This window comes from Rattus norvegicus, chromosome 15, assembly GCF_036323735.1.
Source record: "Rattus norvegicus strain BN/NHsdMcwi chromosome 15, GRCr8, whole genome shotgun sequence".
NCBI lineage: Eukaryota > Metazoa > Chordata > Mammalia > Rodentia > Muridae > Rattus > Rattus norvegicus.
The window spans coordinates 12,185,718-12,257,806 of NC_086033.1; the positions used below are offsets into that span (position 1 = coordinate 12,185,718).

At 40.5% G+C, this 72,089-nt stretch overlaps 1 non-coding gene across 1 annotated transcript; it reads left to right on the top strand.

Annotated features, from left to right (window-relative positions):
• Positions 1-40,445: 40,445 nt before the first annotated feature.
• On the top strand, positions 40,446-40,577 carry LOC120097233 (small nucleolar RNA SNORA17). Its single transcript, XR_005494462.1, has one exon. It is a non-coding gene; the product is annotated as a small nucleolar RNA SNORA17 (small nucleolar RNA).
• Positions 40,578-72,089: the final 31,512 nt, after the last annotated feature.

A 72,089-nucleotide genomic window follows, 5' to 3' on the forward strand; every position in this document is an offset into this window, starting at 1 on the left:
TTGGCATGTTTCCATAGGAAGAGAAACAGGAGTGGTTTATTGTTCCAAGCTGATGCAGACCTGTTGGTTTCCATAGGATTATTTTTCAGAAATTGTTATAGCTTTTGTTAGATTCAGAAAATATAACTACATAGGTTACACATTACCTATGCATTTTTAATCTCTTATTAAAATGTATGTGTAGGATTTGTGTGTATGATTATAAGTTTAGCTGGATGGTTAGGTAAAGATGAGCATCTAAGTGACTTATTTCCTTTATTTTTTAATCTACTTATACGAATGCAGAGTACAGTTTCACAAGTGATATTCACATATGCACAATACAGATTTTAAATAAGCAATGTGACCAATGTGACTTCGATCGGATGGTTATGTACTTATGGAAAGCAACTTCATTTGTCTTATCGAACTCAACAGAATTAATTTTCAACTACGTGCCTGGTTACTAAGAACTGAGTCACCTGAGAGTGTGGCCTATTCCTTCTGTCTTTTCTCCAGGTCTTTTCTCTACTCCTTGGCTTCATTGCTGTTATTTAATGGTATCATTTGCACATGTACAGGGGTAGCAGCTCCGGATGCCATTGAGACCAGCTGACTGGTCTAGGTGTTTGAAAGACTCAACCTATTTTTGACATCTTTACATTTAGGGAATTGTCTTCCCCCACCCTTACCCAACCTCCTAAAGATGCAATGATTTTTCACCTAAGGATACAAAGATAAAAGTCCTTTAGAGCTAAGACTCAGGTTTTCGTTCACATAGCTTCTGCACCAGGAGAGGCCTCCTGCACAGGTCTTGAACCTTCAGCCCAAATGGCCTATGAATGAAGTGAATGTTTTGAGGACTCACTCTTCTGTCAAGTCATCTTTCTCCAAGTCTTGTCCCTCTCCCGATGCATGCCTGGTCAGCTCTGAGGTCTTTTTTTCCTCTTTTCTCTCCACCACTGACAGATCTCCAAAGCTGGCTGATGTTGCCCTTTCTTCTCGCTGTTCCATAGATCAGTCTTCCCTGGTGTTTGGATCCCAGTGGCCTGACTGAAAGTCTGCAGTGGAATGACAGTCAGAACTGTACTCTGTTCTCAAATCTCAATGGCTGGGGCCTTGTTTCCATGGACTGCTTCAGGGAGGTAGGAAAGGTGGCTGTATACTTGGGCCACGTCAGTCTGTAATGGCTAGCCATTTTTTCAAAGCACAGATGATTCGCAAGAAAGTCAAAAGTTTTGTTTTCATGTCATTTGAAGTTTTAATAACGTATATATATACATATATATATTTAAAGTGTATTTAATTTTCATTGAACCTTATAGTAATTTACATAGAATTGCATCAACTTATCCTCTTTAACTTTTTTCCTTTCATTTTCATACTTATTTTCTTGTTTCCTTATTTGTTAGAATGTTACTAGTTCCCTGGCTTAATAGTCATACAGTGCCTTCGTTTTATTTTCCAAATATCAATTATTTGATAATCTCTATTTAATATTGACTAACTGATTATTTTTAGTTTTTATAGTTGATTACTTTCTGGCTTTTAGTTTCCTTTGCATTCATTTTAATAATTTCCTTCCAAGGCTGTATATGTGCGTGTGTGTATGTAAGAGTATGTATGGGTATATGCGTGCATGTGCGTGTGTGTGTGTGTGTGTGTGCGTGTGTGCGTGTGTGTGCATGTGTGCGTGTGCGCGTGTGTGTGCATGTGTGCGTGTGCGTGTGTGTGCATGTGCGTGTGTGTGTGCGTGTGTGTGTGTGCATGTGCGTGTGTGTGTGTGTGTGTGTGCGTGTGTGTGTGTTATATGCACATGTACACTTTGTGTGAGCAATTGCATTCACCCCCTGTGTGGGAGCATATATAGGCCAGAGGCTGATGTTAGGATCGTCTACCTTCAATGGCCTCTTCAGCTTGTCTTTTGAGGCAGATCTCTGACAGACTGAAGCTGGAGCTCACCATTTCAGTTGCTGGCCAGCTGGTCCCCATGTCTGCCCGTTTTCACCTCCCAGCTCTGCCTTACAGATTTATGCTACCATGCTGGCTTTACCATGGCTTCTAGAGAGGAAAATTCAGGTCTTAAAGCTCATACAGCAAGCTCTTTAGCTCCTGAGTCATTTCCCCAGTCCCCAGATTCATTTTTAACTGAATTAACTTTTAATAATTAGCTTTAATAATTAAGTTAACTCTTTATCACCTATTAACAAAGCCATTTAAGACTATGCTTTTCTAACTATGGATGCAGCCATATCCAATAGATACTGATGCCATAAGTTCATTATTATTTTCGTTACATCTAGAATTGGCCCTTAATGTTCATTCTCTCCAATAATTTTCAACTAAGAATACCTCTGGAGTTCTTGAGGAAAGCATATTGTTTTAGGGGAATGTAATGAGAATGTTGGTTTCTTTAAAAACACAGAAATGTTACAGAATTTTTTGTTTGTTTGTTTTAATCTCAGGTATGGGATATGGGACTGCTTTACATTGTCCACAGCAGGTGAATGTGAATTGCCTTGTGCCTTAGCAGGGGTGTAATTTTGTCAGCTGTAGATAGATTCTGCAAGTGTATGGCATTTGGAATTCTTGAAACTCTTGAAAGGATATAAAAATGCAAGATGAGAGGTTGCTGCTGCTGCTGCTGCTGCTGCTGCTGCTGCTCCTGCTGTTTCTGCTGCTCCTGCTGCCCCTGCTGCTCCTGTTTCTTCTGCTGCTCCTGCTCCTGCTCCTTCTCTTGCTCCTGCTGCTGCTGCTGCTGCTGCTTCTGCTGCTGCTCCTGCTTCTTCTGCAACTCCTGCTGCTACTCTTGCCACTCCTGCTGCTGCTGCTTGCTGCTTGCTCTTGTATCAGTTTGTCAAGTGGTTGTGCACAAAGAGACAAGAAGAAGAAATTGAATATCCTAATGGCTAAGATGAAACTTGCACTAAGAAACTTGATGATTCTGATCATCAAGAAGTAGTCTAACAATCCTGAGGCCCCCCTTTCCCACTAGCTGTCTTTCTTTCTTACCTAGTATTAGGGGGTTGGAAGGGTGGACTGGGGAGAAGGGTAGAAGGAAAAGGAACCCATAAAGCAGCTAAAAGCCCAACCACAATAGAAGTCACTGAGGCAGACATTGAAGGTGCAAGGGTTATAGGAAGGCAGTAAACAGAGGCGAAGGGATGTGGGTTTATCCCTGCGGCAGAGCACTTACCTGACATATGCAAGGTTTGGTCCTGATTTTGTTTCACAAGAAGGAAAACTTGATACACAGAATCACATTAAATTAAAAGGCTCCTTATAAAGAGCAAAGCAAATGATCAACAGAGTAAAATGAAAAAAGTTATGACATGGGAGAATGTTTGTGAACTATGTCTGATAAGGTATTGATATACAGAATAGAGAAGAAACTCCAAAAATTCAATTAAAAAAACCAAATATTCAATGTCAATGAAATATTCCATGAAATTGCCAATGAACAAGCTTAACTTAAACATGGGCAAATGGACTGGAGAGATATTTCTGCAAATAATATATACATTTGGCCATCAGGTATATGAGATGTTCAGCATCACTAAGGATGCAGGGAATGCAAATGTAAGCTGCAGTGAGGTATCACTGTAGTTTAGTGCAATGACGCCATCACAAATAGAAACACTAGTGCCAGCAAGGATACTAACCAGTGGTGCCACTGTGGAAAACAATGTGCAGAGCTCTTAAGAGATGAAGATGAAAACTACTATATGATTTGGGAATCCAGATACAAGGTTTACATAGCCAAAAGAAATAAAACCAACAGCACTCCCATCTCTACTATAGCAATATTCACAAGAGCAAGAGAAAAGAGGTAGCGCTCTCTCTCTCTCTCTCTCTCTCTCTCTCTCTCTCACACACACACACACACACACACACACACACACAAACACGCATACACACACACACACACACACAAATATCAAGGAAAAATATGAACTCCTGTAGCAACATGACTGGAACTAGAGACTGTTAGACTCAATGAAATGAGCCAGGCGTGGAGAGACAACTATCATATCATCTGAGATGTTAGTGCTAGTTGTCTGCTTAGAGAATCCAGAATCATCCGAGAGATGGGTGTGTGGGCATGCCTGTCAGGGGTTATCTTGGTGAATGTAATTGAGGTGGATAGAGCCATACTCTGCCATTGTCCCATTTCCTGACTATATGTATTGTTTTATGTATTGTCCTATGCTGACTTCAGACAGAGTGTGACCAGATGTTTCAATCTGCCTCACCTCTGGCTTGCCCACCACAGTAGACTGAAATTTGGAACTGGGATCTATAATAAATCCTCTCTCCCCTTGGTTGTTCTTGTCAGATTATTATCTGACAATCTGATTGCAGAATATAAACACAAGTTGGACTCATAGATGCTGAGGGTTGGACGGTGGCTATCAGAGGTCAGGGTTGGTCGGAGGAACAAATAGGGAAGGTTGAGCAATGACTTTAAGGCAAACACGAGAAGCTCTGGGGTGCTACTGCACCACAGATCATGTCCTGTACATTTGAAAGATCTGGATGAAAAGATTTTGACAAATTTTAATATACAGAAATGGCCAATTCCTATGGAAAAAGGACATGTGTAACCCGATTTAAATAATATCCGGGTGTAGCAGTATGGAAGCATTGTATGTTATTTCATTAATACAATTAATACAGCAACTTCTGTGTTTTCATGTGTAGATCAAGCTAAATTTCAAAACATGAAACTTTTGCATCTGAGAAGGTAATGTTTTCCACAGTTCTGTGAAGCAGAGATTAGCAATTCCTGAGTGAAGACATTTTCACATTTTGTTCAGCCCCTCAATGAAAATTGTGTTGCACGCTCTTGCTTTATTTTTCTCTTCTGCAGCAGGAGGGCTGAGGACTAGACATACATTCCTGGCAGTCAAATGTGACTTATGGGGTGAAATGTGCCTCAGTGTCCTTGTTGATCACCACTGTGACTTCCAAGGACTAACGCAGACATGGATTTAAGGCAGATGTGGTGTTCCTGTCTCACTGTGCTGGAGTCCTTGGGTATCACTGACAAAAGGATCCCCAGGGATGAATGAGAAATAGGTATTTACCAAAGTGAGCAAAGATCTCTTTGAAAAGAAGGAGCCCAGGGCCTCGAGGATTTTGTGGAGGCCCTCAGACTTGACTGAGTATTACATTTCCTCAGTCTATTTCTTTCTAGCAAACATTTTCCATATGGTTTTTCATTTTTCGCTTGTATGCAAAATTCAAGATGTGTCTGGTTGATAACATACCACACACTCTTGGTATATTGGCTGGTGAGAGTGGGTACTGGGCACAGGGAAAGGAGAAAGCCATTCCAGAAAGGGAGAAAGGGAGGAAGAAGCTTTAGAATCCTTTCAGACAGAAAGGAAAACTGGGTCCCATTGCTTTAAAGGAATCTGAGGTCTTACTAGAATTGCCATTGGAGTTGGGGGCATTTGGGACTTCTGCTGGGTGATTTCCTTTTGGACACTTTCCAACTGCAAAACAAATTCATCACTTTTGCTTTCTGTGGTCACTGCTTGTGAAGAAGCCAGAGGAGAACCTTTTGGGGGTAGCTAATCCCTCTCACTAGGAAGTTCTTTTCACACTCAGATGCCATATATCTGTCATCTCACAAGCGCCTGAGGTAACCAAATAAGACAGCCACCCAGTTCACTCTAGGTATCTCATCAGGATGCTCAGAAGGATACTGAAAGGGATCACTGTCTACTGCAGGGAGTCCCAGCACAAGGCAAGCACAACTGTTCTGCTTAGCAGCCTCAGGCAGCCTTGCCATCTGTACCAAGAGCACCTGGTCAGTTCAGGACAGATAGAAGGCCCTGCTGATCTAGGGGCAAGGGACAGCCTCCATCCCATGGCTCCCCTTTTAGAAGTGTTCACAAACCATGCACACATTAAGAGTCCAGAAAACGAGAGAACACCAACATAATTATAGGAAATGGTTGATGCTGCCTCTCTTGCAAAGTATTAAAAGAAAAAGCCTAAAATTATGTAGATGAGTCAAATTCTTCAAAGGTCATTAATTTAAACCTACATATCTTTCCCCTCTTTGGCAACTGGTCCCAGAACTCGCGATCCTTATTCTTCAATCTCTCAAGTGTTTGTATTACAGTTTAGATCTTTAAGGCTCAAATTCACTCACCTCGACACTTTTTCTTAATTTACCCACAGTTCCTTTGTACAATCTCAGGGCCCTGCAGTAGCATTGTTTTCCACTTGGAGTCTGGGACCAAAAACAGGACAAGGGTTTGAAAGAGAATGGGGTAGCGGTAGATGGTAAGATTTGGAAGGAGGAAAGAGAAAACAGAGATGATGCAATTATATTATAAACTCAGAAAAATACAATAAGTACATTTATTTTCAAAAGGTCTCAGAGCCTCTACATCCAATTAAAGAACAAGCAAAAAAAAAAATATGTCATGTGACTGAAGGACCCAGGCAGGACTTACGAGATCATCTCAATACCAGAAAGAAAGGTCCAAAATGAGTCATAAATATCAAGAGCACTGATGAGGTGGAACCCAGGCCTAGAGACCTAAAGGAGCCTAAATTAAAGGGAAGAGTTTTTCTGGAGGAACAAGGAGTTCAAAACAAAGGGGCACAGATAGAGTAGGGGCACGTACTGACTGACGGTGGCCAAGTGCTCACCGGCCCTCAGCAAGATCATAGGAAGCCACAGCCCTTGGGAAAGCTCTACGGAGAAATGGAAAGGGTCCCAAACAGATGGGAAACTTCTTGCATGTAAGTGAGATGACCTAAACTCACTAACAATAACATCATGTCATCCTAGGACTGGGAACTCAGTAGCAGAGTATTTGCCTTAAAAGTGTGGGGCTCCTAGTTTAATTCCCAGCAAAATATACAAACACAGGCACAGGCACAGGCACAGGCACAGGCACAGGCATAGGTATGGGTGTATGCATGAGTGCACCCGCCCCTCCCCTCCATCCCCACACATGGTGCTATCCTGAGGAATTGGAGCTTAAGCAGTTAATTGGTAGTGGATGTATTTGTTTTCAAATTACAGTGCTCTGAACATTACTAAAAATTAGAGTGCTCTGGACATTACTAAGTAACAGGTTTCGGGTAGAGGTGAGATGCCCAGGTAGTCTGACATAACTGAGCAAAAACTCAGCATTGTACTCAGCCTGACACCAAATTTTGTTTATCTTACAGCATTGGCTTCCCCAACTGGTTAGAAAGCCCAGTGAGCATCATACAGGAGCTTGTGCTAGTGGAATGAGTGCTAAGGAATGGAGATTGCTCACAGCATCCCTCAATTAAGACTAAGAATTAAGACTAAGAGCCTTTAACTCTTTAATGACCTTGGGTACTGGAGGAAAGGAGGTACAGTTGAGAGTGGGATTTGAAATGATCGAATAGCTGGTCTGTATTTAGACATGAAGCCAGAAGCCCAGTGGTATACTGAGTGGGAACTTAATACTACAATGTTTTGTGCAACCAATGCTTTCTAAGAAAATAAAAAAGAGCTGTGACAGAACTTAAAATGTGAGGAGAGTGATTAACATTTTGTCTTCTTGGCAGTCTCTAGCCTATGAAGCTATTAGAGCATACCTCTTGGCCCAACAGTCTACCTGACAGCTATTGAACTTACGAGCTATAGTGATGTTATGTTAAAACTGAGTCACAGGAACACACACACACACCATTCACACACTCAAACGAAGTGAATTTCACTTTAATACACATGTACATATTCACTACCCCACTTTCCTCTCTCTATTGCACACCAACAAAATACACAAAGCAAATTATAGGGTTTTTTTTTGTGGATCCCTTATAAGAACATTTAGTGCTTAAAATGAAGCTATACAAAACCAAGAAAATACTCAGAAACCCACGAAGCAAGAACGGACAGAGACTTGATGGTGTTACTGAATGGAATAACATTCAGTTACAGGAAAGGACTCCATAATTTTAGAGACAAAGCTTTAGAGCCTAAAATGCCCAGTGCATACACAAACACAGACCGTAACTTGTATATTAAGCTCTAGAATGAGGGATGTTTATTAACAGACAGCAGGATGGACAAGAGAAGTGGCCCAGCAGTTAAGAGCACTTGCTGCTCTTGCAGAGGACCCAGTTTTGATTTCCTGCATCCACATGGTGGCTCTCAACCATCTGGAAGTCCAATTCTAAAGGATCTGACACCTTCTTTTGACTTTGAACACTAAGCTCAAACACACATGCAAGAAAACACTCATAGATAAAATAAATCTAAAATGATTTAAAAGAGCGACAAAACATGTTTAAATACAGGTTTTTTGAACAGCATGGAGTGGCTATTGAATGAGGGACCAGTGGTTCTCCCAGTGGTCACATGGTTAACTATCCCTTAATGAAGATAATGAACCGGACTAAGTGGAATGAGGAAGTTCTGATGGGAGACTTAAAGGATGACTTCAGGAGATATGAGAGTGGGGAGCACTGTTGTGGGATCCAGTGGACTCCATGAGGACCTGTCAGGTGCTCCCCAGATGGTACCTGTTAGTTAAGCAACTGAACACTTTGGGCATTTGGTCATTGGTGGTATGAGAATAATTTTTAATAAGGCATGCTATACACTTTTCAGGTAAGAAATATTAAATCCCAATGGGCACGTTATATAAAAATTAATTATACTTAAGAGAAAAGTCATTCACTTTTCCTTGCTCTCAGAGAAGGTAGTGTCCAAGATTTCATCCTTAAGCTGAGGTTTTAGAGTCTGAGTTTAGCATCTGTTCCATTTTTTTGTTTTGTCCTTGAGACCTTGAGTATTGCTGCACATAATTGGCTGAAGGCTGCATGTACACAGCGTTTATTACCTGGATTTGTGGACTGAGGGTCCCCACACCTCCTTTGATGTACACTTTGAAACTGGACAAGCCAGACTCATTAGAACTCTATCCTGGAGACTCAGAGCCAGTGACTGGGGCCTTTACTTTTCTATGGGGATGTGTTTGGCATCTGAATTCCTAAAAGGACCATTTCAAAAGTTCTTATTCCAGAAGGGAAAAATTGGAAGACACTGGGTCCAGATGTTGATAGTCATATTTCATCCTCTGACTATTAAGAGAGAATACTTGAAGCGTATGTGCACAGACCTTGGTCCATAACACACTTTCGTTCAGCGTCTGTTGATGCTGATACTATGTCAGACATTATTTTCACCAGGATCCCAAGATCTGGTGTCAGGATATCTAGGCTAAGTCTGCACAGCACCTAGCCTATCCTGCTACCATCAGAAGAGGCTCTTTAAAGTCACCTGGTCTCCTCGCTTCCATTTATAACTTTATAAAACTGAGACCCAAAGAAGAACACAGCCTCCTAAGGATACATAGTTCATAGAGTTGAAACCTAGATGCCAACAGCACCGTTGTCAAGAGCAGGCAAACTTCTTCCTCTCCCTGGAGCTTAAATTCCTCCATCCATGAGATGGGGTAAGCAGGTCAGTTCTCAAGGCATTTCAGTGACACAGTGAGCTGCTGGGTGCATAGTGCTTGTGAAAGGATGGGGGGTGTTTAGCAGCTAGAAACAGGCCCACAAGTCTTTACTCTTATGCTCGTCTCTGCCCATGCTCTGTGTGAACTGGCAGTTGTCTGAGGACATCCTGTTTGAATCTATGTTATTATGGGTTTGAGTCCACTTTATATTTTGTGTAGTGTTTCCTCCCCAAGATAGGCGTTTACCAGTAATTAGAGAGAAAGTAAACCATGCTGCCTTCGGCCCTCTCACCAACTCTGCAGCACCAGATTTTTTTTTTTTTGAAAAGGCCACGCGTGCAATTCCCTCAAGCAATGTCTGCAGTTCTTTGGTATGGTGGCTTCTCTGAATGCCTCTGCAAACCTGAAGTCAGCAGTCCCTGTGGCCTTAAGCACCTTACATGATTACAGCCCCTATGTTGTAAAAAACAGTCCAGCCAGAATTGAGTTTTGAGTTTGTGTTACCATTCCCCCAGAGTTATCTTTCACCTAGAGATCAAAACTGCACTCTATCATTTTATTAATGACAACCAAAGCTTTGTTCACTTTAACTAATGGCAGCTATATTTGTTCTTATCTCATTCTCCATATTTTTCTCTGATACAGTTCATAATGACTCCTAACATCCCGTGTAATTTAGTAATTTATCATTGGTTTTAATCTCCCTTCCAAACTTGTCTCAAGCTTCATTAAGTCAAGGTTATTTATTCTGTGTTGTCTGCTGATTCGAGTTCCAATTGCTTAGAAAAGCATCTAAGAGATTGTGCCTGCTTTTAATAAACATCTGCTGTTAAATGGGTGATTTCTAGAGTTAAACTAAAACAAACAGACACCAAAGCAAAATGCTACCTCCGAGGCGCTGATGACTTCCAGTCCTATCACAGCACTGGCTTCTACACAAAGACCTCAGGGTGGCTTCTCCAACAATTCTTGGTTCTCTCTCTCTCTCTCCCTCTCTCTCTCTCAACTTTAATATATAGCTATACACACACACACACACACACACACACACACACACACACACACACACACATATATAATGAAGTTTTTATATACATAATGTATTTCTTAAGGGATGTCCCAAAGACAAATGAAATTCAAGTGAGCCTCATTCATCTTGGTATATTAGTAAATTATTTCTACCCCCATTAACTTCTAAATGAATGAGACTCAGACTATGATTTATTTATTAAGATTTAGCACAAATACTGGGGACATTATCCCTAGTCTATTTTTCTAATGCTAGTCTGCTACTTCCCTAGTTGTGCTTCCCAAATACTTGTTGTTTATGGTTCTTCTGGGCTATTTCTGCTCCATCAGACTGTCCTCAGAATTCACTTCTCCTGGGCTTGTGCTCATGGCCTATTTCCTCTCATAATGGCCTCCTCCTGTCTCCATCTTCTTTCTCCCTTCTCCTTTCTCCTTCTTCCTTATGGTCCCTATCTGCAACCCTCATCCCTTTAACTGAAACTCTGTCTACTTCTATTCTCCCCAGTAATTGGCTGTAGCCATTGTTATTTAACCAATAACTTTAAATTGGAGAGCAAAGTTTCCATAGCATCACTTGCTGTATGTGAGGATCTGCTCTTCACGTTAACCATTTCTTGGGAGCCAGTATTTGGCATTTGAATATATAACCGTACCAGACATTTCAGTCAAAATTCAGGCCAATATTTTAGCTTAACTACAGTGATACAGAAGATGCAAGATAATTGGTCTATGAAAGAATAGCTTTAGTGATGGAAACCATATCCCCTTTTAGATAAGAAAGAAGGGGTAGTTGTGAAGAATGCTGGGCATGAGGGGCTGAGGATATTATTGAAGTTGGAGTTGGTAAAGTTGAGTGGTTATGATAATGCAGATAGTTATCCTGAAAATGTAAGATAATTTGAAGTTCAGATTCTGAAAGAGGTGACAGGATCTAGGATATACGTATGTGAATGAGCAGCAAGGGTGTTGTGGGAGAAAAGAAAATTGAAAAGAAGAAATAACAATATTAATTGGCTTAAAACACTGACTATACCATCTACCGAGACTGGAAGCAGGGTACATCAGTGCTGACGGTGGCAATGATAATCCTGTGCTGCTTGCCAGGGCTCTGAGGAGTGACTGGAAGGCAGTGGGTCAACTGCAATTTCCAAGTAAACCTCATAAATTTTGAATGTCTCAATCCACTCACTTTTGGAATCCTTTGATCTGATATAGCACTAGAAACCATTCATATCTCTACATATTCTCTGTTAATGTCTTGGTCCACATTCATATAATTTCAGGGCCAGGGAGATAGCTCAGTGGGTGGGGTTACTAACTGCCAGCCCTGGTTACCTGAATTTGAGATCATTTCCACATGGTAGAAGGAGACAGCTAGTTCCTGAAATTTCTCCTCCCTCTTCCTCAGGTGCACATAGTACACATGTGTTTCCACCAACACATAAATCAGTGTGTGTGTGTGTGTGTGTGTGTGTGTGTGTGTGTCTGTGTCTGTGTCTGTGTGTGTGTGTGTGTAGTTGCCATTAGAACCCAAAAGAAAGCATGTGGTCCCTTGGAACTCAACTCATAGACAGCTATGAGTTGACATGTTGGTTCTGGAAACTGAACTCTAGCATTCTGGGGGAACAGCAAGTGATTCTGACTGACCCCTCTGGCTCTCTCATACCTTCCCCTATTCTTCCTCAGGTTTCCCTGAGTTCTGCCTAATGTTTGGTTGTAAGTCTCCACATCTGTTTCTATCAGACGCTGGAAGTAGTCTCTCAGTAGACAATTATGCTAGGCTTCTGTCTGAAAGCTTAGCAAAGTATTATTAGTAGTGTCAGGAGATGGCTCTCTCTCATGGGGTAAGTATCAGGTTGGACCAGTCATTGGTTGGTCAGTCCCTCAATATCTGCCCCATCTTTGTCCTTGCATGTCTTGTAGGAAGGACAAATTTGGGGTCGAAGGTTTTGTGGATGAGTTTGTGTCCCCCTCCCTCAACTGGAAGTCCCACCTGGCTATAGGAGGTGGCCCTTCAGTTTCCACATTTCCAGCTGCTGGAGTCTCAGCTAGAGGGCCCATTTATTAATTCATGAGATCCAATGTATTAATTTTTGATCTCAATGCTGCTGGTGCTCTGTTTAGGAAGTTGTCTCCTGTATCAATGTGTTCCTCCATAGAATTCCTGGAGCCTCCCTCATCCCAGGTCTTCTGCTAATCCAGAGATGACCCCCCAAAAATTTCTGTTCTCTCTTCCAGCTCTCTCCTACCCTTCTCCCATGTTCCCGCACTTGATCTCCATTCCCATTCCCCTCTCCTCCTCCAACCCACATCACTTCATTCACAGACAATGTCTATATCTCTTTCTGAGTGACATTCAAGCATCCTGCCTTGGGCCCTCCCTGCTACTCAGCTCCTTTGGGTCTGTGAATTGTGACATGATTATGCCATATTTTATGGCTAATATCCATAAAATGTCTTTCTGGGTCTGTGTTATCTCACTCAGGAGGAAATTCTATAGTTCCATACATCTGCCTGTAAAATTCATGATACTTTGCGTTTGATAGCTGAATAGTACTCCATTGTGTAAATGTACCATGTTTTCTTTATCCATTCCTCAGTTGAGGGCCATTAAGGTTGTTTCCAGTTTCTGGCTATTATGAATAAAGCTGCTATTCAGATGGTAGAGCAACTTCTCTCGTGGTATAGTGGAGCATCTTTTGGTCTTGAGGTAGAACTGTTTCAAATATTATAAAACCTGCCAAATAGATTTCCAAAGTGGTGGTACAAGTTTGCACTCCCACCATCAGTGACGAAGTGTTTCCTTTGCTCCCACGTTCTCACCAGCATGTACTCAAGTTCACTTAAGTGTTTGATCTTAGCCATTCTGATGGGTATGAAGTAGAGTTTCAGAGTTGTGTTGACTTGGAGTTCCCTGATGACTAAGGACATTGAACATTACTTTGAGTGCTTCTCTCCCATTAGAGATTCCTTTGTTGAGAATTCTGATTAGTTATGTTATCTTAATTGGGTTATTTGGTTTGTTGGTATCTAATTTCTTGAGTTCTTTATGTATTTGGATATTAGTCCTCTGGCAGATAGAGGGTTAGTGAATATCTGTTTCCAATTTATAGGATGCCATTTTGTCCTATTGATTGTTTCCTGCACCTTACAGAAACATTTAAGTTTCATGCGACCCCAATTATTAATTTGCAATCTTAATGCCTGGGCTATTGCTATTCTGTTCAGTTGTCTCCTGTGCCAATGTATTCAAGACTATTCCCCACTTTCTCTTCTATCAGGTTTAATTTTTTTGGCTTTATTTTGAGGTCTTTGATTCAGTTGGACTTGAGTTTTGTTAAGGGTGATAAAAATGGATCTATTTTCATTCTTTTGCATGCAGATATCCATTTATACCAGATTCATTTGTTGAAGATGCTTTCATTGTTCCATTGTGTGGTTTTGACTTCTTTGTCAAAAACAAGTGTCTGTAGATGTGTGGGTTTATTTTTGTGTCTTTGATTCTATTCCATCTCTCAAACTGTCTGGTTTGTGCCAATACCATGTGTGTTTTTTTTAAAATACTATTGCTCTCTCTAGTTTAGCTTAAAACCAGGGTTGGTGACAGAATTTCTTTTATGGTACAGGATTGTTAGCTCTCCTGATTTTGTTTGTTTGTTGTTATGTTTTCTTTGTTTCTTTTTTGATTTTGTTTTGTTTTTCTATGTGAAGTTGAGAATTGTTCTTTCAAAATCTGTAAAGTACTGTGTTGCAATTTTGTGGGAATTACATTGACTCTATAGATTCATTTTGCTAAGATGGCCATTTTTAATATGCTAATACTGCCAATCCATTAACATAAGCTTCTGATATCTTCCTCAGTGTCTTTCTTCAGCAATTTAAAAGTTCTTGTCATACAGGTCTTTTACTTGCTTGGTTAGAGTTACACCAAGACATTTTATATTAATTGTGGTTGTTGTAAAGGGTGTTGTTTCCCTAATTTCTTTCTCAGTCTGTTTACCTTTGTATAAACGAGGTCTCTCTCTCTCTCTCTCTCTCTCTCTCTCTCTCTCTCTCTCTCTCTGTTATTTTTGAATGTGCTGAAGGTGTTTATTAGCAATAGGAGTTTGCTGGTAGAATTTTTGTGGTCACATATGTATACTGTCATATCATCTATGAATAGCAATACTTTGACTTCTTCCTTTCCAATTTGCATCTTTTTGATTTCCTATAGTTGTCTTACTTCTCTAGCTAGAACTTCAAATACTGTATTGGATAGATACAGAGAATGTAGGCAGCATGTCTTGAGCCTGGTTTTAGTAGAATTACTTTAATTTTCTCTCCATTTAACTTGATGGTATTTCCTTGCTATAAATTGACTTTATTATTTTTAAGTATATGCCTTGAATTCCTGATCTCCCCAAGGCTTTTAACATGAAGGAGTGCTGGATTTTTGTTGAAGACTTTTCAGTGTCTAATGAGATGATCATGTAGTTTTTTTATTTCAGTCTGTTTATATCATGGATTACATTGATGGATTTTCATATACTGAACCATTCCTGCATCCCTGGCATAAAGCCTGCTTCATTATGGTAGATGATAGATTTGATGTGTTGAACTCAGTTTACAAGTATTTTATTTAGTATTTTTGCATCAATGTTCATAAGATAAAATGATCTGAAATTCTCTTTCTTTGTGGAGTTTGTGTGGTTTAGGTATTATGACCGTGGCCTCACAGAATGAGTTCAGCAGTGTTTCTTCTGGCTCTATTTTGTGAAATAGTTTGATATGACCAGCTTCTTAATTCAAGTTTGTCTTTGAACTGACTAGTGCCAAGCAGGGACAATTTGTTCACCAGCTACCAGAGAGAAAGCTTAAGAAGAGAAAACTTGCTAAAAGTAAAGGTTGTTTACAAGATTGGATCTTTTTTTCTAAGTAATTTAAGGTGTAACATACTTGAAAGCATTGGTTATAAAGCAACGTGTTATTTCAGAACTTATGCAGAAATGGCAAACGAATCTCTCTGAAGTTTTCCTTTCAGATAAGCCTTCATCTGGCAGATCACAGAAGAGGAGAATTTTGGCTCTTTGGATCTTGATTCTGTCCTCTGAAGAGGATAGAAAATTGGTCTACAAACTACTTCCAGTAACAGACAGAGGAGAGAGCAAGCTGCATTGCTTTGAAGACTGCTTGGACTCATTCCTCAGATATCAGCAATGTGCTCCCTCTGCGTTAACAGCACTTAGCAATTTGTTTTAATAGCAATTGAGATTGCCTGGCAAGGAGTTGAGAAGGCAAGGGGAGAGCAAAGATGGCTTTGGTGGCAGAGATGAGGACTCCAGGGATACTGGGAGACTTATATTGTCCTCCAGTGGTTTCTCTCCTCTTCTTGCACAAAGTCTCCTAGTCCCACTTATGCTGGGATGGCTCCCCTTTTGCACAAGACTCTCTCATGAACACAGGATCCTAACAGTGTCTTAAGGATGCTCTTTGCCTTTCTCACCCTGCTTCAGCCAGTACTTACTTTATGTAACAAGGATCTTCCCCTAATGAATAAAGATTTCAGGGGACCAATCACATGGTGAGGAGTAGGCAGCAGTTCCACGTCAGAGTGGAGAAGAGAGGAAGAGAAAAGAGGGTACAGAGATGAGGGAGGGAGGAAGATGGAGGAAGAGAAGGACAACGCAAATAGGTGTGGCTTGAAATCGCCACAGGTATATATGGATATCTTATAAGGGATAGATAATTGTAGAACAATTTGTCTTATCTAGGTGGGCAATTTATATTAATATCAATTGGCTCTGAGTTTATTGTGTGGGCATTTTGTGGGGTGAGAACCTACTGATATAAATATGATTGATAAATTACAAGCCTCTAGAGTTTTGATTTTGCTGGGTTTCTGGCAACTGTGACTATAACCACAAGGGGTGGATGGCTGCATGGGGCTGGCGTGGTAGTGGCCCACCATGGGAACTTAGCAAAATGGGCAGCCACTGCTGGGGCTAGCCATGGAGATAGGAAAACTGCTGGGGCCAGACCTTTAGCTGGCCCTAGCGTGGGATGGTGCCACGATATTTTATATTTACCACTACAAACTTAGGTGGACATTAGACGTTCTTTCTGTGGGACTCCATATACTAGTTGTAGAAAACTAACAGTGGATACTTGCCCCTATGTTTTGTTTTGCTTTGTTTTGTTTTTCTCTTGTCTGTCTCTCTCCCTCTCACCCTGTCTATTATCCTGGAGTGTTCTCCTACTTCTCCTATGACTGGAAGATTTTATACCTCACTTGTTATTGCAGTAACCTAAAAGTGGAATTTTTAGCCTCCTACTCCAGTTAGTAATGAGGACTCCATCATGTGACATGTGCACAGCAGAAGCACTTGTATCAGACTTGGTTACAGAAGGATCACAGAGGGCAGACTACTTTTCCTTCTTCTGAATCCTTCGCACCCTTCACTGCGGAAAGCCTGTGAACAGCAGTGCACTGCTTGGCGTGAGAGATTATGGGAAAGGCAAAACTCCTTGCCTTAGATGCACTATGGGCAGGCTTCCAGGACTCCCAATGTGCCTACATTCTAAATGTGATGTGTTGAGCTTTGGTACATGTTTAAATGTTTACTTGGAACAATATTCCATATCCTATGTACATTTGGTGGTCTCTGCATGTGTATGTATTTTCATGGTGTCAGTGGGTGGACTGTGCATGTAAGTGCAATGTACATATATGAGCCTGCATGTTGAAGCCAAAGGTCAATATCAGGTATCTTTCTCAATCTCTCTTTACCTTATGTTTTGACACAGAGTCTCTTACTGAGCCATACAGACTGACCAATGAGTTCCAGACATCTGCTTCTACTTCCCCATTTGAAGTTAAAGACGTCTACCAGTGTGCTTGGCATTTATGTGGATGCTGGGAATGTGTATTAGTAACTTTTCTGTTGCTGTGATAACATACCATGAACAGGAAAAACTTAAACTTCAGTTTAGCTTATGCTTCCAGAGAAATAGATTCTTCATGATGGAGAAGCCATGACATAGCACGGTGGCAGTAGGAACCGGACCTGGCTGCTTGTGTTTGACCCACATTCAAGCAGACAGAACAGGGGATATTGGGAGATTATAAACATTCAAAGTCCATTCCAGGTAACATACTTGCTCCAAGGCTATATCTCCTACGTATTCTACCCTCTTCCCTGTTACAGCACCACCAACTGCAGATCAAGTATTCAAACATGTTAGGGGATGGTTCTCAGACACGGCACCCCAGAATCTGAACCCTGGTTTTCATGATTGTGGGGCAATGTGTGTCAGAGAGTTCTCCAAACCGGACATCTTTTCTGTCGCGGAATTCATGTCCAGAGTAAACTCATTCCCAGGGTACCATGATGTGAAGAAACCTTAAGTTAGTCTTCAAATCTTAAAACTGGGGTTGATCTTATCATACCACAGATGTTTGGTCATGTATACAGATAATTTCCGTTCTGGTCTACTCATTAATGGAGAGAGAGAGAGAGAGAGAGAGAGAGAGAGAGAGAGGAGAAACAGCCCGCAACAAATGATTACTCCAAAGTTTAACTATCTTGATATCAAGAAATCTGGTTTTGATTGGGCATTGTTTTGCTCACTGTGAACCCACCACCACTCTGGAGGCAAAGACAGGGAAATTGAATTTAATGGCTGCCTAGCGAAACCCTGCTTCAGAACAAACAAAAGAAAAAGAAACTCTCTTAAAGGTAGATAGCCACAGGCTGTTCTCCCTGACCGATCAGTTCCCAGTTATCTGACCTTGGACAGATTATTTACCTTCCGTGTGCAGCATCCAGTTTCTAAGATTGGGTGGCGACTATTAGATATGAACTAAATCTCATTCCACACTGTGCCAGGCCTGTGTGTCCCAGCACAGACAACTCTGTGCTCCTACCTTTGCCCACAAGAGAAGGTCACATAGACTAGTAGCCCAGTTAAACTTCTCCCCTTACAAGGTCATGTTCAGCAGCACCTGGATTTCCTCCTATACAAATGAGGCATTCCCCAGTGCCTTAGCCTCATCCAACAGATGTAAGCTCACCCTAAAATCCCCTACCCACCCTCTAATAGTTTAAGTAGCGGTTGTTCCCCGATTAAACAAGCTTCCCTAATGAAGCTGACTCCAGAGAGTCTATTTCAACTTAGCTCACCAACACCTGAGGTTTCTTTGGCTCCTAGCTGCCTGTCCTTGCTTCAATGTAAGGGGTAGGGACTTGAAGCCTGAATGGCAAGCCAAAAAATCCACCAGACAGCAGAATTGGTTTGTAATCCTTAAGTGTGGGGTAGCTGCTTAACTACGCTATTGTTCTGGTAAAGGGCCTCTGTTTTGAAGTATTTTCCCATTGATTTCTGATTCCTTCCTACTTTATACTTTCCATCAAGTCTCGAGACTCTAGTTCCATTCTTTTGTACAGTGTTTTGATAACTCACTTGAAAGGTAAATCAGTCAGGTCCTTGTGAAAAGCCAATTCATTGGTGGCCCAAATCTAACATATCCATGTCATCTGAGTCCCCACAAAATCAGCCTTCCGTGGAGCAGATATAGCATACTAATCACAATTCTCTATGACAAATTAGCTAACACATAATATACTCATGACACGCTAGGTCTCCGCACAAAGCCCTCTCCATGCGTCTAAATACAATATTCTCATTTCAACAGTGGATTTCATCTCAGGCAAACATCTGATTCGCATGGAGGTAATTATGGGCCAGTTGAAGGGGGATGGGTGACTTTCTGGTCAGCTTGTGCCTCTGTATTAGCTACTTTTTTATTGTAATAAAATATCATAACCAAGGCATCTTACAGAAGAAAGACTTCCTTTGGGTGTATGGTTGTAGAGACGTAGAGTCCATGCTGTTGGAGGGACGACATGGTGGCCAGAGCAGCAGCTGATAGCTCACATTATGGACTGCAAAGAGAAACCAGAGAGAGAAAACTCACGAAGTTATGAGTGTCTAAACTAAGCCCATCTCCAGTAGCATACATCATGTAATAAAGCCACATCTTCTACATGTACCCAAATAGTGCCACCAACTGGAAACCGGATACTCACATGCCAAAGATTATGGGGGCATCTGTGATTCGAGTGACCACAGTAATGGGGGACTTTTGGACACTCTTGGTTGTGGTCTGGGTGGCATGTTAACAGCAGCGGATTAACCCAAGCTTCTTCTTATTCCCCTGTTCCTTAGTTATGCTGTTCACTCCAGCACTTGTTCCAGGTACTAAATTAATCACCCAACTTCAGAGCCATCTCTGTCTGCCATGGACTTAACAAAGCACCACATTAATACTGTGCCACTACAAATTGCTGTTTTCCGTACGGTACTACAATAATGGTTTCAGAACAAGTCTTTCTCACAAAGGTTCTAGATTTCTCAGAGACTCAGTGCTCTGAGTTTTGGATTAAAGCAAGCACTTTAATCCATGTTTGTTTTGCAATGGGCTCTTTGATCTCAAAAGAGAGCCAACCAGATCTGTGTCGATGACTGGAAGGTAGTGTAGAAGAAAACTATTGCTGCCACTGATAGGTTGTGTCTGCTGTGGGCAGAAGAGTAAGTAACAGGTCTGTTAATGAATCTCCAAAATCTTTAGCTCCCACACATCAGCCTTTGTGAACGATCTGTTTGCATTAGTCTAGATGAATCTCTGCGTGCCTTTTCTTCTTTGGGAATGTTTTCTTTGATGCTATCATTGAGACAGAGTGTGGAGGTAGCATGAATAGACATTCTTTTGCAGTGGAGAGCATCAGCTCCTTTCTCTCTGGCCTGAAATGTTCTTAATAATTAAGGAGAAGCTGCTTTATACTCATTACCAGAACCATGTGGGTGATGCCTCAGATGAAAGACTTTGGGTTTAGAATAGTTCAGGAGATGATCCATGAGACTCCTGGAGAGGCCATAGAGTATCCCACTTAAGGAAAGCTGGCACTCCCCTAGTAGCCATGACTTCTCTGTCTTGGACATCAAACAGCCTCAGGGGACCAGCCTCTACCTCAACCATTCTATCCTATTCAAAGCTACTACTGAGGCTGATCTCATCAGGAAAACTAAAGCTGCTAGTTCTTCCTTACAAGTAAGATAGCTGTTTTGCATTTTTGCATAGATTTCTATGAAGATACACAGTGCCCTCCGTTCTAAAAGTCTAATCTCAAGGTTTAATAAAAGGACATAGTTTCTCAGGCTACTGTATATATTATAAGATGTTCAAAACAATGGGAAAGGCTTTCAAGCTGTACAGAACAGACAGACATAGAGGATACCTTGGCTAATGAAGGCATCTTTGGCCAGGGAGTGCAGGAGTTGGCAACATGCAGACAAGCTCATGGTGGAGTCAAGCCATGCCCAGAGTCACTGTATAACTGTGGAGAATGTTACTGCATGAATCATGTTTGGAAGCCTGAGAAGCATGGAATGGAGCTGTGGTGGTCTTTAAGAAAGAGGGACATAGAATATGGCATTAAACAAATGTTGCAGCAGGAATAGAAGGTGTGGATCACTTCTCAATGCTTCTCTGGGAGAAAAAGATGAATCATACTTGTGGAATTTCTAATATAAGGATAGGAAAGTTCTTAGGATGTTCATTAAGATATATGCTTCATTTAAATAATGCTATGTAAAAATGAGTAATGGTTGAATATCATTTCATAATGAAAATTCCTGGATGAGAAACCAAGGAGCCTAATATTGTTTTATAAAAGTAATTGAGGGCTTGATAGGGAGAGAGAGAAAGAGAGAGACAGGGAGACAGAGAGACAGAGAAACAGAGAGACAGAGAGACAGAGACAGACAGAGAGAGACACAGAGAGAGAATGAAAGAATGAAAGGATGAATATTAAATCCCTTTTAGTTTTCCTGACGTCCCTAACATTACTTAGAACCTTTCATTGAGGAGCAGCTCAGTATTTTAAAGCAAAGTGTCATAAATTTGAATCTTCTTGAGTGTTATAGTCCTGGTAGAGACTAGACCAGTATGCACTTTTGCATGATCTATAAAGAAAAACTTGATTTTCTAACGTATCTAGTTCTTATTTATATGAGTACACTGTAGCTGCCTTCAGACACAACAGAAGAGGGAATCAGATCCCATTTCAGTTGGTTGTGAGCCACCATGTGGTTGCTGGGATTTGAACTCAGGACCTCTGGAAGAGCAGTCAGTGCTCTTAACCACTGAGCCATGTCTCCAGCCCCTTGATTTTCTAAATGAGTAAATAAGACACTGAGAGTCTTGAAGCAACGTTTTCATTGCAATCTGACTTTGAGCACTTAATACACTAATAAGACTGTACTGTCCATGCCTATAGACAGACCTGCAGCAGTTCAAGCCAACTGAAAAACATTATTATTAATGTATCTCACCATGCAGGTTCTAACTATGCAAGCCAACTGTAAAACATTAGTATCAATGTGTCTCACCACACAGGTTCTAACTACTGGAAACACCATCATTCCAGGTGAAAGTTTATCAGAATGGAGAGTTTTATGTTTTTTGCATTTATCCCATGTTTGAAGCCATAGTTTTAAGTGGAAAAATCCCAATATTTCATGGGGAAGCCTTTGCTAAAAAACTAAGTAGATTTTTATCCCATGCCTTATTAACATGTCTGCCATCTACATGACCTTTTCAGTCACCTCTGACAGGTGTAATCCTCAGCTGGGCTTTGAATGAATATCACATGGGCTCAGCTGCAATGAATATCACATTCTGAAATAAAGCTTTTCCTAACTAAGTGGAAAAGAGGGTTGAGGTGTTATTCCATAGTAGTTGGAATAACAAAATGTCTTTTATAAGCTTGGGTATTTAATCAACTGCTCCACAGGTGACACTATTTGGCGAGGTTTAAGAGGTGTGGCTTTGTTGGAGGAAGTATAGCCATAGGACAGACTCTGAGAGAATTGAAGCTACATCTCATGTTCAGATTTCTCTCGTTCATGCTTCCTTTGAAGATGTAGCACTCAGCTTTCTGATGCTGCCACAATGCTTACTTGCTTTTTGTCTCTTTGTTTGTTTGGTTTTTTTTGTTGTTGTTGTTGTTTGTTTGTTTCCCCAACATTATGAACTCACACCCTGTTGAACTGTAAAACAAAAGAAATTTTGTTTTCTATAAATGATGTTTATTATAGTGTTTCATCACAGCAAGAAAAAAGATAATTAGTGCAAGGATAGGCTATGATTTCACACCCCACACTAGAATCCCAAGATCAAAGGTGGTAGGACACACTCTTACACTTATCTTACAAAATTCTTTGTGTACATGAAGGGTATCTCTCTGGTCTTTGTGACCAAAGGCATGTCCTTGGCAACAAGAGATATCCTTATAAATTGACAGTTTGGGTTAAATTCTCAAGATAAACAGCCTAGGTGAAGAACCCACTGAGTTGGTTTCAATGGCAAAAGCTTAAGTAGCTAAGGTCGTTCTCTAATGAGCTCCTGACATGGAAATTGGTTTCACTGCTTGACTCCCCATCAACAGATTACCATTCTGAATCATCCTGAAAAATATTTCTGTAAAGCTTCTTGACTTTAATTTGGAGATAAAGTTCTGCAATCCTTTACCAACTTCTCCTTCTCCCTTTCGGGGTGACAGCTCAGTGACTAGAAAGTTCTTACTAAGAATTGTTTAAAATGATTGCTCTCCATGGATTGTGGTACAAAATGAAGTTAACTGGCACTAATAGATGTAGTTGCTGGTCAATAACAGCTGGTAACCATAAACATGGATTATAGAGCATTGAAGAGTTAATCTACAGATACTGAGCACCCAGAGTATCCTCCAGATAAGTGAACCCCACATGGATATTATGAAGTGATAGAGAAGGGAGATGATTTTTTCCTGTTGACTCATGTGCCATAAATCCTTGTCAGTTTTATAGCCTGGAAAATATTTTAAGTAACATTTCTATTTTAGAAGATGGCAAGTGTATGGTAGAATTTTGAACTTCCTTGGTGGTGGTGGTGGTTGTGGTGGTGATGGTGGTGGTGGTGGTGGTGGTGGTGTGTGTGTGTGTGTGTGTGTGTGTGTGTGTTAATAATTGTAAAGAGAGGAGGTATTTTTCTTGTGCTTTCTCTAAAGAACACAGAACATTCGATGCATTGTTATGTTCTGTGGGAAGGTACAAGTCCTCTGTTGTTATATTGCTGGGCTGCAGGGCTATCAGCATCCCTACTGAGGCTGTCTGAAATTCTATGCTTGTGCAGGGGAGGAAAACTTAGCCGCCATATCCATGCATCCCAATTCTTACCCATCCCACTGCCATGCTCACCACCGCATCCATTATTCTCATTATTCAGTAATGATCATTTAATGAATAAAAATTATCATAGAAAAAGTGAAGAGAGCCTTGAGTGAACCATACAGGAAAATGGAAACTTTAGGCCTCATTCTCCAATTAACTGCTAGGGGTGTGATAAAAGAGTAAAGACTACATTGGCAGGTTTCTGAATTATGACTTTGTTTGTTTCCTGTACATGTAGATAGTCTTAAAGATTATCCTTGTTAATTCTGCAATTCTTTTTGCTTGTAGCCTTTTAGATTGCCTAATCACAATTCTTAGTAGTCCCTTGGTACATAAAACAGAGGCAGATTGGAATTATTAAAAAGATTTACTGATCACAGCCTTGTCAAGTTTAAAACTGGCAAAAGTTCCTGATGGTTCATTGTTCTAAGGATGGCAGGGAAGATCTATTATTTTAAAAAGACAGGCCAGGTCAGGCCCTGTATCAACTCTACAAGAATTCCCATTGGGAGGAAGAAGGTCAATCTACACAAAGTCAACATGTGGCCCTTTGAGATGAATTGAAACTGGCCCATTACTTATGCTCATGATGAGTCCTTTGGATTTACAGGGTCAACAGGGTTTTTTTCCTTGATTGTCTTGGGTTTTAACAAGAAGGGTTTCTGACCTGGGAAAAGGTTATAATGTTCTTACTCTGTTATTGACTAGTTTTCACAGCATAGAGGACTGCCAGGTAGTTTCAAAACTGGGTGAGTTTTCAGGTCAATAAGACCAGGTGTCTGTTTTGAGAGCTTAAATTTAGGAAAGAAGAAAACGATTCCCTTCTGTGAACCAAGGGTGATGTTCCATTACTACAGAACATAGACTAGGCAACCTCAGGGGGCTGATTATTCTGTACTTGCCTTGTCATTAAGAACCTGAATTTATTATTCCAGTATTTATTTGAAGAAGCAAGGAGGGAGGAATTGGGACTAACAAGTGTGATAACCTAAAGCCCTTAGCAAAAAGGGTACATTCATTCCCTTTGAACTTCTATGAGTCTTTGTCCATTCAGATGTGCAAGCAGCAATATCTGGCCAGACACTGTGATGTCTGCAGGCACTCCGCGTTGTATAATGCTTCCTAAGGCTCATAAAGTCAGATTAATTTCTTCCTCCATGATTTATCCCATATCAGCTGGGTTGCTTCTATTTCCGGTAAGGCAGGCACTTTGATATGCAAACTTGAGAGGAATGAGGCTACCGCCCAGGATGAGCTTCAAGTCTATTTGGGGCGAGAAAATGAAATCATGTAATGTAAGGAGGGCAGGAAGCAGGATTCATTAGTTATCAGATGGGTCTCAGGGAGCAGTGTTAGATTAAGCCTTAAGGAACTGGAGTGGGGCAGAAAGACCCGACTCAGGAGTGAACGCCTGTATGCTGCCAGACAAACAGTCTTACACTTACAAGAAGCTAGAAAAAATCAACTAAAATTATAGACATTATAATTTTCCATCTAGTAAAAATGTTTCTCAGAAGCTAACCTTGGAGACACCACACACTCACATGAACAGTGTGCAAGGTGTTAGGTGTAGCTGTAATTGATACACTGCTGGAATCAATCCATTTCCAGGACAGTAGCTGTAGGTAACCTCCAGTTGACTCAAGACACCCCAAGACCAAGCTCTCAGCACAGAGGAAATTTATTTGCCTCAGAGGGACAGACAGCAGGTAGGCAGGTATAAGAGACAAAATCAGGAAATAGAAGAAGAGGGAAGAGGAAGAGAGACAAAGATGATAGGAGAAAGGGGTCAAGGGAGAGGAGTGAGGTGTATTTATACCTGAAGGGCATAGTTCTGTCTCTGGCAAGAACAGAGATAGAGGGGGCCGGAAGGCAAATGGCAGTTTATAAAGGTAAAGTGGGAATCCCTGTATTAGGGTTAATTTTAATTGGGCATGTTAATCAGGTGAACCAAAGGGGGCTTCTGATAGCTGAACCTTTGCAGTTAGTCTCAGAAGGAAGAGGTGGCCAAATAAGGGAATAGGCCCTAGTAGCTCGCTTCAAGAATGTATGTAATGTTTCTTAGCAAGGTAGAGGGAATGGGGGAGAAGGGCGAGCTCTGTCTAGCTAGAGTCCCTTCAGTAACCATGTAGATCAACTACAGAATCCTACTCTAACATGAAAATCCATCCACTCTACACTAGAAACAGTGAAAAGCATTCGAGACATCAGGCGGAATAAACTAAATCACAGCCAAACCAGTTCTGGCAGTATGTACTTATACGTGAAGATACAGAAGACAGAAAGATGTCACATCAAAGGGCTGCTGGCAGGCACTGTGAGGTCTGTTCTGACAGAGACCTGACCCAGTTAGATTAGAAAAGTGTTTAAATCAGACATCAGCCTTAGCCGAATATGTTCTTATGAAACTGATGTAATCAAATGTTTATCAAACACTATTTCCATAAAGAATACAGTTCGGGGGTAGACTGTGTGTGCTTTCTAGTGAAGCTCCTGGGTCAGGATTTTCCCCGTCTTCTGCCTCACCCTCTGTCTGGCTCTCCAAATTTCCTGTGTAAAATTCCTGTTTAAAGGTGAGATTAGTGAATGCAAGTACTTTTGTTTTTATTCTTCAGATTGAATATTACGAAGTAGCCTAGGCTGGCTCCGACCTCATCATATACCTCAGCATACTTTTGAGCTCATGCCTTTCCTACTGCCATAGTCTCTCACATGCCAGTCTGACAGGCCTGTACCTCCATGTCTGGCTATAACACATACTTTTCTCACTGTGCCCCCACCTTGCTTTTTACTGTTTCTTCTTAAGATTTCTGATGTGATCTAAGGGTGCCCTTAGGTCATGTGTAGAAAGAGAATACTCCAGCATCAATAATGTAAGTCTTCTGCTTCATTTTAATGATCCAGATGCTTATACAGCTTCTTGTAAATCACCCTTGCTAATGGCGTCCAAACCTTCTCCATTGTCCCTCTCCAGTTTGCTCTTTCCCTAATTTCTTTCTCTTACCCTACTCACAACTGGGCTAAATCATCTGAAGTCTGCGCTGATACCTTTTTACTCTGTTGCTTTGCCGAGCAAGACCTCCAGAAAATACCTCTCAGATGTGACTACTGAATAGTCCCCATCGCTTCCTGGGGGGTTTTCTGGAGCACTTCCAGGGAAGGGTTTTCTGGAGTGTTTCTGGGGGAGGGTTTTCTGGAGCACTTCCCCTCTGGTACTGTGAATTGTTCTCTCATCTCATCATACCAACAGTGATGGCTACACATGCTCACCTCCGTGAACTTTCATTGTATGTTTGTCACCCTTGTGCAGCCCAGATATTATGTGTAATCATTTCAGTTTAAATGTTTTTTAATTAAGTTATGACATATCATATCTTTTATCCTCCAATCCCTCCCATGTATTCCTCCCATGCTTCCTCTGGAATTCAGTGTCTCTTTTTATTTATTTTATCATTATTGTTATACATATATGTTCTTAAAGATAGAAACAGAACTACTCATTAGATTTATCATCACACACAGATATATATGTAATTTCAGAGCTGACCACTCAACTGGGGGCTAATTCCTATTGAGGAATTGAGGAATATTCCCTATGTCTCTTGGCATTCTTCGGTTGCCTTGAAATTTCCCCCTCCCACATGACATTTTTATTGGTACCTTGTTTGTTCAAGTTTAGTTCCCATCAAAGAAACTTCTCACTGTTAGAATCAGAGACCATTACATAAAAGCAGAACAGGTCAAATGCAAAGAACAAATGACCGTTGCATGCTCAGTCCAATGGATACATCTACCATATGAGTTCTGTACCTAAGGGTCAGGGAACACCTCAGTAGAGGGATCAGAAGGACTCAAAGAGCCAGAGGACGAAACATCTGCTCAGAGATTGTGTTTCCTAGGAATGAATGACAGGGGAGCCTATGATACCTCAACAGTATGGTTGCCCAAATAAGACCTGAACAAGCTTTCTCTTGTTTGTTTCCTTCGTTTGTGTGTGTGTGTGTGTGTGTGTGTGTGTGTATGTGTGTGTGTGTGTGTGTATAGTTATATGTACATATTTTTGTGCATGTGTATAGAGGACAGAGAACAACAGTGATATCACTTCTTAGGTGGTGCTCCCTTAGGCCTTAGACAGAGTCTCTCACTGGAACTCACTAATTAGGCTAGGCTGGCTGGCCAATTCTGTACAAGGCTGCACATCTGCCATCTCTCTCTCTCTCTCTCTCTCTCTCTCTCTCTCTCTCTCTCTCTCTCTCTTTCCCTCCCTCCCTCATCCCTCCCTCCCTCTCTCCTTCTTCTCTTTGTCCACCATGATTTTATTTTTCTGGATTAAGCTCAGATGTCAAGCTTGTGGTCAAGGACTTTTACCAGCTCAGCTATGCTGCCAGCCCCGTTGGTGCCGCTCATTTTCACATGGGTTCTGGGTGTTGCACTTAGGTCCTCATGCTTGCACTTCCTTGACAGAGCCATCCCTGTGGTTCTCTTAGTTCTTGAAGGCTCAGCAAACATGGAGATAAACAGTTCCAGGACTTGTTTCCCCATCACCTCACTCCTGCTCCCTAGCCGGGGAGTGCGTTTCACTGCGCACACGCAGCATGTGTGCTGAGGAAGACTTCCAGGACTGAATGTTTCTGATGTGTGTGCTCTGCGCATGTCCAGCTTTGCTGGTGAGAATCCTACTTTATTCAAAGTAACCTAGTGCAGTACCTGAAGGATTTCACAAGGTGGGGGAGACTTGGGGTCTGGTTCAACTTCACAGAACAAATTCTTCCCACCCTCTACTCTCATTTAGATACAAACTGGTCAAACAACCAGCCTGTTCCATTTTATTTTCTTTGTACTGGGTGTGGGGGTAGGACAGTGGTAATGTTTAAGGAAGTCCAAGTTTAATATAGACTAACTCAACACCAAAACTGTAACTTATTCTGTCCCCTGGTTTTTAAGGGAGGAAAGAGTTTATTTGACTTTCAACTCCAGTTACAGTTCATTTTGGGGGAATTCAAGGTAGATATTTGAAGCAAGTAACATCCTGTGTGGTCAAGCAGAGAAATAATGCATGGAAACTGCACCCAGAGGCAGGTGTGGACAATCAGCAAACATAAAACTGTGCTCTGCCAAGTGCGTCCCCTCCAGCTGCTCACCGAGATCCATTCCAGGTTTTCTCTCCTACCAGAGTCATCCCCAAACCTATCCTATAGAGAAAGCTTTCAATCCTCACTCCCATACTTCTTCTGCTAGTCTGTGAAAACATGGCACTTGTATAGTGTGTGCTTAGAGCTCTGAGATGAGGGCCAAGGCGCTAACTAAGCCTGGATTGCTGATATTCAGGCACATGTTGTGTGTTCTTGGGGGGAAATCCATTCATCTCTGTATCTTATTTTTATTCTCTGCAAAGCAGGTACATTAATCAGCTCCTTAGTGTCTGTGTATTCAGAAAAAAAGCCACGAAAGCACCCTGCTGGGCACGTGATGACCTAATCATCAATGCATGTTTTGCTGTCTGTTAGACACTCATCGTTAATGATATCTAGTAGCTCTCGCTTCAGCACTGCCAGCATTTAGACTAATTTTTCCATATTTATTTGGCTCCTGGGAGAACTCATGACAGCTTTGTTCTTATGCGTCGTGTTCGCCAATGTGTCCCGGGTGGCTGGCACAGTGCTCCTGATTGTTTTACAGTTTTCACTATTGTAGCTGTGCTAGATATCCGTCCTCTAACCAACTACTTCATCTTGCTATTGCTAGTTAGACTGGGAGGACAGCCGTGCATTTGTGCTAAATATTCTGTATGACAACTGAAAAACTATAGGTGTTTAGCCTTCTATATCGAACAACTGAAAAACTATAGGTGTTTAGCCTTCTATATCGAACAACTGAAGAAAAAATGAATGACAAACCCTCTCTGCTTAAAATTATACACACACACACACCACACACACACACACACACACACACACACACACACACACACACACACCATGCCATTCTTTTGGATGAATGAGTCCTTGATGTTTACAGATTACATTTGTATCCATGGACCCTAATAGTTGTCTGGTAAACACTCTGGATTTATCCTGTTAATTGAGAGAAGGGATTTGTGAGTTAATTACCAAATTTCCATGAGTTGAGTTCATCTCTGCTAGCCCTCCTAGTTTTTCTTCTGACTTGGCTTATTTCTAGTCTCTATTGTATAACCTGGCATGACACTCTATCCACAGGAAATAGGATAGATTAACTCAACAGGAACTGAATTATCCCCACTAAGATGGCCAGCATCTTTCCAAGTTCCTCTTTAGCCCCCACAGCTGCATCTGGGCAAGTGGAAGGAGCAAATTACATTGTGTCCCTACCTCCTCACCATCCTAAATTTGGCTACGACATGAAAAATGATCCTGAGAAGCAACTGGAAAGGAGAGATTTTGCAGCAGAGGGTACTGTGAAAATGGGAAGAGGACGGTTTGGTAGAAGTGATACTGTGGTGGGCTGAGTGCAGATACGCAAATGTGTTCTCAACTGCCCTATTTCTTCCAAAAGATGTCTTTATGCTTGGCCATAGAGGAGAAAAACATGGCCAAGTCTGAGGCTGGTTCTAGACCATCACTTCTGTCAGGGTACGGGCATGGCTCTCTGTTTTACTCATGGCCGCGTTCTGTCTGTCCTGTCAGTGACTAGAACCTATCTGGGAATTTCCAGTCACGGACCCTAGAGGAACAGCCACTGTGACTGGTTGCCATGCACAAGGTGAGAAAGAAGAAGACCCTACTCACCAAAAGAATGTCTCAGCAATCTGCACACATTTCCCTGCTCCAAGATAATGAGGTATTCAGATCATTGCCACAGTCCTTCGTATTGTCCTCCTATGTGGTCACCTTAGCCCTCAGTGCTTCGATCATAAAATAATTACAAGCAGTTCCAAACCTGTGCCGTGAGTTCAGCCCTCTTGTTTTGCAAAGGACAAAATGGAATTTTAGATTTTATTATTAATTAATTAGTTAATTTTTTATTTAATTGAGACAGAGTCTTATACAATCCAGGTTAGTCTTGAAATCCCTGTTTGTCTGTGGATGTTTTTGAAATCTTAAGGATCCTTCTTTCAGGTGCTGGTATTATAGGCATGGACTATCCACACAGTTGAATGTTTAGTTCTTGAGGCAGTGACTTCCCAAGGATTCACAGTTGGAAGCTGGTATTGAACACTACTGGACTCTTCAAAGATGGTCTTTCTCCAATGTAATATAATAGGTTTCCTTTAAATGGCACCAACTTATATGAATTACATAACAATTTTGAAAATGCAAATTGAATAGACCAACTGGACTCTATAAAGTGTTTGTTAGTTGCCAAGTCAGAAAAATGGCTCCAGCACAGAGAACCTAATGAGACAAGTTTCTCCAGAAACTGGCATCTACCAAAAACATGACCATGACCAAAATATTTCCTTCATAAGTAACTTAAAACAAAACAAAAACTTTTTTTGGAATTATCAAATAGAATTCTAATGATGCTTTTAGAAGGTTATTTTGGGGGTAAAACCTCTGTTGATCACTGGGAAGTCCTTTCAATTAGGTCATCATTTAGTAGCCAGGAGCTATGCTTCTGTTTTCTTCTGTTCTAGCAAGAATGGCCACCCCCTTCTCCAGGTGTGTCTCACCGCACTGAAGTGATAAACATTATGGAAAGAGCTGGCCAGTAGAAAAACACAAAAGGTCATTCTTCTCTGGTCAACACTTGAGGCCACTCTAAAAGTCTTCTATGGCAGATTGTGAACTAAAGTACTTTGAAGTTATATTCAGGATCCAGCGTGTGCCTGGTAATTACTGTCACAGACAGCCCGCTTGAGAAGGCTTAAATAATTTATTCTGCAGTGGGATTTCTAAAGGCCATTTGGTCAGCAGGAGCCTGTTTGGCATGTGGTGTGCCTTTCCACCCTTTTGATGGTCAGATGCCACGATTGGAACTGTGCATGCCTGCTGTTCCCAAATAATTTAGCCTCTTGCACTGCCCTGTTATTGGCAGGAATACGTGACCAGCCATCCAAACCTATCTATTCATTACTGTGTCAAAGTACCTATGAATGTGAGATTGCTTTTTAGAAGCAATTATCTAATTTCTATATCAGAAATGTATTTTTGAAAACTCTTCCCCATAGTTCTTCTGCAAGAATTTTGAATTTTGTATTCAGAGGATTTGCCAACATGAGCAAGCTGCAGGGAGTTGAATTATGTGGTGACTGAAACATCTTGCAGAAGTCACTTTGGAAGTTGAACTAGAAGCCATAATGCAAATGCCCATGAATACCCTTTCTCAAAATCCAAACATGATTCCATATTTGTAGCAAACTGGCTGATTTATTTTGGAACCTGCTGCTGTGAGTTTTTTAGTTCCAAGTACATTCCTGTGCCTACCCAGGAGATTCCCAGGAATTTTTGTTTGCTTGTTTTTGTTTGGCTCAAAATAAGAGTTTGCAGAGGTAATACTGAGGTTGAATCAAAGTTAAATAGTGCTTGTAACCAACTGTATACTGTCTTTCAGAGTTTTACCATAATGAAAATATAGACTATTCAGAGACTACAGGGTATGAAGGATTTTTAATAAATCTTCAATATTGGTAGCATATTTACCTGCCTTCATTTTTCATTAATTTATTTTCTTCCTTTACTGGTCCATAGAATCTGTTTACCAATAGTAATATTCCACTAAAGTGTGTGTGTGTGTGTGTGTGTGTGTGTCCGTCTGTCTGTCTGTCTGCACATGCTAGCGCATGCACCCATGAGAGTGTGAATTGATGTGTGCCACAGTTCATGTGTGGAAGTCAAAGGCATCTATTAGAATTGGTTCTCACATTCCATGGTGTGGGTCCTGGGAATAAACTCAGGTCATTATCCTTGATGGCAAGCACTCTTACCCACAGAACTATACCAGCCTCTGAGCTCATTTGTTTTTAGTTCCACTGAAGTAAAATGTACCTTCTAACATTGCTCAGTTCCTACATGTATAGCTTGAGGAATTTTTATAAAACAAATGATAAGAAATCCTCTATATGTAATAAAAAACACCCTAAAACACTTAGGACTAATCTCTTGCCTCCTTGTACTCCAGACTGTCATACAGTAACCACAATCTGCATTTCTACAACCACAGACCACGTTCACCTTCAACTTTTTAAAAATATAAATGGAATTATAAAGTGTGCCCTCTTTTGTCTATTTTATCTTATCCAAACTTTTATGTGACATTTATTTCCACTGATTGGGTCATTTTCATTGCTGAAAGTGTTACATTTGAATAAAAACACAATTAAGGCTCTGTGCCATGATCCCACTGGGAGAGAGCTGGTCTCCCAGGAGTGCTGACACACCTGGGAGCACGAATAATATCACCACTTCTCCAAGGGACCTGCCTGGAGCCCTCCGGACAAAGGAGCCGAGGAAGAGTCTGGTCAGGATCCTTCCAGTTTCTGTGTGCACAAAGAGCAGACCCTGTGCCACAGACCTCTGTGCCTGGATCCTGCTGGAAAAGAGATGATCTCCCAAGATTGCTTACACAAAGAATTACATGAGGGACAAACTACTGTTAAAGACAGCAAGACCAGCTAAGGCCAGAGATAACCAGATGGCTAGAGGCAAATGCAAGAATATAAGCAACAGAAACCATGGCCATGTGGCATATTCAGAACCCAGTTCTCCCACCACAGCAAGTTCAGGATACACCAACACACGAGAAAACAAGATTCTGATTTAAAATACATCTCATGATGATGTTAGGTGACTTTAAGAAGAAAGCAGTAACTCCCTTAAAGAAATACAGGACAACAAAGGTAAAAAGACAGAAGACCTTAAAGAGGAAACACAGAAGTCCCTTAAAACAAAACACAACCGAACAGGTGAAGGAATTGAACAAAACCATCCAGGATCTAAATATGGAAATAGAAACAATAAAGAAATCACAAAGAGAGACAACCCTGGAGATAGAAAACCTAGGAAAGAGATCAGGAGTCATAGATGCAAGCATCACCAACAGAATACAAGAGAAAGAAGAGAGAATCTCAGGGGCAGAAGATATCATAGAAAAACATTGACACAACAATCAGAAAAAATGCAAAATGCAAAAAGATCCTAACCCAGAATATCCAGGAAATCAAGGACACAATGAGAAGATCAAACCTAAGGATAATGGGTATAGAAGACAGAGAAGATTCCCAAGTTAAAGGGCCAGTAAATATCATTAACAAAATTATAGAAGAAAACTTCTGTAACCTAAATAAAGAGATGTCCATAAGCATACAATAATTCCATATAGATTGGACCAGAAAAGAAAATTTTCCCATCTAATAATAGTCATTAACACCAAATGCACTAAGCAAAGAAAAATTATTAAAAGCAGTAAGAGAAAGAGGTCCAGTAACATATAAAGGAAGACCTATCGGAATTACACCAGATTTCTCATCTGAGACTATGAAAGCTAGAAGACCCTGGAAAAATGTCATACAGAATCTCAGAGAACATGAATGCCAGGCCAGGCTACTAAATCCAGCAAAACTCATTACCATAGATGGAGAAACCAAGATATTCCATGACAAAACCAAATTTACACAATATCTTTCCACAATTCCAGCCCTACAAAAGACAATAGATGGAAAACTCCAATGCAAGGAGGGAAACTACACACGAGAACGAGCAAGAAAGTAATCTTCTTTCAACTAACCTAAAAGAAGATAGCCACACAAACGTATTTCAACCTCTAACAATAAAAATAATAGAAAATAGCAATCATTGGTCCCTAATATGTCTAAAGATCAATGGATTCAATTCACCAATAAAAAGACATAGACTAATAGACTGGATACATTCACAGAACCCAGCACTTTGCTGCATACAGGAAATGCACCTCAGTGACAAAGAAAGACACTTCCTCAGATAAAAGGCTGGGAAAAATGTTTCCAATCAGTTGATCCCAAAAACACTAGCTGGAGTAGCCACTCTAATATCAAATAAAATCAATTTTCAACCAAAAGTTACCAAAAAAGATAAGGCAAGGCATTTCATACACATCAAAGGAAAAATCTACCAAGTTGAACTTTCAATTCTGAATTATCTATGCTCCAAATACATCGACACCCACATTCATAAAAGAAACTTTACAAAAACTCAAATCACACATTGCACCACCATACACAATAATAGTGGGAGACTTCAACACCTCACTCCCAGCAATGGACAGATGATGGAAACAAAAATGAAACAGAGACACAGTGAAACTAATAGAAGTTATAAAACAAATGGATTTAGCAGATACCTATAAAATATTTCATCATAAAACAAAAGAATATACCTTCTTCTAAGCACTTCATGGTACCTTCTCCAAAACTGACCATATAATCAGTCACAAAACAGTTCCCAACAGATACAATATGATAGAAATAATCTCATGCATCCTATCATATCACCATGGATGTGGTCTTCAACAACAACAAAAATGACAGAAAGCCCACATACACATGGAAGCTTAACAATGCTCTACTCAATGACAACTTGGTCAAGGAAGAAATAAAGAAAGAAATTAAAGACCTTTTAGAAATTAATGATAATGAAGCCACAACATACCCAAACTTACAGGGCAGAATGAAAGCAGTGCTAACAGGAAAATTCACAGCTGAGTGCCTCCAAAAAGAAACTGGAGAGAGCATACACTAGCAGCTTGACAGCACACCTGAAAGTTCTAGAACAAAAAGAAGCACATAAACCCAAGAGGAATAGATGGCAGTAAATAATCAAACTTGGGGACTGAAATCAACCAAGCAGGAACAAAAAGAACTATACAAATAAACAACAAAACCAGGAGCTGGTTCTTTGAGAAAATCAACAAGAGAGATAAACCCTTAGCCAGACTCACCAGAGGGCATAGAGACAAGATCCAACTTAACAAAATCAGAAATGAAACAGGAGACATAACAACAGAAAGTGAGGAAATTAAAAAAAATATCAGATCCTACTACAAAAGCCTTTATTCAACAAAACTGGAAAATCTGGAGGAAATGAACAATTTTCTAGATAGCTATCAAGTACCAAAGTTAAATCAGGATTAGATAAACCATCTAAACAGTCCCATAACTCCTAAAGAAATAGAAGCAGTCATTAAAAGTCTCCAATCAATAAAGCCCAGAACCAGATGGGTTTAGTGTTGAATTTTATCTGACCTTCATAAAAGACCTAATACCAATACTCTCCAAACTATTCCACACAATAGAAACAGAAGGAACACTAACCAATTCATTTTTTGAAGCCACAATTACACTTATACCTAAACCACCAAAGACCGAACAAAGAAAGAGAACTTCAGACCAATTTCCCTTATGAATATCGATGCCAAAATGCTCAATAAGATTTGCTCAAATGCAAAAACAAATCAAAATGATCATCCATCGTGATCAAGCATGCTTCAACCCAGAGAGGCAGAGATGGTTCACTATATGGAAATCCAGCAATGTAATCAACTATATAGACAAACTGAAAGATCCCCAAAATTTTGGGGTTGTAAGCTTCCCAAAAATTCCACCAGAGACCTCGTAAACCTGATAAACAACTTCAGCAAAGTGGCTGGATATAAAATTAACTCAAACAAATCAGTAGCCTTCCTCTACTCAAAGGATAAACAGGCTGAGAAAGAAATTAGGGAAATGACACCCTTCACAATAGCCATAATAATATAAAATACCTTGGTGTGAATCTAAGCAAGAAAGTGAAAGATCTGTATAAAAAGATCTTCACGTTTCTGAAGAAAGAAATTGAAGAAGATCTTGAAAGATGGAAAGATCTCCCATTATCATGGATTAGAAGGATTAATATAGTAAAAATGCCTATCTTGCTGAAAGCAATCTACAAATTCAATGCAATCCTCATCAAATTCCCAAATCAATTCTTCACAGAGTAATTTGCAAATTCATTTGAAAAAACAAAAAACCAGGATAGCAGAAACTATCCTCAACAATAAAAGAACTTCTGGGGAAACCACCCTCCCTGACTTCAAGCTGTATTACAGAGCATTAGTGATGAGTGGTATTGGTACAGAGACCGGCAGGTAAATCAATGGAATAGAATTGAAGACACAGAAATGAATACACACTCCTATGGTCACTTGATCTTTGACAAAGGAGCAAAAACCATTCAATGGAAAAAAGACAGCATTTTCAACAAATGGTGCTGGTTCAACTGGAGGTCAGCATGTAGAGGAATGCAAATTGATCCATTCTTATCACCTTGTAAAAAGATCAAGTCCAAGTGGATCTTGGACCACCACACAAGGCAAGATACATTGAAACTAATAGAAGGGAAAGTGGGCAAGAGCATTGAACACATGGGCAGAGGGGGAAATTTCTTGAACAGAACACTAATGGCTGAGACTCTAAAATCAAGAATTGACAAATGGAACATCATAAAATTGAAATGCTTCTATAATGCAGAGGACACTATCAGTAGAACAGAATGGCAACCAACAGATTAGAAAAAGATCTTTGCCAATCCTACATCCAATAGAGGACTAATTTCCAATATATACTCAAGAATTTAGACTCCCGAAAATCAAATAATCCTTTTAAAAAGTGGGATACAGAGCTAAACAGAGAATTCTCAACTGAGGAATATCAAATGCCTGAGAAGCACCTAAAGCAATGTTCAACATCCTTAGTCAACAGAGAAATGCCAATCAAAACAACTCTGAGATCCCACCTCACACCTGTCAGAATGGCCAAGGTCAAAAACTCAGGTGACAGCAGATGCTGGTGAGAATGTGGAGAAAGAGGAACACTCCTCCATTGTAGGTGGGATTGTAAGCTGGTACAATCTCTGGAGATTAGTCTGGAAATTCCTCAGAAAATTGGACATAGTACTACCTGAGGACCCAGATATACCACTCCTGGGCATATATCCAAAAGATGCTCCAATAACAAGGGCATATGCTCCACTATGTTCATAGTAGCTTTATTTATAATAGCCAGAAGCTTGAGAAAACCCAGATGTCCTTCAACAGAGGAATGGGTACAAAAATTATGGTACATTTACACAATGGAGTACTACTCAGCTATTGAAAACAATGACTTCATGAAATTCTTAGTCAAATGTATCTAATTAGAAAATTTTATCCTGAATGAGGTAACCCAATCAAAAAAACAAAACAAAACAAAACAAAACCATACATGGTATGCACTCACTGAAAAGTGGATATTTGACCCAAAGCTCAGAATACCCAAGATACAATTCACAAATCGCATGAAGCTCAAGAAGAAGGAAGACCAAAGTGTGGATTCTTCACACCTCCTCAGAAAGGGGAACAAAAATTCTCAAAGGAGAATGTACGTGGACAAAGTGTGGAACAGGGAGTGAAAGGCCATCCAAAGACTGCCCCAAATATGGATGTATTTCATATACAGCCACCAAACCCAGACACTACAATGAATGCCAGGAAGTGCATGCTAACAGGAGCCTGATATAGCTGTCTGCTGAGAGGATCTGCCAGAACCTTACAAATACACAGGCAGATGCTTGCAGCCAACCATTGAAATGAGAACAGGTTCCCCAATGGAGAAGTTGGAGAAAGGAATCAAGTAGCTGAAGGGGTTTGCAACCCCGTACGAAGAAGACAGTATGAATCATCCAGTCCCCCCAAGGACTAAATCACCATCCCAAGAGAACAAAGGGATGGACCTATGTTTCCATCTGCATATGTAGCAGAGGATGGCCTAATTGGACATCAATGGGAGAAGAGGCCTTTGGTCTGTCAAGGCTTAATGCCCCAGTGTAGGGGAATGTCAGGGCAGGAAGGTGGGAGTGAGTGAGGGGACGGTGGGTGCATGAGGGAGCACCCTCAAAGAAACAGGGGAGCTGGGATAAGGAGTTTCTGGAGGGGAAAGCAGGTAATGGCATAACATTAAAATGTAAATTAAAAATGCAATTAAAAAATAAAAATAAGTTAATAAGCCTATTCTTGCTAGGCACCTGAGTTGTTTTGGATTTTCTAAAAATTATTATTCCTTGTAGTCATAGCAAACAGCACTACTAGTACATTCTGGTACATGTGTTTTACAGCTAAGTCTTCCACACTGGAACATCCCCTCCTAGAGAGAAATCTTCTCCTTAAGACAGGAGAAATACATGAAACTCATAGGTCTCAAGAGGCTTCTGAAACTTACAAGCTTCACAAGCCTCCTCCCCAAGGCTACATAAGCAGTAACTATTGCTAAGAAGAGAATCTCCAACCAGCCAAGTTTCCTGAAAGCCAAGCTGGCAGAGCTTGGGATCCAGCTGTTATGAGTTCCCCGGCTCCCAGACCTCAACTAAAGCTCCTAGGGAAGGCATTTTGGTGATGCAGCTGCTTGTGAATCACCCATGCTCCAGGAAGTAACCCCTCATCCATATTTCTGTGAGTTTCTCCTATAAATTTAGTGGTTCTCTAGCTCCATTCTCATTGAGTTCCTATATGAAAAGTTCACATTTATTAGTGAACATATAATTAAGTTTTGTGTGTGTAGTGATATGTGCACATGCACAAATATTGCACCATGAGTCAGCTTAGGCTGTAGGGAGGTTGTCTTTTCATGACTGTTCATGAGATTGGGCATCTTTTTATGCTTATGGGCTGTGAATCTTCCGGGGAGGGGAGCTACAAAGCCTTTTGCAAATCTCTCTAATCTCTTGTCAGACTTTCTCTTTTTTATTTCAAAGATATCCCTTCTCTACATAAATCCTCTCTTGGATATTTGACTTTAAATACATTCTCCTTAGTTAAAGGGTTGGATTCTCGTGTTCTTAATGATGTCTTTAATGAAAGGAAGTTCTGTGCTTTAATATTTAATTCATAATGGTTTCTGTTGAGTTATGGATTTTCAGACTCATTAGACGGCTTCACTCCCTCCTTTGTCTTGTCACATCATCTAGGTGCGCTCTCCCTTGACCCTCATCATGTGGCTCTTTCATCTGTCTGGTAGCACTTTTTGCATGGTGGTTAAAGTTATGATGCATGGTTTGTTGTTTATAACTATAAATGCAATTTACCTCTGTGGTCTCCACTGCTGTATTTGGGATTTTACCCCCTTGAGAAGGAAGCTTCTCAGAGGTTTCACTATGGCTTGAAAACTCCTTGTGTGGTTGACTCCTCTGGCTTTGTTTGCCCTCTAGGATCATTTTAGCCATTTTGACATTTGTACTTTTATATGTAAGCTTTGAGTAAGATTTGTAAGAAGTTAAAAAAATATATCCTACCACGTATCAGCTGAAATTGTACTTAACTATGGACTCATCTAGAGAAGTCTGAATTCTTTAGATCATCTTTTTTACTATGAGACTGTTTGTGTAATCTAGCTTTATATTTTCTTTTTAATTTTTTGCATTGAGTTGGATTCATTTATTTTGCAGGGTTTGCACAAACATGTAAACATTCTTGAATATCTGTAGAACATACTGTCATCAAGCTGTCTGGGTAGATGCACCTGTGGTTATCAATGGTAGCTGGCAAATCTACAAGGAGAAGTATAATCTGAAGCCTTGAGCAGGTGACTCCTCCCATAGAACAACTTCACCTTCATTTATGAAGAACAGGGAGCTACTGATCTGGCTCCTACTTATTATTGACTTCTTTTTGAAGACCTGTTATATAAAACGGTTAAGTAGATTTAAGAGTTTCAATTTATTCTTGGCATGAAACAAAACACGACTTTAAGAACAAAACAAAGCAACTGCCCCTAGAGGCATCGCAGATGTGGCTGCTGTGTCACATGTACATCAATAGGTGACAGAAAGGAGAGAAACTGTGTCCACCATCAGTGTTCCAACCCATGAACATCTGAGTGCTTAGTAGCTTAACATTCCCTGAAAGAAAGTGAGCCTCAGATGACCACCAGACCAGAGCCAGTGCTGCGAGGACTAGACAGGGAACTAACCTGAGATGACCAGCAGTCTGGCACCTGTAAGGCCTGTAGGGCCTGCTCTGTGAAGACCACAGACCATATTTAAGATGATCCCGATGGGTGCCAAAATGCACTAGCAGGGCATAGCCATCCTAAGACCACTTCTGAGATGACCCCAGACATTCAGAGATTTGAGGGTGTCATTAAGAGAAGTGGGTAAGTGATGGAGAAATGGCAAAAAAAGAGAAACAGAAGGTCATGGGCAGAATGAAGAGAGGCAGAACCAGAGACTTGAGGGCAGTGAGGAACAGCCAGCTGGGACCATGGTGGGTTCCTGGCATGTGCTGCCACTCAGGGTGATGTTTGCGTGTGAGGTCCTAACAGCATCAGGACTCTGTTATCACCAAAGGCCAGTGCTGCTGCCCAGGGACATGTTGATGTCTAATGGCTGAGCAGAACTGGCCCCACCCCTCACCTGGGCATAACTAGATAGCTGGCCCAGAACACAAAGGCAGAAGAGTTGGCCTCATACCTAGACCTGGCTCTGGGGTTATGAGATCAGGAGAGATGTCCTGTTCCTCATCCGCTGAACATGGGAGATGAGGCTATGAAGCACACCTGGGATCACAGAAGAGCTGTCTCTGGATGTGCACATTGCAGGTGAGCTTGTCCTAATGGCGTGAGCATAGGAGGGCCAGCTCCATCTCTTGTCTGTTGTGTGGTGGATGAGATCCCCCCCCCCTCGCTTATGACTTGCCACCTATAGCAGGAGGGATAGCTGGCTCCTGGGTAATGAGAGTGAGAGAAATGTCCTGATCCCTTAGTTATGGCAACACTCAGGAAAGTATGCCTAATACTGTGCTTGGGAAGCAGGGTAGATATGGCTCTTGTTGCAGGGGTATCCAGTGAGCAGGCCTCAAAGAGATAAGACCAGTGAGCTAACCAGTTCAGACACCTCTCAGGCTCAGATTCAGGGCTTTGAGGTGGCCCACTGATGAACTGCTGAAGTGCATGAAGGGGCCCATTCCGCAGATCCAAAAGTACGGGATCTATACAACATAGGGCAATAACCGGATATACTAAAGGAATCTCAGTGATGTTCCAGTATTAAACAAGTAGTAGAAGCTGGAGGCCTCAATTGCAATGAGCAAATACTTCATTTCAATGAACATTTAGAAGTAAATAATGGCGGACAAAAGGGTGGGACACTGACATACTATAGATTCCACAATGAGGATTTTTCTGTTGTGGGGCAGGTTGATTGGTGGATGGTGGTTATGAGGGGAAGGAGAAATGAGTGGTATTGGGGTACATGATATGAAATGCACAAAGAACAAATACAAGTTAAAAATAAAAAAGTGAATGTAAATAAGAAATACTCAAGTTAATAAAGATAAAGATAAAAAATAAATAAAAAAGTGGATAAATGAAAAAAGCAAGGCAAAACAAAAAAAACTTAAAGTCGGTGTTAAACAATAACTTTCCCTCACTCTTCTTGTGGCTTGTATGTTCAAGTCTCCATCTTAGAATCAACATATTATTTAAGTGTTCTTGGTATCTGAAAATGTAAATATTTCTTTTGTCATCTCAAAAGGAAAAATTTTAAGCATGTGAAGCAATATCATGTGATTTTCCAGTGATGACTTTGCAATAATATTTTAAAGGCCATTGTCTTTCAGGTGCTGTTGGAAATTCAACTAGAATCCTGTCTAAACAAATGGTCCATGGTTGTAAGAATTTCCTTTTTCCTTCAAGTTAGACTTTACAATCTTATTAGGTATATGATTCTTTCAATTTTAAACAATTGAAAATTTATAGCACAATGTCTTTCATAAGTATCTGAAGACGTTTGGGTATTATCTCTATAGAAACTGCTCCTGGCCCTCACCATGTCCTTAGGATTACAGATCCTGGCCCCACTACACTGCTTGTTAAATATCTCCTATGTTCCTAGCCATGCTTCTGACTACCACTGTCCAGCCTGGGCCTAAAAGCAACATGTGCCAAGGCAGAAGGTGTTCATTCAAGGGAGGTTCATCTCTGAGCCCCCCCTCCCTGCTTTCTTCCTCAGCATTTTTGTTCCTTGAGTTCCAATGATCCTATTTGCTTCCCAGTGCCTCCTGGCTTTCCTTTCCATGTTTAAATGTATATTATTACTCTCTGTGAGTGTGATCTACCATTGGAAACTAAATCATCATGGCTGGGAGCACAGGTCCCATGATCCTTTCAACTAAAAAATTCAATTCACTGAGCATTTATTAAACCATAAAATTATATAGCTCAATTATCCTCTGCATAAGCAATGCTGTCAAGATCCTTCTCCTTACATAGCACTGCATCACTCTCCCAGAAAGTTAACAGGAGTAAGGAAACTCACTTCTTCAAACCAGACCTTGAACTTATTCATTCAAAGAGACTTCCATATAAGGGATCTAAAACAGATGACAGCTGAGTAATACATTTACCACTTTTCTCCTATAGTAAACATATCACTAGTATTCATTCACAAATACAAGCAACTTAGGGTTGGGGAAAAGTGTATGAAACTGTGACTTCAACTTCAGGGACATTAAGGTTTATTTGTGCAGTCATGGGAGAAGAGATTCAACAGACTTGCCTGGCAGAAGAATAGCATGCTGAGTACATTGAATATTTCAAATGCTACAGAAAGTACTGGAAATAATGTAGTGTCCCTGAGCTTTCACCAATACTGGTGCAAGAATATTAATATTTTACTGTCTTTAGTATAAGCATCTGCTGAAGAAAATACAACATGGAGGAAAAAACCACATAGGTCTTGCATATGTCAAAGCAAAATTATCAGTAGGGAAAAGTGGGAGGAGCCATCTCTTTGACATAAATGGCCCGCATGAGTTTGCTATTCTCACTGAAGTTTTTAGTTTGAGATGGAGGTTTTGCTGTCTTGATATATAGCCCACGCTGTACTTGAACTTGTAATTTCCCCATCTCTGCCTCCCAATTGCTAGTATTAAAAGCATGTGCCCCTGTACCCTGCATTGCCCTCATCATCCAATAAAGTCCAGTTGCATAGGATATTTTCCTTTTGCAGATCAATACCCTCCTCTTTGGGAGAGCTTAATATAGCCCAGAACTGAACAAAGTGAGCAAGGTCTTGGTAAGGAGAATGGGATAGAAGCTGTTGGCTTTACTTCAGAGAAAGGAATCTTTGGGGAACTTGCTTCACTAGAATACAAGATCAGAGATATAGCTGCTCCAGGAACTCTGTAAACAAGAAAATGTATACTCTAACCTGCAGCCCTTAGCATTCCTCCAGCAGACAAACGTCAATAGGGGAAGTTGGCTACCCATGTACTCCGGTGGCTCCTGACCTGTGAATTCTGTGCTTCATAAGTAAAATTAGAAGCCTTTAAAATGAGCACGTCTGGTTGCATTGTCATGCATGTCTGTATTGGCTTCCATCTGACCACCTGTCAGGATTATTTTTAAATGTCAATTTGTTACAACCTAGAATATTCTCAGAAGAGAGACTGGATAAAAGAGTACCTAGATAAGTTTTGGAGAATTGTTTTGACTTGCAACTGGGGAGGAAAATCCAGCTTGTCTGTGAGCAACTCAACTTCAGGGTTTGTCCTGGGTAATTTTATTGTGTCAAATTGACACAAACTAAAGTCATCTGAAAGGAAGGAATCTCAACTGAGAAAATGCATCCACTAGATCTGGATTTAGGGCATTTTCTTAATTAGTGATTGATGGGGAGGGCCCAGCTCAGTTTGGGTGGTGCCTTCCCTGGAGTTAAGGGTTCTTGGTTCTATAAAAAAAAGCTGACTAAGCAAACCATGATGAACAACCCAATAAGTAATACTCTTCTATGACCTCAGCATCAACTCTTACCTTAAGGTTCCTGCTATGCTCTGTTTCCTGTCCTGACTTCCTTCAGTGATGGACTATAATGTGGAAGTAGAAAACAACTGAACTCTTTCCTCCCTAACTTGCTTTTGTTTTTGGTGTTTCGTCATAGGAATAAGACAAATTAGTTCCAGGAGTGGGGTATTGCAATGACAGAATCGAATGTTTGAGGGATTTGGGGAGGATGGAGAAGAACTTTGGAACGTAAGGCTTAAGAATCTATTGTTAATAGCTTAGTGAGCTATTCTGTACAAATTTGGATGGTTAAAATGTTGAGAGCAGTATACACGCAGTGCAAGAAGAAAACACTAATGATGCATCACACCATTAGAATGAGTGTTTCAGAGACTAGTGGCTGATGTGGATGCCTGGGGTATGCCTCTTTCCCTGTAGAAATGCTGACCTTTGTATCCTCAGCATCAAAATGATTAAGGGGTTTGGAATGGTTTCTAAAACCCCAGTTGTTCTAACTTCCTGTCTGATCCATGATTTAGATGGTAGCTGTTGCTTCCTATGAGGAGGGTCTCTTTCTAAAGCTCTCAAGTGCCCAGAGAAAGCATTTTGGTCTATGGCCCATGTGTATTTTTCTTACTAATTTGTTCTTTGACATTTTCATATTTGTATATAAGACATTATGGTCACTACTTCCATTCCCTACTCTACTTCCTTCTAATAAGTCTCCAACTTTTGTGTCATTTATTTTATTTCTGATTTTACTTTCTGACCTACTGGGATGTAAAGCCCACCCACACAACCATGGGAATGAAGGTAGCTACTGGACCATAAGTAATTGACCAATAGCTACATGGCTGAAGACAATGGTTTCTATTCCTCCAGCAGCCATTCACTGTCTTACAAATTACTTTTTCATCTATGGTTGAATATTTACTAGTGCAATATTTTGTAGGTCCTATGCAAATAACTGTACCTGTTACAAATTATTGAGTGCCATGGATATGCTACATAACTATCTTGATTAATTTTATTGTCAGCCTGACCAACTTGGAAAGAAGGGATCACAAGTGATGAATGACCTTGGTCAGATTGGCTTATAGGTCTATCTAGAAGGCATTTTCCTGATTGCTAATTGATCTAGAAGGCCCACTCCAATGTGGCACTATCTATAGGCAGGTATTTTAAGCTATACAAGAAAGCTAGCTGAACATGAGCTGCAGGGCAAGCCAGGAAGCAGTATCCCTCCATGTTTTCTGCTTCTGTTCTTATGGTGAGTTCTCACCACGATTTTCTTCAGTGATGAACTGTTACCTCAAAGTGCAAAACAAAATAAATCTTTTGCTCCTGAAACATTGCTTTCAACTGTGGTGTTTCTCCCTGCAACAGAAAGCAAACTATAATACCCCAAGGTGGTATTTCATAGCTCTCCATAGTCTTTTGGCTTTAACAATCTTCTCATTTCCTCTTCTGTAGCTTTGGGGTAGTAGCGATGGTAGCGTTGGTGGTGGTAGTGTTGTTGTTGTTGGTGGTGGTAGTATGGGTATAAGCTCTCATTTGGTAAGATAGTGGGGATGTTTGCATTTTCTTAAGAAAGAGGACAGGGTTCCCTAGGAGGCTCCTGTGCTATTTCCCATCACTGTAATGTTTCTTAGATGCCAAGTGTGTTCTTCCTTTCCATTTTCTGTATTTTTTTCCTGTAAATATATAGACCTGTGTTTCCTGTCACAATACTCTATATTAATTATTATAGTTTCTTTTTAAAGGATACCATGTCCATGATGATAACATGATATTTTTTAAGTGACTAGATCATTAAAAATAAGCAAATGATGTCTACAACATGGACATATACAAGTTCAGAAATGGAGCATAATCACAATCAGGCTCTTTGTGCTCAAGAACACAAATAATGTGAAAATGAAAACTCTGATAATTCATAATTACCTAAAATCATTATTTTCCTGATTAAATCACTTTTATCAGATGTGACTTTACAGTAAAAAAAACAAAACAAACCCAAGAAATTAACAAAGTTAAGACTGTTAGGACTAGGTGGATATGATGAAATTTAGGCAGCAAAGAAAAAGTAAAGCACAGAAAACAATCCTTAAAGAAGCCATGTTGGGGAAGGATTATTTTCATCTTGCATTAAGCCCTGTCTCTGGGTGGGCAGAAGCTGATGTGCACACAGCACCAGTCCCTTTAGACGTTTATAGTGCTTTGTTTACATGACTCAGATTTCCTTGAAGTGGGGGTGGAAGGAGGCAGGCACTCAGGAAGCAGGAGGATTTGGGCCCACAATTAGCTAATGAAGATGTAAAAAGGTTGGAACAGCTGGATTGACCTTGTCCCAGAGTGTCTTTAGTGTTCTTAAACATCTATTTACCACAAAGAAAATAAAACCATCCCATTTCTAGACAGGGGGTGGGGTTGCATTGGGATATAAGTAACTCATCAAATATTCCTCAGCATTGTTTACTGAAGTTAAAGTTTTACTGCCCTAACCTTTTGTCCTCAGACTGTGTGTTGATATGGGCCTCATGTTTTTATTCATCTGTCATTCCCTGTAAGTGCTGGCACTCTTGCTAGGGAAAGGTACATTACAACAGAGAGCTGCCCTCTGGCTTTTGTCTTCACGTGTGTTTCCCATTCTAAAATGTAAGCATGTAAAAATTGCAGTGAAAGTGCCTTTACTTGGCTAAGGAATATAAACTGGGAATGTTGGAGAGATCTCGTCCACTGGGAAGAAAACAGTAAAGTCAAACAGGGAGCCAAGAACAAGACCAAAACCAACACAAGTCTTCAAGACCTTCCATTTTGTCATTTAAATTGGAAGAAAAATTACACATATTCTCCTTGAATAGAATAACCCTCATTGGTTTTTTAATAAAAAAATTTCTCCCGTATGTGTATGCATCTGAATACTTAGTGTCTACTTGGTGGCATTGTTTAAGGACATTATGGACCTTCAGGTGAGAGGAGCCTTGCTGGAGGAGGTATGTTAGCAGGGTTGGGAGGATTTGAGAGTTGTAGCTTGGTATCACTTCCTGTTTTCTTAGTGCTTCCTGTGTAGATGAAACAATTGGCCAGCCCCAGGTTCCTCCTCCCTCCTGCTCTGCCATGATGGACTGTATCCTCTCTGGAACCAAAAAGGAAAACAAACTTTTGCTCAACGTTGTGGCTTTTGACCATAATATTTTATCATAGTATCAGACAAGTAGCTAATACATCTACTAAAAGCTAAAACTATCCCAAAACTAAAGTCTTACCAGCAATTTAGCTTTCAAACTCAGGAGGCTGTCTATGGGATGCGTGGAAGAGCTATGTCATTTCTGTAGGGTGTGGAAGAGCTCAGGTGTTCCTGAACACCGTTTCATCTCTTTGCTTCAGCAGTTGACAAACACAAGCTACGTGAGTTGACAGACCAGCTTATCTGAATTGCAGACATCCTCCTAGTCCCCTTTCTTCCCCCTCCTGCAATAGCAATGGATATAATTTTGGCTCCATGTTGTTTAGCTCAGTCGAATACTAATGTTTGATTATTTTATGATTTCTAGTCAGTCTTACGTTAAAGCTATGTTAGTTTCTTTTGAAGAAGCATTTCCATCCTTACGTATACTTCATTGGTCCTCCTTACCCAGCTTTCCCCATTCCCTCGTCAAAACCCCTTTTACTTCCTGTCTCTTCTCTTTTTCTAAATTCTCACACTTATAGAAAATAACAATAATTTTCTGTCTGTGTCTGGCTTATATTGCTAACTATGATGATCTTCAGTTACAACCTTTTTTTTTGCAAATAACTATGGACATATCAGCTAATTTTATATTTTGATTATTGTGAATTGGGCTTGAGTACCATATCTGGAGAGAAAGAACAGCATAGTATAGACCCCTGAGCGTATTCTACTGAGGTATATGTCACTCCTTGCCACAGGCCAAGTTCATCTTGATAAATTTTATCTGGCAAGTGGCAAGGTAAAGTCCTAGACTTTGCTGTCTTCAGCAGTCCAAAGTAAAGCTGTATGTAGATGGATGTGTGCAAGTGTGTGCATATGTATGTGTAGATGTGTATGTGCATGTATGTAGAGGTATTTGTGCAAGTGTGTATATGTGTGTGTATGTATATGTGTGTACAGATATGCATATAGGTGTGTGTGGCTGTGTATATAAGTGTGTGTACAGGTATGTTCAGTAATGTATATGCAAGGGTGTGTGGTATATGTGCACACATGTCGGCATAAAGTTGTAAGTGCTAGGTTACATCAAAATCCAATTGCTATTAGGTTAAATTCAGAAGGCTTTTACAAGGAGGAATTTTCTGCTAAGAATAGATGGTTGTCATCTATGTGTCCATACTACTCAAATACATCAAAACTATAAATTATCCAGAGCAACTGTCAGAAGAGAGAAGTGGTTACGTAACCAAGATGGTAAGTGTGAAATTATTTTACCATTATGAACTATTTTAAAGAACAAAAACAACCCCAAATAATTGTTTAAGAAATCTCTAGTCAAAGTCATCAGCTCATTGGTTAGTGGCATAAACAAAAACCCAGCAACCAAAAATAGCATAAACATCTGGACTCATGCCCAGTCATCAGCTTGTTGTTATAGCCCTGGGATTCTGGAGTAATTATCCCCTTAGATTCCATGGAGAAGCTAGGAAAAGTGAAATGAAAACATGAATTGTTTTAGATAGTGACAAATAAACCATAAAACCCAGATAAACCCACAGGGGTGTATAGATCAGGCCGTGAACTTTAAGGCTCCACTGAAGGTAGAAGACAGTTCCTTCTCAGTTGCCAGAGCTGACATGTTAGAGCAGAGTTAAAGGCCAGTAAATCGATCATTAGTAAGCCTCCCCCTGGGCCTGAGGAAGGCAGAGCAAAAAGCTCCCCTTGCTTCCTGCTCCCTGATAAAGCAGCTGTGGGGTAGACCTGACTCACTGAAACTTTCTCTAAAATACATGTGTGAATAGCAGTACTTATGTAACCTGTGTCTATTTTTTATTCCAGGAAAGAGAAAAGTATATGCTGATGTTCCTCAAAAGGTCAAGGCTGATTTATGGTAGAATTATGAGCACCAACTCAGTTGTTGCCTCATTAATTGACAAGTAAACCTGAGGACTTCACTGAGAAAATAATTCTGTCTTGTGGAGGTGCTAACCATGACCTCTGTCCTGAGAAGCTGGCTGCTGACTGTAGTAGGAGACAGGAACTAGCACAGGGGTTGGCAGTTGTTGGTTGGACCATAACTCCACCTGGAAAAGGATGATGGTGTCGTCTTCATCGCAATCACCGCAGTATTTGATATGATGGGTAATAACTATTTAATAGTAAACATTGACATATATAGTTTAGTAACTTGATAAATATTGAATATTGGAAAACTTAGATAGTATTATAGAAAGTGTCACAATGAACTTCCTGGGAGGGAATGATGTGGGACCCCAGGACACCCTAGAAGAAGTGTTGGATGACAGTGTGGGTGACATTTTAGACTAAAGAGGTAGCACAAGTGAAGAGAGAGTCAGCAGGTGGAGAGCCAGAGTGCGAGCGGCTGAAGAAAACACAGTCAGGTAATGGAGGGTGGCTTTATTTCTTAAGGTGCATTGGAGCCTCTCTGATAAGTGATGCCCATGACAAGGAGCCCCAGCTTCTCAGTGGTCTTTCCACAGCAAGTGTTTGGGTTCTTTGCTCTCTTACTGATGGCTTCGGGCCTTTTGCTGTGGTTTCTCTTGGTTGTGCATCCAGGTTTGATTCACACTCTAGGGTGCAGATTGGAGATGGGAGCTCTCTAGAGCGTGTTCTTAAGGCAAGGGACAGAGAAGCTTAAATGCACCATCAGCCCAAATGATGTTTTACTCTTGGACAGGAGAGTGAGCAATGGACTTACTCTTACCACGCAGTGGTTTCGTAGACAGACTGCTACTGCAGTAAAAGACCTCACAGATATGGGTGAAATAGTAGACCATAACCAGAGACCTTAGGGCTTCCATGTACTGCATGATGCTCCTTACTCAAAATGACAAGATAGCACTGTTAGTGAATACAGAGTAGGCATTCGTGACACAAAAGAAGAAGCATCACTATAGTCAGAAGTTCTATTCCTGCATGTGACTAAGGTAACCATCTCTAGGTTATCTTAGTCAAAGAGATTGCTCGTATCCCCTCTGTCTTTCTAGCAGTCATACCGATGGGACAAACCTTGAGCACTCACAGGCACATCCCCAGCTCTGAGAAGGCACACTCAGGTTTGATGCAACACTCAGACGGAAGAAAGTGAATCTTTGCTCACTTTGTACTCAGCCAAGTATGCAGCCAGCATTTTGCAGGACCAGTTACAGAGAAATAAATGACTTCCCCCATCATTCTGTCACTCTGCCCATTAATTAAGCTTTTTACATCCTATTTGGGGACTGACCTATATCCTTAGCAACTGAGGAAGTGGGGACGAGAAGAGGTGGGTAAACTTATTCAAGCATGAGCAACAAAGTTTTACAAATATAGATATCTGTGTGCTAAAATTCCAGACTTGGTGCTTAGCTGGTAATATAGTCCTGGATCAAGTACTGAAGCCACTCTACTCTTCAATTTCTTCATTACTGAAATGGGAGGAGAAACAGTTTCTCTCAGCTACTTCTGGGTGACTTTAACCAAGTTCGTTCATGTCACTGTATCTCATGAACTACTTACTCATATGTTGTTAAGTGTCCTACTATAGTTATTTAAATTCTCTAGCCCAGAGCATGAAAAAAATATATATATATAACTTCTATGTATCATCAGTAAGAGACAGATTGCTTTCCAAGTATTGTAAGAATATAGTAATATAATTGTACCATTTTTCAACATCCAAGCAAACATTCTAGGCACTAAAGTGACATAACTTGCTTTTAGTGGCAACATGGAAAGTAGATTTCAGATGTGAACAAAGAGAATTCCTCAATCATTCTCCACCTTATTACTTGAGCCAGGGTACCCACAGACATATTAGACTTTTGTGTAGGTTCTGGTGATCTAGACTTAAGACTTTGTCCAAGTTACCATAGTTGTCAAGTTATTACACCATAGACTCATCTGGGTAACTCTGGCCAGATCACATTGGCTTCCCCATGCCTGTGTAGACATTGACTTGATTGCTAATTGTTATGAGAGCCATCCCACTGTGGGTGGCATGATCTCTAGGCAGGCAGTCCTGAATTGTAAGAAGGCCAGTTAAGACAGCCTGGGGACAAGTATTTGTTGAGATGAACAAACAGCATTCCTCTATGGATCTTTCCCCTGTTTTGAGTTCCTGGCCTGCTAACCTTCAGTGACTAATTGTGACCCTGAAGTGTGAACCAAATAAACCCTTTCTTCTATGGGTTGCTGGTCAGAGTGTTTTATTAGGGGCAGGAAGAAAACTAGAACAACCCTCCTGCTTGTGTATCAAGTGTTTTATCCACCAAGCTTTCTCCCGAGCCTATATTGTCAACCTTAGCCTGATAATCGTTTTTAGTCCTTTATAAGATCTAAGGCAATAGAACTTTCAGAGGGCTGTCAAAGGAAAACCTCACAGTGCAAATTAAATGGTTAGCACTACATGAGATTAAGTTCAATAAAATTCGAACATTCTGGAAGCCCAAGCTTTCTTTCTGCTGAGTGGTATTTAGCTGGTAACAGTCTCCACCCTTTTCTCTTACTGGAACTTGGAGTGAAGAATCAACTTCCTTACTGAGTATACTTCCACAAATGACCTTCAGGGCCTTGAGAAAGACCCTTCGGGAGTTTGAAACCTGCATGGGGCAGAGAAGATTTATATATCAGAAAGGAGAAACAGAATTAATTTATAAATCTTTTAAATAAATGGTCTAAGAAAAGGGAAGGAGCTAGAGACAAGAACAAAATGTAACCACTAGGAAGTGTAGTCAAGCTGTGATGTATGGCCATTGATGTTAAATGAAGCTGAATTCAGTTCAACTTCACAGGTTGACTGGGAAACACCAAAGTTTTTCATACATTATTAAAACTAGATGTTTTTTCTTTGCTGAAGGCTTGGTAGATAAAATATTGACTTTTATCAAGCAGTGTTTTGTCTAGAGTATATATTAAATGAAATGATAGTTTTACATCTATCACAACAAGCCAAGCATGGTGATATACATAGAGCAATCCAGACGCAGAGGCAGGAGAATCTTGAGTTCAAGATCAGCCTTGGAAGCATAGTGAGATTCCATGTCACGCAATGAAAGACTGGAGATGGACCTCAGTAGTACAATATTTGCCTTGCATATACAAAGTTCCAGGCATAACACTGTAGGTTTTGATGAACTTTTCCAAGTATGGGAAGGTAATTGAATCAGTGATGGTGGTCCAAAGTCCCATCAATAAGTCAGAAGAAGTTAGGTAATACTGAAGAGATAAATACAACCAAAATGTCCATGCTTCTATATAGAAAATATTGATCTTCATTCTGCAAAGTCTTCAGCAGATCTTAGTGATTTTAGGAACCTCCTTCATTTTAACCTTTTTATGGTTCTGGTTTTCACTCATTTATCCACTGCAATGGGAAAGGTATGCAAAGAATTATGTGCAACCAACTATATAGTCTATCCTTGGAATGAAGGAAGAAGCAGGAGACCTCATCCAGGAAAGGAAAAATACCAGGAATACTGGTGAGGAGTATTGGCTATATTTATATTGCTTTTGGCAAAGACTTGAGAAAAAAATAAACCAGCATGATATGAGTTACTTTCCATGTTTCTGTCTTTGGTGGAGGAACCAATAGAAATGAATACGAAAGAGAAAGGAAAGCAGTAGGACTGAGCTCTGCTTATAGACAAAACTTGTCTACTACAGCCATAGAATGAGCTCATTCAGAGACAGTCCTGCTTGCCTAGCATTCTTCGCATGAGAGGGAAGCAAGCAACCAGGGGTGTGGGGAGAGCTGAGAACCAGAAACGGGGTATTGGGAGGAGTATTTCTAACCCTATTTAATCTCTTCTTCCATTGATCCCAAACCCAGTAGGTTGGCATTGTGATGCACATGAATGATATAAAGGAAGCTGTATTCAGTTCTCTTCACATGTTGCCTGGAAAACATCAAAGGATTAGGATTAGGTCATAAAGTGAGCCTTGGTCTCTGTCCTATTTCGAATATAGAAAGTTGCTAACATTCAAATCTTTTCCCTTTCAGTGACAACTGTATAGCATGAGACATGTTTTCGCTTGTCGTGTTATTAATGGGGTAGAAAAATGAGCTTAGAAGTGTGTATTCCCTGAATGAGATGACAGAGGACCACAGGGGCTGGCACTTAGAACACATAATCACTGAAACTGAGGAATGAGTACAAGGTTCTGTGTGGAGAAGGAAAACTAAGTTGCTGACTTTGGTGGAAGGCATAGAAGTTGGATCAGGGAAGATTCTCTACCGGGCCTAGGTGTTGATGGCTAGGTAGGATTTTTGACCTAGAAGTGCTGGGCTACCAACCACATTGCACTCAGGCTCAGAACTAATATTTAATTCGCTTTTAACCTGTCAGAACTAATAAAGTTAAGTACTGAGCAGGCTTACTTCTTAGTTTTTCAATAGTAGGAGCTACATTTAGAAGCTTGGACCCCACCCCAAACAATTGTACAAGTTTCTGGGGATGTACCCTTATTTCAAACTTTTCTTGCATTCCCTATTCTCTTTTTCTTCAGCAATGTGTTGCTTAGATGCTGTGGTTTATTTTTCTGTAAGTCATTTGTAAGAAAGATGTTTAAGAAGATAGTATCTGTAGCCCTGTGAAGAAAAAGATAACCAGATTTAAGTTAGTTTGTAGAGACGCCCTGTGAGGATGCATAGATGTTAAGAATAACTTCCAAATTGGTCATACACTGTTGGGAGGGAAAAGCCTGGATAGTTGAAGTGGTCACATTGTTGATAGGAAGAGGTGAGAACAGGTGAAGGAGTCTCATTGTTGATGGAGCGAGGTATGGACAGGTGAAAGTAGTCACACTATTGATGGGAAGAGGTGAGGACAGGTTAAGGTAGTCACGCACTACCCACGCACTGAGGTGGTGGAAGTTATAAAAATGTGAGATTCGGGTGGCTTTCGGGGATACTCAGACATTCTGGAAAGCCGTGGAGTTTCACTGACTGCCAGCACACCTCCTTAGGAAGTGTGAACATCTATTCACAGGCTGTGGGTACAGGAGGACACTGTCCAAGACCAACATGTTGATAGGAACGTCAGTAAACAGAAGGGAAGAGGTATGGACAGGTGAAGGTAGTTATGCTGTTGATGGGGAAAGGTATGGACAGGTGAAGGTAGTCACACACTATTGAGGGGAAGAAGTGAGGTCAGGTGAAGGTAGTCACAGTGTTGATGAGGAGTGGTGGGGACAGGTGAGGTAGCATATGAGTTACGGGTAGGGAGCATTGTAGACGGGAGGATGGCTATAGGCTATTGGTAGGGAAAGATGTGGACAGGTGAAGATAGTTTACAAGTTGTTGCAGGGAGACGTGTGGGTCAGTGAAGTGTAGTCAGATAGGAGGAGAACTCAGCTGTGTGATAGTAAGAGGTATGTTCTTGTAAGTTCAAAGTTTGGTATGATTTGGGGTTGTTTTGTTTTTGTTTTTGTTTTTTTGTTTTTTTGTTTTTTTGTTTTTTTGTTTTTGTTTTGAAACATTCCGGATGAAGCAGAGGTGACAGTGTTTCACAAGCTGGCATGTCAGTAGCTGAAATAAGAAGAGCAAAGAGGACAGCAGGGTACAACTGCACAGCATTGGTAATGTCGCACTGAATTCCCCATGGACACTGAACCCTCACAGTTGGTTTGCTGTGGCTGGAAGTTTCCTTCCAAATACAATCATGTCCCCAACTGCTGTTGCTGCTATGTATTCACAACCACATTCCAGGAAATTTATGATACATTGGCATAAACACAAAATGCCAGTTAATATGTGACTTTGTGTAAAAATATTTAAGCTGACACGAAGATACGAAAGAATAAATTAAGAACTCTAAAAACTCCACTTTTGTGTTATAAAAATGTGAGATTCGGGTGGCTTTCGGGGATACTCAGACATTCTGGAAAGCCGTGGAGTTTCACTGATTGCCAGCACACCTCCTTAGGAAGTGTGAACATCTATTCACAGGCTGTGGGTACAGGAGGACACTGTCCAAGACCAACATGTTGATAGGAACGTCAGTAAACAGAAAGCGTTCTAAGAACTACCATTGAGATGTCCAGAAATCCTCCAGAAGTATGAGCTTCGAGGGCTATAAAGAGCCAGCAGCCTTCATACCTGTGTCCTCAAGACAAACCCAGGAGGGCTGGAGAAGAAGGGAAATTAAAACAAATGTACAGTTAGGATTCATCTTTGTAGCACTTTATTAAATTGTGAGGTAGATGTGTGTTCAAATATACAGAATAAAATCCATATATTATTCATATTATAACTGTCAGCTTTTTAGCGCATCAATATTTCTATGTATATAAAATTAGATAATCTCTATTGTATTGTTGCTTTCCTCTTTATCTACAGCAAAATAAAAAACGACATATCTGAGCATTAATAAAAGGAAATAGAACGTTGATGGAGAACTCACGGCAGCACCGAGTCTCCAAAAGTTCTTCAGGAAGAGCAGAGGTCTGCAATCCCTGGCAGAGCCTAGAAAGCCATCTTTCTTCTTCTGCCTTCTCACAGACCTGTTTCCAGTGTCTCTTAATCTGTTTGAGAAGTTGTTGTCTCTAACAATGCAACATTTCCTGTTGACAACAGTCTGTAAAATGCACTAGGTCAAAATGCCTGCTGACCTTTGAAGGTCACGGGCTGCTTGCTGTGACCCAGAACAAGTTTGGCTTTAAGTTCATACAGTTTTTTTTTTAAATTCAGATTTGAGTTTTAGGGGTTATTTTTTAGGCCAGTGTTTGTAGGAGATGCTGTTGCCATTTGTGAATGTGGTTAATTAGAATAACATTTACTTTTAAATATCCAATATTTGGCATGATTATCAGACTTAAAGGTTATGTTGTTCCTTCAGATAAGCTGGGCTCCAAGGATGTCTGTTGTCTCCCTAGCCTGTGCTGGCTAAATATAGGCCTCTGAGGTGGATAGGAAATAACTGGCTCAGAAACTATATCTGCTCATTATCATGAGGAAGCTCAAGAATTCCTTGGCATTATTGACACATGGATTTCCTCTGTAAAAGACTGGCTTGTTGCTCAAAACATTTCTTGGAACTCATAGAAGGCAAAAATCATTTCCAAGAGCACACTAGGAGCTATATCCAGTCAAGAGAGCCAGTCCTATTGATTTGGGCAAAGACTATTTGATTTCTGTCATTGGCTGCCATACAGACCTAAGTTGCTGGCAGACTGAGTCAATTAGAAGAAACATTCTGCACAGACAGCCCAAGCCCCTGCCCGGCTCAACAAGCTGCCCAGCCTACCTCACTGAACTGCTCAGAGCAACTGGTCTATGCTCAAAATAACTTTGCTTTTTAAGGAATTTCTGGAGAAAAGAGCAACTAAGGCATGGTGACCATGCATCACAGAGACACAGTGTGGGATGCTCTTCATTTACTCTGCTTGGAGGGATGAAGAAGAAGAATGTATCTGATGGAGCGAAAGGAGGGAGGCAGTCAGGGCTGGGCTGTCCTTCCAACTCACACTGAATTTTAAGTAATTTTCCCCTTTGCAGAACTCACCTGTGTCTACAATTTCACTCAGAAATCATAGTTAACTATGAGAGAGGAGAGAAGTGTGGATAGTATTAGAGTTCACACTCCTGTGAGTTCAGGCTCATCACCTTGGTTTTGAAAGACACCCCGTTGCTTTGATGTTTTATCCATCTCATTCTAGAGAAAGCCCTGCTGCTCTCTTTTAGCTTCTGCCTTAATCCTTGGGCATAAATAAACTCACAAATTCAGCTTCCTGAGTTTTTCTCCTGGCTTACAGCTTCATGAGGACTAAGAAAAAATGTGTAAACACCAACTGCTCACTAATGGAGAACTTGTCTGTAGTCCTTTGGACTACACCATCGCTGAAGCCAAAGATGTCGAACTTTGATGCTCTTGAACAGACATCCAGGCATTTGCTCATTTGCAATTCTATTCTGTGCTATGAGGCACTCTCTGAAGATTAAAAAATTGGAAGTGTCATAGCTGTGTTCATTCATGAAATTTTACTCAAGTTCTCTGCCCTTTAGATCTTTAAAATTATCCAAATCTTGGTGTATCCCTTCAATAAAAGTATCTGTTGACTTTGACTAGCATTAGGTCTCAAACGTCAGATTGTCAGATTCATTGTGCTGGGTGAGTAAGAGCACAGCCTAGTCACAGCCATACACAGGGGAAGTGTAGCCAAGGGCTGCATTCCAAGGGTTCAGTGTGTTGGGGTACAATCAGATGGATGCAAGAGAGGTTTGATGGTAGACCACCAGTGACTTGTAGCCATTTTTCTTTGAGGCTACATTGTACCGCAACTATAGCAGAGGGCTCTTCTCCAACTGTTTTCTGGGAGGCTGTCTAGAAGGTGCTGGGAGGCGCTGGATGCAAAGCAATGTAGTCCTTTCCCAACATGGGTTTAGGAAATTGGCTTAACTTAACTTAAGGCTTTTTTGTAGCAGATAAGCAACATTTCCTAAATCATCAGTTTTGGTGGAAAGCCCAGGAGTTGCCTCTGATGCAGATTTTAGAGACCATGTAAGTGTAGCGGCCTAGGGATGAATAGATACTTGGCAGCTACACAAACTTCCAGGTCTGCTTTAGGCATTGCTCCTGATTTACTTTGCTTTAGAAAAGAGATCCTTTTCTAGCCAGAATGCTGTAATGGAGACTTTCCTCAGGTCAGCATTTCTGGATCACAAGTTCATGTTGTGAAGTTAGTGCTTTGACAGCTCAGCTGGATGTGAAATGGAAGTCAGGTCTGCAAAGATTTCCCCAGTGTCTTTCTTCCCATGGTTCACCAGAAGCATGTGTCTGCATTCCTGCGAGAATTCCTTTACCTCTTCCCCACACCAGAGTGGGGATGGGAGAGAGGGAGAAGGCAACCAAAGCAACTACTGGGATTTATAGCCTGTTTGCCATTGCCTGTCATCGAATTTAAGCCTATTTTCCTACGAAAAGAGGTAGCAACTGTATCTACCATCACACTTGCCACTCTGCCGTCCTCTCCTTCCACAGCACTCACTGCGTGCCTGACACACAGAGCAATGGAGACAGCAAATGCTACCCCTTCCTGACATCGCTAGGAGAGACTGTCATGGACTCATTATTTAAAATGTATATTAGAATGTCCTAAAATTTTGCAACCTTCCTCGGGTGCTGGGGAAGAAGCTGAAGTTGGGGGTGAGATGTGTGGCCACCATGGCGAAGGAGGGGAAAGATGAGGGAGATGGAGGTAAAGGAGATGGAAAGTCAGGAGGGTGAGTGGGGGGGAGGGACTCCTGGGCAGGGCAGAGGCCATGCACGCATGTTGGGCTGTAGTGTGGGGAGGAGCAGGGTGCCCCGGACTCAGTTTCTTTCTCAGAACTGGACAAGAGAGGAAACTACTATTAGGGAGTATGGGAGAAGAAGGCAGCGACCATTCACATCCATTTTATAAGTCACAGAGAAGAGGCGTGATCTAATCCTGATACCCTTCAATGTGTATGACACTTTTCAGGAGCATAACTTGTGTGTGTGTGTGTTGAAGATTACTCAAACTACCAAGAGAACACTGTACCAGCAAACCTACACTGGGAGTTTGTCTCATGACAGCCAGCATGGCCGGCATCAAAAAAAAAAAAAAATGAACAATGGACTGGAGAGGTGGCTCAGGGTTACACATTGCTTTTCCAGAGGACCTAGGTTCAATTTCCAGCATTCACATACAGTTCACAGCTCTTTGTAACTCCAGTCCTAGCCGGTCTGGTGTCCTCTTCTGCCCTCTATAGGCATCAGGCACACATGTGGTACATACACTTGCGTACACACAAGAAGAACACTCAAATGCATAAAATAAAAATAATAAATCTTTTTTTAAAAAATTAAAATAAATGGCACATGCTGCTGAAGAAGTGTGAAAAGGGAATCCTTATATACCGTGAATGGCATCTAAACTTGGGCAGCCACTGTGGAAGTCGGCCTGCAAGTTCTTCAAGAAACTAAATATAAAACTACCATATGGTCCAGCTGGCCAGGAGTTCTTGGCCTGCTTTGTAGTAGCAGACATGAGCTATAATAAATTATTACATATTAATTCAGGACTGAAACTTCAGGATGCTCTTCAGGAAAGTTCCTTCCTTCCTTCCTTCCTTTGTCTGTCTGTCTTTCTTTCTTCCTTCCTTTCTTCCTTCCTTTCTTTCTCTCTCTCTCTCTTTCTTTCTCTCTCTCTTTCTTTCTTTCTTTCTTTCTTTCTTTCTTTCTTTCTTTCTTTCTTTCTTTCTTTCTTCCTTTCTGTCTCTTTCCTGACAAATATATGGACTTACCTTCATCAATTCAAGCTTCTCTGTGGAATTTGTAGCAGGGCACAGACAACTTCAGAATGAAACCGACTTTCCTAACTAATGCATTTGTTTATTGCATCCCACAGAAGGGATAGAATGGGAGGAGAAAGAAAGAAATCCCACCCTTCTCCTTTCCACGGATTCCTGTTCCCCCATTTCTAGTTTAACTTTCATTAAACGTTCTTTTCTCCATTTTTTCAGTCATATTCAAGGCAGCTCCAGTGCGGTTTGGCAGCAAAGCAAAGCAACACCTCCCAGGTTCAATATAAACATCAAGAGTCTAATAGTCCTGCCTGCACTGTGTCCACTCCCAGTCTTCAACCCATTCAAACATCCTCTTTGCAGCTCAATCTGACTACCTGGCCTGACCCTATCCCTCCTGGACCATATCCAAGCTTAGTTCACCCTGCCTATCCGCAGATCTAGTTTGGTAAATGTAATTCTCATTTCTTTGCCATCAAAAAAGATTATTTTTTTAAGTATATAGAGATCACTATAGAAAGTCACAACTGGTCCAAATTCAGTCCCAATCAGTGCACCTACAACACAAGTCTTACATAGAAGCCTAAAGGAACATCTCAGAAGAGGAGGAGAGAAGGTTGGAGGAGTCAGAGATCTGCAATATCTGCTGCAAGACTTCTACATATGAAATGGAAGAGACATCCAGGGCGATTTCAACAATATGGTTGCCTGAACAAGATCTGAAAAACAATACTGTCAGATGACATGCTAACGCACATGGGGGAAATCTCAGTCGGTCTCACCTCACATGAAGAGCTCTGTAGGAAATCACTGACTGCTGAGAAAGGAAGAGTCAGACTTCCTCAGGTTTGAGCCCCTAACTGGGCATTAAATGCCTACTTGTCATAAACATATAAGCAACACTAAATAAACTCAGTTAATTGTGTTAAATATCTATGAGTATATAATTATATGTAACAATAATTAATGTGAGGGGAACGCAGAAGAATTTGAAGGGAAGAAAGAAGTGATGTGAAACAGTGCTCATATAAATTGTCCAAAATAACTATATTTTGATTGAGCAAGAAGATGAAGATGATGATTTAAAAGAAGAATGAAGGAAGAAGAAGGAAGAGGAGTGTAAGTAGGACAAGCAGGAGAAGGAGGAAGAAGAAGAGAAGGAGGAGGAGGAGGGAGAGGAGGAGGAGAAAGAAGAAAATGGAGACGGAGAGACGGAGACAGAGAAGAAGAAGAAGAAGAAGAAGAAGAAGAAGAAGAAGAAGAAGAAGAAGAAGAAGAAGAAGAAGAAGAAGAAGAAGAAGAAGAAGAAGAAAGAGCCATGAAGACTCTAAATTTACCACCAGTAAGAAAATAGTAGAGACCTGGTCTGACAATTCTGACTGTTCGTTGATCTCCAGTTTAGATTTCTGGAGGTGCCACCCCTGACTGTGTACGCCATAAAACATTTGTACCCATGTGCTTAGCACTCTTAACTAAGCTACAGAGACTCATGGCCATCATCTTTATACTACTAATAAATCCCTAATGTGATCTGAGAATTATTAAATAAGAATTTGCTACATATTTAGAGAAAAAATGTTCCATATATTGAACCATTTCGAACTTAAGAACAAAGTAGCAAGAAGACAGAGTAAAAATCAAGAAAATTTAGACATTTCAATTTTCCTATCCATATTCCATTTGAAATAGCCAAAGGGCTCTAAATTCCATTTTTTCTAATAAATGTCTGGACAGAGCCATATAATGTAACATATTTCACTGCCAGGTAACTTCTTGTTCTTCATTATTAATCCATGAAAAGAATGTGAGCATAATTTGGAAATCTAAAACATCAGATTTTGTTCTTCTCAATTATTAACAGAAGCACGGCAGAGTGCTGGAGGAGATTCGCCTGAGCAGGGCCATGCATGCCTTTTCAAAATAGCCAGGGTTACTGGGAGCAAACCTGTGACTGCTGTTTTCTTTTGGCTTTTAGGGTTGTTGTGGACCAAACAAATCCTTCAGTAATGATTTCTGATGCCAATGTGTAGGCTGAGAACTGTTGACATATTTTAGCAGTTCTAAATTTATAATGGTGCTGGGGTCAAAGCCAGCTCAGAATGTGATGCATAGTGGAAGCCACTCCCTCTAGCTGAACCCCTTCAGACATAGCTTCTGGGCATTCTGGAAATGGACAACTATAGGAAATGTTCCCTTTCAACATTCATACATTTTATTGTCCGAGGAGAGGGATGGATTCTGATGAATGCATTCATGGGAAAGCTTTTGTTTCTAAGAATGAACAAAAAGTAAATATTATCTATTGAATCAAAATATTAGTTGGAGATTTTTCACCGATTTTAGAGGGAAGGTATTATTGTTTACCCTGGAAATACAAGCAGAACCCTTAGAGCTCAGAGAGATACACCCAGGAAAGTAGAGATCTGAAACACCATGACTGAAAGCCAGGTCACAAGACTCTAAAGGCTGTGTTCTTGTGACCACTGACTTACAGTGGCCTGAAGGAGAAGGTCTTTGTGGGATGAATAGTGAAACCACTGGAACTCATGCTCAAAGGCAGCATTTCAGACCCGGTGCAGATGGATATGCAACCATTCCTTGGAAGATGGTAGAGCCAGCATTTAAAATCACAGCATAGAGGCAGCTGTTAGAGCTGTTGAAATGTAATTTTGGAAACAAACATTTGGAAGGAGAATTTAAGCACAATGATTTGTATTCTCCCTCCCCGCACTAGCCTTTGTAACTTCATCATCTACCTTGGGGCGTGTCCAGGATCTGTGCTCCTTCACTCAGATATTTATTTCTTCTTTAAAGAATTAAACTAGCTGTTCAGCTTTAGAGACATACTCATGAGATCTCCAGTTTAAACCCACACGCCTATGGATGCTTGATCTTTGATGAAGAAGAAAATTGGAAAATCTACTAAAACCAAGTTTGTCTTTTTCTTATGGCAACAAGACAGGAAGAACAATTTTTACTGGAGTCTGTAGCTGAACCCAAACTCACTTCAACACACAGACCTCCATGAACCGTGGCTGTCAGTCTTTATCTCTGCCCTACCCTACAGGATCTTGGCCATACCTGGCAACCTCTGCAGGTATGTGCGTTCCTGATTCACCCTGCTAATGAACATCATGTGAAAATGATAGAAAATACTCGTTGGCAAGGACGGAGGTGTCGCACTAACAGTTCTGTATTGCAGGGCCATTATTGAGTGCTTAGATGGATCCATAGTTCTCAGACAGGTGAGACACAGGTGACCAGATCCAACCAGTTCATTAGCTGGAGTTGTTCCCAGAGTCTGTGTCTGACGCTGACCCTGGCTGTTGCTGCTGCTGGTCCTTCTCTTGAATATATGTTTTATTTTCAAACAAAGCAAAACGAGTTGTTTTATTTTTCTGGAATTATATATAAGGCATTATTTATACCCGATTTGCAATGGCTTATGGGGTAGGTGGAGGCCCAGGTCATATGTGGACATCCTTCTTGTTATATGTTTTCTCAGAGTGTTCTGTATTGCAGTGACCAACAACAACTTGGGGGACGTTTGAAGTTGAGTTTTCACTGTCACCAATTTCTGTCATGTCTGAAAACCGAGACCCATTCTACCTGCAGCAACTTTCATACCACCTGCTTGCCTCTGTGCTTTCTGCCGGAATCACCTCTGATTCACACTTTGAAATCTACAGAAACTGAATATGTTGAACTGAAAGACAGTGTGGTAGTCCTTTGTTGTATATTTTTTTTCCCTTTCTGGTCTGTTCCCACTCTGTGTGATTCTTGTTTTCCCTTGTGTTCTGCTTCTTCTCTTTTTAATGGTCACTTTGAAGCTGTTTCCCTATCCTGCGTCATGCTTCAATCATATAGAACATGCTTTTAGATCTTTCCTAATGCCACTTTGGTAAAGGGAGGCACGAAGAAGAAGGACCCCAGGCACTGAGGAAAGAAAACCAGATATGGAATGAACTTCCAGCCCAATACAGAAACTTGCACAACCAGAATCATTAATACTGCTTTCTCATGCTGGAAGGGCGGTGGGCATTCTCATCCCACTTAGAAAGTTTGAGAAGGGAACAGAGACACACAGAGTCTTGGTTAACAGCTTTGTTTAACCTGATTTCTTAGTAAGACAAAGATGTGTGTGGTCAGCACAAGGGACTAACCTACACTGTCTGCTGACATATTTTTAAGGTAGCAGACATTTTTGCAGCTGTTTTCAATCAAGGATACTCCAAGTAAAATCATCCTTGTTTTAGAGTGTACCAGGAACAAAACGCAAAAGTGCTTTAAAGGAATCAGGGGTTGGAGGCTGTTATTTGTTGAGTGCCGACCTTGCACCGGGTTCCACAAACGTCATGGCATCGCCATCCATCAAAGTAACTTTGATTTCTCTCTAATTATAAAAGTGTGTGTTCTTATAGGAAAACCCATTATTTAAACATTGAATTGTATGAAGGAAAAGATTTGGGTTTTGATTATTCCCCTCGACAAATGTTTCAGACCACAAAACTGTCCCTATAAATTGAGAATTGAACGTTTTACATTTCCATTTTTGTGTGCAGGTCCTTAGCTATTTGAATAAGGAGTGGGGCTTGGCAGACACTTGAAACTCAAAACATTAGTGTTTCAAAAGGAAGAGAAAGAATCTGAAATCCTAGAATGAGTTTCTGGCACTTTCTAAGTTAAATTATAAATTCTTTTTTTGTTTGTTTTTCTCAGGGTTTTAGATACGTCTACTGGTACATCTATGAAGGTGAAGTGTAAGTTGAATCAAATCTAAGAAATCACTTCATGGGTGCTGGCTGCCAGGGGAGAGCAGAGGCATGACACCATCCCTTGAGTTTTCTCCCTGTAATGCTCTTCCAGCTATGTTGAGGAGGCGTACCATCTATTTTTGCACTGTGCACTAACATTTCAGGACATCGTCAGCTCCATTTTACTCATGGTAGAAAAAAGGCTCAGGCTGTCCACACTCTTTCCCTCACAGTCCTTTTGGAAAACAGACCAAGATGTATTAGGACACTGGTTTCCAGATAGAAAATGTCTTCACGTATGAGCTGAAGGGTACTGGCTCTTACAGAAAGGCTTCAAAAATATGATCTTAGGGATTGGAAGATGGCAGGTGATTGGTTTGTTTCCTTTTGTACAATGAAGCTTTCCTTGAGGAACCAGCAAAAGGAATCTTAAGCAGGAACCAGCTCCTCTCAACACCCTCGTGTGAGTCAGGATCAACACGTTCCCAAGATGAAACTAACGGCATGTGGTAACCAACAGGACATGGAGAACGGGCAGCCTTTCCATCTCCAGCTTTGAGTTAGTCAAACTACCTGAAGTCACACACATGTGCGAGCACACACACGCATGCACGCACACACGCATGCACATGCACTCCTTCGCTTTCCTGGAAAAGCCACATACCCTTCCTTTACTTCTTCTTTTTTTATTAACAAAACTCTATAAGTAAACGCAGTAATTCTCTAAGAGTTTGGCCCATAGAGTTGTTTGTGTTATGATCTGCTAAGGATAAACAGCACAACGTGTCCCCGAAGGGGAGCAGTCAAATGTGCTAGGACATAAGAAGCTGCAAGTGCCTTGCATATACATTCATGAAAAGCAAACGTAAAGAAATGTCTCAGGGGACTTTATTGTCCTATATAGGTACAGGCTTCATTTAATTTAGGAAAGTCTTACTGGAAGATGCTAATTTTAGTCTATCCAGAGTCTGTCAGAACCTTTTCCTGCCTTTTATTCTGGAGTCTCAGCATTAGTAGCTATCTCTACTTAAGGGTTTCAGTCTTTAGTTAGATAAATGATGGCACTTAACAGTATATTTGATTTTTAAACATGTTGTTGCTATGATAAAAATGCTCCTCAGCAGAGATCTGGTTTCAGAAACAATAGCATTCAAATGATATTATAATACTTGGGAAAATGAATGCCCACAAACAGGAGTATATACAGAAAGAGGCAGGTCTTAGCCCATCCCAGGGATGCCAGGGCGGAGCATGGGTCTGTGTCCTTATCTACCTGCATCATGATCCTTTGCCATGGGAATAGTTGAGTGTGTGCTTTAACAGCTAACATGTTGTTTATTGATAGTAGATTTTTTAAAAAAGTTCTTCAAATTCATTTTAAGCTTTCTGTTGGTCTAAACAAGTAGTTCACGCCCTGATATTTAATAATGACTAAAATAATTTCTAAAATGCAACCTTGTATGACTTAGATGCCATAGTGGGTGTTGTCGTCTAGAATGACCTCTTTTGCAACACATATTTTTTCCAGCCCTGACTGGGCCATATTTCCAAAATACATGTGAAGGACTCACTCCAGGGAGAAGCTGTTCTGGGGAGTTCTTCTTCCTCACGTGTGCCATATAAGGACATTGCCTTGCTTCATATGTAAGTGCTTGAGAACATGCTTCAGATGGGGTTAGACATTGGTTTCACAAAGTCATTAAAACTTCCGTTTTAAATTCTAAATTCATTCTCAAATTCCAGTTTGATTTAGCTTAGGAAAATTACTTCATCAAAGCAATGAAGCAGATCTTTGCCATGCCTTTCTATTTCCTGGCTTTCTGAGTGTTGTGTCTGTTACATTTCTATGTTCAGTAGTAATTAACTCTTTTTTTTTGTAAGACAGTTTATATATTGTCCTATGTTCTGCTCTCCTAAGGATATTCTTGTTACTTCCGATACCAGAGGCTAAGTCTATACTGTGCTGCACACTGAGCAGCTGACTTGAAGATAAAGCCATCAGCTTGAGCTCTGTCCTGATTCCACTGTGCAAAGAGAACGGGGAAGCAAAGTAACCAGAGAGATGGCATAGGGAGAGAGTGAACAACCACCACTATTGCCTTTGAATATGGTGGGTAGGGCCATATTCAATGTGTGTGGCCCTATGACTGGACTGTCTGTTGAGCCGTCATGGTAGCTGGGTCCAGACGGCCTTATATTATTCCTCTTGAACTGCAGAGTGAGGCTCAGACCTTATGGGCAGTTCCTTGAGCTTATTGAGTGAGACATTGACTTTCTATTCACTTTTACTCCATGATACTATGTTGGTTTTAAACCTGAAAACTGTAAGGTGACATTGTGTGTCATTTTATACCACTGAGTGTATGAGAACTGGTTATTAAGACAATAGGAAATTCAGAGCACTATGAAGACCCCTTAGGATGATTCCAAGCAATCTTTTTCCTGAGTTGTCATATCTACACAATATGATAGGCTCCTCTTCATAACCCTATTTCTTTGGAGTTAACCTTTTCTTTATGTCTTGGCTAGTACATGGTCCAATGAGAATTACAAGACAATAAAATATCAGGAAGCACAAATCCTTATCACAGAACAAGGAAAATGCTTACAATCTACACACATAAATGTGTGTGTGTGTGTGTGTGTGTGTGTGTGTGATTGTGTGTGTGTGTATGTGTGTGCATATGCATCCATGATCACACACAAAAATTTTATCAACTTGAATTGGGTAGGAAGAATTTGTAAAAGTGGCATCAATTTCTTTTAAAAGTTTATGGTTTCAAAAAAAGAAATACAGCAACAGAAAATGCACTGTGTTGCCAATCAACCAAAACAGAAGGGGCAACAGGCTGTGAAAAGCCTGCTGTTCTAGGAATCAGCTCTAGTAATGAGCAGAGGACTGGAAAAACAAACAAACAAACAAACAAGCCTTCTGCAGGCAGTAATCAGATGGTGGGACTTCCTGTCTCTGTCTAACTACTTCAGATTTGCTGATGGAGCACCCAAAGGAAGCATGAATTCTCTTATTTGATAAATATTTTACCCTGGCGTGCTTTATGGCCAGTTGTTCGAGTTTGTGTGTTGGGGGTGCGGGGGTGGCATGCACATGTGGAGGCCAGAGGACGGTTTGATATCAGGTATCTTCCTCAGTTGTCCTATATACATCATTTTTAACACGGGGTCTCTCATTGAACACAGAGCTTGCTGCTTTGGCTACACTTGGTGGCCCAAAAGCTCCTGAGATTTGCCTATGTCCACCCTTGTCACCCTGCCCGTCATTGCTGGAATTATAAAGCCAGGCCAGTGTGCCTATTTTTTTTTCTCCCTGTGGGTGTTTTAGATCTTAACCATGTCTTCATGTTTGCACAGAAAGCATTTTAAACACCAAGCCATTTTCTTTACTCTGAGCCTTGAATTTAAATGAATTTCTAGAACATGCCAGATGCTAGCAATAAAGTTTGCCCCAGGGGACTGTAGGAAGAGAGCACTTCATACTTGCATAACTTTTCTGGTGACATTTGTAACAATGTTATCAGAGATTTAGAATATGCTAAAGAAAATATAACATCTTTTGTAAGTGTTGTGTTTCTCAATGACTTTGCCTGTGAGTTTAAGGATTGTTGCATTTGATTTATGCAGATTTTTATACAGATGATAATTACTTCTCATGTTTATAAGTCTGATATATTAGATTTATCTTGGTTTCCTTAAATACTTCAATTTTGCTTGCTGGTGTTTTTCCTATGAGGCATTTGATAGAACAGAAAGTATTAAGTTCTAAGAGTGGTTTGAAATGTTTAAGGGAACTCATATAGTCAAGGGTCTCCCTGTTTTAATGCTTCCTAAATAAGAGCTAAAATCTTAGTACTTAAAACTTATAAATGCATTGATAATTAATTAGAAGATAAATTAATTTTATTTTTAATTTAATCTATTAGACATTCAAAAGACTAGTGATATTTAAGCTAAGGAAAGGTTAAAGTATTAAAAGAAATTAAGTTTTAAAATTGATTGTACTTCAAGACTAATTATATAAGAAAAATAAGCTAAGTATTGTCCTTTTCATTATTTTTTTTATCACAGCAGTATTTATTGTTTTAAGAAAGACTACAAAAAAGGTAGAAAACAGCACACTAAACTACCACGCGTGTGGGTACTCTGACCACTGGGAAGGGAGGCCCATGGGGAGTGTGCAGGACCACCCCAAAAGCTGTAGCACGCAGAGCAGACAAAATAGTGATTTCTATACAATAGGCCAGATTTTCTTTTTTTCTTCATAAACATCTATCACAGATTGAAGACACTGAGAAAACGGGAACGGATAAGGCCATGATGGTTGGAAAAAAAACCAACAAGTTACTGACTCCGCTCAAGCGGCACTCACTAATCACACAATAGTTACGGGGGTCGGAGCACTGCACGGAGGAGAAGCATCTCTGGGAGCAGGGTCCTTTTCATTATGTACACAACAACTAAAAGCTTTGCCATTATAATATAGAACATGAAAGAAGAATATATCCTCACATGCTTTGAACACTCCGCATTCACAGGACTTATGTTTTGAGGGTGTTTGGCCCATGGTAGGTAATGATGCATGGCTCCGAGCTGTGTTGGAGTGCAAGTGACATGGTACTGCTGTTAGCAGAGGCCATTATTATGTCCTTATGCCTGATGTTCTGTTGTGTATGTTCATGCATGTGTCTGTTTAATATGTGCCCATATGTCTGGTCATCATGTCTTTCTATCAAGTTACATGGGAGAGAAAAAGGAAAGAAAATAATATAAAAATTAGGAGACACTTAAGACATTTGATGCTTTGCCATACACATATGTCTGAGAAAACACAAAGCTCTGGGTAAACCTAGAAATGCTCACCTTTTGACCATGTTTTCAGAGTAAAATCTGAGAACAAATGCTGTCTAAATATGGAGTCTGGCTTTGCCTCCCAACTGCTGGGGTCATGGACAGACACCATTAAACTAGGTCTCTTTGTTTCATGTTTGAGAAGTTCATATACGTATATATAATATTTTGATCATATGTACTCCTACCCTCTGTCTTCCAACTCTTCCCTACCTCCACCACTTTTCCCATCCAACATTATGTGTGTGTAAACTCACTGAGACCAATTTAGTGTTACCTACATGTGTATGGATGTGGGACCATCTACTAGAGCATGATTCTTTTCAGAGCCTATATCCCTGAAGAAAATTATTCCTCCCCTAGACACCATCAAATTACCAGTCACTGCTCAGTAAGTGTGAGATTTTTCTTGAGCCCTTCTGTGATCCATGCTGGGAGTTTGGGTGGCTTGAGCTTATATAGGTCTTGTGCATGCAACCCTAGTAACTATGAGTTCATATGTATAGTAGTATTGTTATGCCCTGCAAAAATTTTGCTTCGAGTGTGTATTCCCTCTGTCTCTTACAGTTTTTCTGCCCTCTCATCTGCAATAATATCTGGGAGTTGAGGTTAGGAAATATGACATAATGTCCCATTTAAAGCTGGGCACTCTATTGTCTTTGTTTCTTGGCAAATTGGCCAGTTGTGGGTTTGTACTAATTATCATCTCTGGCAAAAATAAATAAATTTCTCTGATGAGGTTTGAGAGATATATTAATCTATGGGTATAAAGATAAGAACTTAGGGGGAAGTTAATTACTACATCCATTTAATAGAATAATAGTGTTACATTCTCACCTAGAGTCCACGATGACTCACTCTAGACTCTGAGCCCAGTTAATGGGACCAAGCATGAGTTTATCTTGTGGAGTGGAATTTAAGTACAATAAGAAAGTGGTAAGTTACTTCCTAGTGTTATTTGTTACTGTACCAGTGGGCATATCTTACCAGCCCAGCTATTGCAGCTTGCAAGTTCATAGGCAGGTAAGATCCATGGTTGATCTTCTGTTACGGTAGAATGTGTGGACCCTCCAGCACAATAAAAGCTCGCCAGTAGGAGGATGAAGGTTCCAGTTCGGAACCAGCTTAATTTCTCCATGTCTTGTGACTAAAGTCTGTGTGCTGTTTTTGGTACTAGTGTCCTATCATCAGTTTACATATGTTCTCTCTCTTTAGGGTAAATCCATTTACATGTACATTGTCAAAAGCTTTGGGAGTGGTACATGTCCATGTGGCATTTTCAAAGGCCTCTTCCCAACTCCCCAAATGTGTCCTTTCCTCTGCCCTCCCACACCTACCCCACCCAACCTTTCCAGTTTATTACATCCATTTCTCCTTCATGCCTCCTGTGTCCTACTCTGCCTCCCTTATAATACTACTCCCATGGCCTCTTACTAGTTTCCTGTGTTTTATGGGTATTCCAATTAAAGCACGCTAAAGATTCAAAGCTCAAATCCACATATATATAAGAAAATAGGAGATATTGGTCTTCTGTGTACAGATTACCTTACTCCAGATGCCTCTTTATCTCTGTCATTTACAGCCAGATTCCAAAACATCCTTATGCCTTCTAGCTGAATAATATTCCGTTGTGTATATATGCATTCCTTTTAATACCCATTCATCTGTTGAAGGATACCTAAGATATTGATATTTTCTCTCTATTATGTACTGAGCAATAATAAACACAAAGAAGCACAAAATCTGTACTGGGACATACGGCCTTGTAGATGTCTATGTATATACTGGGGAGACCTCTGCACGAATGTCCATCATGCATTTTCACCAACAGTGACTAAGTAGTGTTTTCGTTACTGCTCTGCCAGCATTTCTTGTCATTTTTGAATCGTTAAAATATTTATTTAGTGTGTGTGTGTGTGTTTTAGTTTATGTATGTGTATCATGTGCACATCACTTTTAATTAATAGAACTTTGTAGTATATCTTGATATCTGGGATGATGATACACCCAGTAGCATTTTCACTATTCAGAATTCGCTCACTATTCTGCATCTTTTGCTTCTAAATGGGCATTGCTTTTGATGGGATTGCTATTTTACAAAATATTAATCTTTCCAATCCACAAGCATGGAGGTCATTTTAACTTCACATGTTTCCTATAATTATTTTCTTTCCATGTTTTAAAGTAGATAGATAGATAGATAGATAGATAGATATAGATAGATAGATATAGATAGATAGATAGATAGATAGATAGATAGATAGATAGATAGATAGATAGATATGGAGGCTACTGGCTATTTGTGTTAATTCTGTATCTTAGTTTTCTGGGTGTGTCTATCAGTTGGAGAAGTTTTATGATGAAGCCTTTAGTATATTTTGTGTACAGAATTTTCAAATAAGAATACTTGAACTTTTTCGTTTCTTTTTTGTATCTTCATGGTCTATTTCAGTTTTCTTATTATTCTAGCTAAGACTTCAAGCTGTATATTGACCAGGAGTGAGGAGAGAGGATATCTTTGTTTTGATTCTGGTTTTAGTAAAAATGCTTTGATGATTTTTCCCATATAATG